General features: G+C 43.4%; 2 protein-coding genes and 1 non-coding gene across 5 annotated transcripts; 1 reads left to right on the top strand and 2 right to left on the bottom strand.

Moving 5' to 3' along the window:
* Window positions 1-23863: 23863 nt before the first annotated feature.
* LOC127326270 (phosphopantothenate--cysteine ligase 2) lies at window positions 23864-28214 on the bottom strand. Of its 2 annotated transcripts, XR_007867759.2 has the most exons (10): window positions 27893-28214; window positions 27634-27760; window positions 27513-27557; window positions 27244-27329; window positions 26977-27029; window positions 26797-26856; window positions 26070-26171; window positions 25415-25534; window positions 24737-25233; window positions 23864-23993 (listed from the first exon to the last, which is right to left on the bottom strand). XR_007867759.2 is itself a non-coding variant. In XM_051353124.2 (9 exons), the coding sequence occupies exons 1-9, from the start codon at window positions 28032-28034 to the stop codon at window positions 24988-24990; spliced, it is 981 nt and encodes a 326-aa protein (XP_051209084.1). In that variant the 5' UTR covers window positions 28035-28214; the 3' UTR covers window positions 24710-24987. The 2 variants fall into 2 exon arrangements, 1 of the variants encoding a protein (XP_051209084.1); XM_051353124.2 differs by lacking the exon at window positions 23864-23993 and having other exon boundaries at window positions 24710-25233.
* Window positions 28215-28219: 5 nt separating this feature from the next.
* Window positions 28220-28294, bottom strand: TRNAW-CCA (transfer RNA tryptophan (anticodon CCA)). The gene has a single exon. It is a non-coding gene; the product is annotated as a tRNA-Trp (tRNA).
* Window positions 28295-56055: 27761 nt separating this feature from the next.
* Window positions 56056-66905, top strand: LOC127326264 (DNA polymerase I A, chloroplastic). 2 transcript variants are annotated; one of them, XM_051353116.2, is made up of 12 exons: window positions 56056-56410; window positions 57195-57918; window positions 58823-59020; window positions 59687-60354; window positions 61003-61435; window positions 61983-62078; window positions 62678-62770; window positions 62867-63061; window positions 64873-64965; window positions 65542-65754; window positions 65845-65934; window positions 66166-66905. In XM_051353116.2, the coding sequence occupies exons 1-12, from the start codon at window positions 56286-56288 to the stop codon at window positions 66325-66327; spliced, it is 3090 nt and encodes a 1029-aa protein (XP_051209076.1). In that variant the 5' UTR covers window positions 56056-56285; the 3' UTR covers window positions 66328-66905. The 2 variants fall into 2 exon arrangements, with proteins under 2 accessions (XP_051209076.1, XP_051209078.1); XM_051353118.2 differs by having other exon boundaries at window positions 56058-56410; window positions 61006-61435.
* The last annotated feature ends 5184 nt before the right edge of the window (window positions 66906-72089 follow it).

The following is a 72089-nucleotide window of genomic DNA, read 5'->3' as shown; positions in this document are numbered from 1 at the left end:
GATGCAATTGTAGGATCTAAAGGAAATGCTTCGAGCACACACACAATGGCAACAGAGAAGTACTTAGTTACCTGGGACCGGAGTATGAGTGCCTTTTACCTTTCCTCCCCGGCAACGGCGCTAGAAAAGTACTTGATGTCTACGGGTGCTTCTATTCTTGTAGACAGTGTTGGGCCTCCAAGAGCAGAGGTTTGTAGAACAGCAGCAAGTTTCCCTTAAGTGGATCACCCAAGGTTTATCGAACTCAGGGAGGAAGAGGTCAAAGATATCCCTCTCAAGCAACCCTGCAATCACGATACAAGAAGTCTCTTGTGTCCCCAACACACCTAATACACTTGTCAGATGTATAGGTGCACTAGTTCGGCGAAGAGATAGTGAAATACAAGTGGTATGGATGAATATGAGCAGTAGTAACGGCGCCAGAAAAGTGCTTGCTGGCGTGGAGTTGATGGTATTAATATTGCAGGAAGTAAACATGCAGTAGAACAGTAAACAAGCGGTGTTTGCAGTATTGGAAACAAGGCCTAGGGATCATACTTTCACTAGTGGACACCCTCAACATTGCAATCATAATGGAATGTAAATAAGCACTTCACTATGCTATTCCGAATTACTCTCTGGCAAGATAACGAACTCTAATTCATCATGTAGGCAAACCTTAAAGATGTATTCCCAAGTACTAATGAACACCCCACGCTGTCACTTTGAGCATTCATAGGAGATACTAACACACCACAATTTCATAGAGACATCCAACTCAAATCATAACTCAGTGAATAAGTATTCTGTGAAATATAGCCTAAGAGACCCACACGGTGCACACACTGTCACCTTTACACACGTGGGACAAGGAGTCTCCGGAGATCACATAAGTAAAATCCACTTGAATAGCATAACGACATCTAGATTACAAAGCTCATCATATGGATCTCAATCATGCAAAGCAATTCATGAGATCATTGTATTGGGGTACAGAGGGAGAGATTAACCACATAGCTACCGGTACAGCCCTTAGCCTCGATGGAGAACTACTCCCTCCTCATGGGAGACAGCAGCGGTGATGAAGATGGCGGTGGTGTCGATGGAGGAGCCTTCCGGGGGCACTTCCCCGTCCCGGCGGCGTGCCGGAACAGAGACTCCTGTCCCCCAGATCTTGGCTTCGCGATGGCGGCGGCTCTTGAAGGTTTCTCGTACCGTGGCTTTTTCGTCTCGAAGTTCTAGGTCAGGGACCTTTAAATAGGCGAGGAGGCGGAGTCGGAAGGCTGACGAGGCGGTGACACAATAGGGGGGCGCGGCCCAGGCCCTGGCCGCGCCGCCCTATCATCTGGTGGCCCTGTGGCCCCCCTCTGCTGGCTCTCGGGTGTTCTGGAAGCTTCATGAAAAAATAGGATGCTTGGCATTGATTTCGTCCGATTCCGAGAATATTTCCTTACTAGGATTTCTGAAACCAAAAACAGCAGAAAACAGGAACTGGCACTTCGGCATCTCGTCAATAGGTTAGTTCCGTAAAATGCATAAATATGACATATAATGTGTATAAAACATGTGAGTATCATCATAAAAGTAGCATGGAACATAAGAAATTATAGATACGTTTGAGACGTATCATCGACACAATCAAAAGTATGGGGATCACCATGAGGATGTTGGAAGAAACAGACACCTGCTTTCACGGGATCCTTCCAACCGCACCGGGCTACTCTATTGGCAAAGTTTACCTGAATGTCATCTTTGGCAAAACCAACAACTTCAGGAAGGAGAAGATCGAGTTTGAAGTAGTGAACTGGGAGTCACAGTATCACGCCATACTCGGGAGACCAGCTTATGCCAAGTTCATGGATGTGCCGCACTATGCATATCTCAAGCTGAAAATGCCTGGGAACAACGGAACAAACATCACAGTCTATGGAAGTTTCTCACGCTCGGACAATTGTGATCGCGACTTTCAGAGGATTGCTGCGAAGTTCGGGTCACAGCAAGAAATCGTCGACCCCCTGCCCAAATTGACGTTACGAGAAATCAAGGAAGAAAATAATGTCAGGGAAACGAAGAAGAAGCCAGCTGACCATGTTCTTAAAGCTTCGACAGCAGAAGCTTCGGCAGAAAAGGCTTCGGCAGCACAAGGTGCGGCAGCTGATGGCACAGAAGGCATAGGAGACAGCAAGGCGCTGCCAACAATTGCCCAGACCCCTGGCGAAATCAACAACGCCGCAGCAACCACTAACGTGGTGAAGAAGCCAGAAGATGAGAAGAACCCCTTCCTTGCTTAAGCAATTTATCAGCATTTCACTGTTTTCCATTCATTTTAAACAGGGCCTTCCTCTTTACGCCCTCTAGTCTCGCACTTACCTTATTAATGAGAACTTAAAGTTTCGATCCTTTGTCCAGCATTGCAGTAATCCAAAACGTCTAAAGCCGCATCACTATGCAACATAGTACGTGGCAGAAGATCGTGTTCCAAAGAGAAAATCCTCTACGAGTGCTAAAAGATACAAAGCAAACAAGGATATTAATCCTTCCCTCCGCTATAGATGCCTCTACGAGTGTCGTAAATAGCAAGAATTCGGAAATACATACAACCCACGTTCGATATTTTACTTATGGAAATATCAAAGGACAATGGGCTTATCGGCAGAATCACTGCACCCGAAATATTCGGGAGTGACTGTCGAAAACATACGTCGGTTGAAAGCAAAGTTGCGCATACAACAGGTTTAGCAAAACCTGCAACACGAGCTGATCACTCAAATGATTTGCTAACCAACCAGTACACATACATTTAAACGAGCAACTCAGATTTGCTCAGTCAAAACTTGCCAACGGCATTAGCATGGTAAAAGTACATATGCATGTATCTACCGAATAAAAGGGCCTCATTACATAATCCAAACACTTGGATGAAGTAGCCAAATCATCTATTTACAAAACAAACCTTAATCCCTGAAATCACCCTTGCGGAGTTCCTTTTTCCTCAGGTACCTTTGAATCCTCCTCAAGTCTGTCAACAATTATATTGGCAGGCAACAATACCTTCGGATACAGTGCCTCCAAGTCACCAGTTGCGTTGGCAATAGACAGTAAACTTGCTGAGGGATAACGGGCAAGTACAAGGGCAAGTGTAAACCTGGCCCCTGCAAAAACTTGAGCACGCACCAAGTCTCGGATCTTCTTGGCATTACCAAACTCAGACATCAAAGTCAGCAACGTAGGGGGAACTGCGTTCAAAGGGAACATCGTCTTCCAAACCACCCTCATAGCTTTATAGCACTTGTCGAAGAAGTGGTGGACTTGCTGAACCCGATCCTGAAATTGTGCGACAGCCGAAGCCTTCGAGTGCTCCCGCCAGAAAATCTCTTCGGCTGAGGACAGCTGGGTTAATGCATGCACACGCTCGTGAATTCGCTTATTCTCTTCAGCACGGTTCAGAGCTATGACTGTCGAAGGAATAAATAGAGGATCAGGCTGGGTGTTGTTGACAAAAGGGTGCAAGGAGCAAGAAACTTACAGTTCAAACTCTCGGTAGCTTTATGCAGCTCAGTAAGAGCGTACTGTTCCACGTCGGCTACAATTTCGCTCTCTTATTGACAATAGCAGCTAAGGCATAAGTGCTGCGCAGATCCTTTTCCATCTGAGTAATCCGATCTTTCATACGCTGGATCCGATCACCTTCAGGAAGAGCACCCGAGGAGTCATCGACAAAGGAGGGCACTGGTAAAACCTGCAGGAAACAGCATTAAAAAAGAATGACGGATATGGTCAAGTTGAACACCCGAAACTCCCATCGGGAGAAGTGCAAGTAGTAATATTATAATAAAGGTGTGCTAGCAACATTGCTAGCACGGAGGTTATTACAAACGTAAGTTTTGCAGCACAACAAAGTTTCACATCAACGCGAAGATAAGTTTGTTACAAAAATCAAGGGGCTTGGGTCTGAGTCGATAAGCTGGGTCCAGCCGATGACTTCCTTGATGAAACTATCTCAAGAAGCTGGCGAGCGCAAGTAAGGGCAGACGATTTAAAGACGCTCAAGTCAACAAATTGCCCGTCTTGCTCTTTCGGCAGCTCCTTAGTCATTTCTTCGATGTCACCCTTAAAGCCGTAACCCATCATAAGCTGGAAGGCAAGGAGGGCACCATAAGTGCGCGATGTACGCTTGAATACCTCGATAACCTCCTTGGTGTCAACCGCGAAGGCATCGATCAGCTGCCCCAGGGTCTTGTCCTGCTTGATCTTGGGGAAGATCATCAAGTGCATCCGCGCCAGGGCACCCTTCCCCTTTTCGAGAAGCTCTCATGTAAGCTGGTGGGAGGCGAGAGCCATCGACACACCATTTGCCGGAGAATTGTTTGGAACTTCATCCAAGGCAGCAGCAGGAATGTTGGCGGCTTCTGCAAGAAAGTGAATTGGAAAAGTTCATTGATAAAGGAACGAATCCATAAGGATAATAATCGACAGAGATGTATGAAAGAGCTTACCAAGTAGAGCCAGAGAAGATTGACGAAGGAGTTCATCCTTTTCAGCTGACCGAGCTTCCTCCTCTTTTAGCCTCTCTTTCAGTTTGCCCAACTCCTCTTTTAGGGAGTCGACCTCCTGGCGAGCTGTGGCAGCCTTTTTGATGGCGCCATCCAACTTCGAAGAGGAAGATTTAACTTCCTCCTGCAGTCGAACTTTCTCCGCCTCCAGGGAAGTAAATTGAGAGGCAAAGGCTTCCAATGAAGATATAACTCCTCGCAGGTCCTTAAGGAAGAATGACAAAGAATCATTAAGCAAAGAACGCACAAGAGAAATATAAATCAAAATCAAGAAAGGACTCACGGATGGAGGAGTCACGGCGGCGGCAGCAGAAGGAACATCTTTCCCCTTAGAAAGAGAGGAAGCTGTTGATGCCTGGGCCGTGGGGGTCGCCTTAGGAGCCGAAGCTTCAGAAGCAGCAATGGCCGGCGGAGCAGCTCCAGACTTGGCCTTCTTGGACGGAGGCTCAATGATACCTTCGTCACTAACAAAAAGGGAAATGATCGACAGGAGTCATGAAAAAGAATGCAAGAAATAAAAGGATGAACTGTGGTATCAGGGAAGAGGGTGCTTACATGTCGAAGAGATCATCTTCGTCGGCAAAACCACCGGCTGATCTCTTCACAGGCGAAGCCCTGGTCGCCTCCACAGCTGCATCAACAAAGGCATCACGATCAGCGTCATCATCGCGCACTGATCCCTCTGTGTCGCAAGCATCATTGGCAGAGGGAGGAAGATCGGAGTGAACAGTTTCGGATTCTATTGGATCATCATGATCGCACTCTGGGCCAGTATGCTCGACAGTGTGAAAATCAACGGGTACTGAAGAGCCCCTTCCCTCGGAGGAATCGTTTGGCGAGTCGTGCAAAACTCCAGGGATTATGGGGATCTGTCGAAGAGAAAAGCGAATGAGAATATTGGTAATTATGTTGACTAAGTAACAATAGCTAAAAGTTTAAAAGGGAAAGTTACCTCTGGTGGTGGATGGTTGGCATCTAGAGGAGTGAAAGAAGATATCAATGGGATTGAGTCCTCTTGGCTAAAGAAAGTAAGGCGACGAACTTCATCGAGCAGTTCCTTTTCCGACAGTTCGACAGCGTTAATTCTGGTGTCGTCCTTTGGGCCTGAATACAACCACATTGGACGAACTCTGGCCATGGCTGGTTGGACTCGACGTTTCAGAAACACTGCTGCCACCTCTGTGCCGACCATGGTTTGGCCATCGGCCTCTTTGATTCGAAGAAATTTGGCAAATAATTCATCGGCTGCTACTCTTTCTTCGGGAGAGAGAATGTTCTTCCAGGAATTCTTAGGCTTAGCTTCAAAGACGTCGGCAAAGCAAGGAAGCTGGGATTCGGGTGACAAGGAATCCTTGACGTAAAACCATTTCGATCTCCACCCTTGCACGGATTCTCTCATTGGGAAATTGAAGTAATTAACGTCCGAACGAGCTACAAACCCCACTCCTCCGGTGACAAAGGGTCCATTACTACTGCTGTATCTCTTCACATAGAAGATCTTTTTCCACAGCCCAAAATGGGGTTTGATGCCCAGAAATGCCTCGCAAAGGGTGATGAACACAGCAACGTGGAGGATTGAGTTGGGAGTAAGTTGCCATAATTGGATCTCGTAAGTTCGCAGAAGATGGAGTAGGAATTCGTGAGTGGGAAGCGAAAGACCCCGATATAGGAATGACAAGAACATCACGGCAAAGCCAGCAGGGGGATTAGGCCGAGAAATCGCACCTGGAAAGATCACGTTCCCCTCGTCAGAGGAGATTAATCCCAGGCTTCGGGATCTCTTCTCGTCACGCTTGGTGACGGTTGATGCTATCCAATCTCCGGGCTTGGTCATTGAGCTTGGCGGCGCTGGCGGCGCCGGAGCTGGGGGAGGAGCGTTCGAAGCGCTTCCCCTCGGAAGAGAAGAGGAGGATTTGGCGGCGGAGCCTCCGCTAGTGGAACTGGCGGCGGCGGCGGGATTCTTCTTCTTCACCATTGTGCGATCTAGGGAAGATTGGAAAAGCAGTGGTGGCGGCGCAGTAGCGGCGAAGGGAGGAAGAAGGAGAATAATGAGAAGGTGCTACAGAAAGCGTGGGAGAAAATTAGGGATTTCTCGCCCTTTGTAGATTTTTGAGGAGGAGTTGAGAACTGTGAAGGCACGTGTCGTTGCTACCGGTTCATTCAGTGGATCCTTTCAATTAAAGATTGCAGAAATCGAGGAGACGCCTTGGTGACTGTGCGAAAAGGGCCAGACAAAAAAATAGGCCCAGCAGGTTGTGTCATGTCAGTCAAAATCAAGATATTGGTAAAGCGTCATCAATGACGTCATGATCAGAGCATCCGAAGGAATGAAAAAGGTATCGGATGATCAACCTGAGTCCATGCACGGATTGCCAGCATCCGCACCTGGACTCGGGGGCTACTCCCATCGGGAGCGCTGACGCGCACCCGACATAATGAGCATTCGAAGAAATTGAAAAGAAGGCCTTGCAAGAAGAGACAATTGTTCGACTCGAGTCTGCGCGCGGTTCCAAGCACCCGTGCCCAGACTCGGGGGCTACTCCCATCGGGAGCGCTGGACGCGCACCCGACAGAACTTTTTTCGCACTCCAGGATCATGCCTGGGGACTTGATTCTGTGTAGGGTAATGTTGTTTTGCCATCGGCAGTTAACCAACAAAAGTTGGGCACATTACTCATTATCCCTTGCATGAGAAAAATATATCGGATGACCTACGAAGATTTGCAGAAAAACTTCGGCAGGAAAAATGTTCGAGTAGTGCAACTTGAGTCTACGCACGGATTGCAAGCATCCGTACCTAGACTCGGGGGCTACTCCCATCGGGAGCGCTGACGCGCACCCGATAAAAGAAGATGATGCAGTCAGAAGGGAAACAAGAACGATTAAGGAGAACGATTAAGGAAGAAGACATGCTTCAGTCTCTACCCGAACTATGTTCGGCTAGACACTCGGGGCTACTGACGTGGGCATTACCCTTCGGGTAACCAATGTTGCCCTATCATGTATTTCTTAGTTGGAGGCCCATGAAGCACTCGATGGCGAGGTGGGCCTCTAGGCGGTGCGGCGGAAGATTCCTTGAAGTACAAGACACGGAAGGAGCCGAATAAGGAAAGTTTGGAGATAGATCTACTGTAAACCTAGTCGTACTCGATTAGACCTCTTGGGACCTGGCCTCCTATATAAAGGCTAGGAGAGGGGTTGTCGAGGACACGATCAATCTTAGCGATCTTAGCCAACAGAAGCTTAGACCTAGGTTGCCCTAGTACTTAGCCATCTCGACGAGATCTCAGCCGAACTATTCGGCACCCCATTGTAACCCATTGTCATCATAATCAAGAACAGACAGGCAGGACGTAAGGGTTTTACCTCATCGAGGGCCCCGAACCTGGGTAAATCGCTCTCCCCGCTTGTCTGTGAACCGATGTCTCGTGTCAGCTTGCAGGATTCCATCAACCCTAAGCCCCTATCGGAGGGCATTGCCGAGGAGCACCCTCGACAGGGCGTGACAATTATGGTGTTCCGAGAAACATGAGTTGTGGAACAATTTCGTAACTCTCTTAGATGTTCGCTAAAAAATTGTAATTCAAATATTTCCACCATGATCCAACCATAGATATTTGACTTTTCTATTACGATGATTTCCACTTCATGCTGAAAGTTATTTGAATCTATTCAAATGTTTCAAACCTCTTCCTCATCGAATAAATATATCCATATATATACACTCAATTCATTGTTGGAAGTTTTCATGAAGTAGAAGAATCTTCCGCAGACAACTATGCCCAATGGACCACATAAATCATCATGTATGTTTTCACTAAGTTAGTTGCCTGTTCAAATCTTGGCCTATGAACGGTATTTCAGTCATTTTCTTTAGAAAAGATTTGCAAGTGCCAAACGATTCAAAAATCAAATGACTCCAAAAATCCATTTGCATGGAGTTCCTTCATGCGTTCCTTTCTAACATAAATGGCGGTTCCACAAATAAGTGGAATTCAAATCATTTGCCTTATGGCATTTTAGCGTCAGTGTTATGCATGTGTGTTTCACCATTAAGATTTATAATAACTTATTCATCATACATGGAGTAATGTCATAATTTGAACAACTCATTGTTTTCATTTGACCAGAGCAAAATAACAATTATTAAGTTCTTTATTATAAATCTGAAGGGCTAGGTAGAATGCCAACGACGAACATAATAACACTTTATTTTGTTCCAGACGTGCATTATTACCATATTCTTTGTCAGTCACTTAGGATATTGTATTCTTGTATTGCGTTGTGTTGTATGACATCTCATACCAACCAATATGGTACCTGTACCCAAGAATTCCATTGTGTGACCAATCAAAGAATACATTCATAACATGTATATCATCTATATACACCTGAGCTAGACTTTCTAGTCTTTTCTTTCTTTCTGCCAAAATATTTTTATAATTTCTCCTTTGACTTTCCTCATATTTCTGAAAACACTTCAACATCAATAACTTCTAGGCTTGTTGGTCAAATACCAATAACCTTGATGTTCGCACTTTGAAGTTGATCATCACATGACAAGTGTCACTACAAGAAAAGTTCTGATACTCAACGTCCCATTTTCGTCAGTTATGAACCCTTTTTCGTCGCCTATGGACCTAACCCGACGATATGGGTTCTGTGGTCGAAACTGCGTCAGGAAAAGTCCTACCACATTTTTTCGGTTCGTCGCGTTCGGGCGCCCTTCCGCCACGGAAAATCAGACAGTTGCAGAAGTGTTTTCGGGAGCCCGTTGACTGCTGACGTCATGCAAACTGACACGTGGCAGACGCCGTTAACAGCCAGTTAACGCCGTTAACCGGCTGAAACCCCGTGGTAGATGGTAGGCCCACACGAGGCCTGCCACGCCTTAAGCGGGCTGGACCATTTAGTTTGCGGGCTGGGCCAGCTGACTTAGTTTGACCGGTCAACTATATAGCTGGGCTGGTCCATTAGGTACGTGGGCCGGGCCTAACCTCTAAGGTTGACTGGTCAAAACTTAAATGGGCCGGCCCACGAAGTACGTGGGCCGGGCCGAATGCCTTCGTTTGACTGGTCAACAGGCAAATGGGTCGGCCCACTAAGCATGTGGGGCCCACTTTCCACCTAGAGGGCAGACAACCTTCTTTGCTCCGTACGTACTGGTAGGAAACTCGTTATTCTTTGGAAACATATTGTTCAACATTTTCAGCAAATTTTCAAATCCTGAGTCAGCTACACCTTCCAGTGCCTTCCATTTCAGCAAATCCAGTGCGCAGCCCAGCTTTTTCAGACCATTATCGCATCCTGGGTACAGCGACTTTTTGTGATCCTCTAACATGCGATCCAAATTCTCCCTCTCCTTGTCAGTTTCGCAGCGTCTCCGTGCATCAGCAATGGTCCGACCAAGATCATCAGCGGGCTCATCACGTGCCTCTTCTTCACCTTCCCCTTCACCTTCCCCACCTTCAGCATCCTCCATGAAAGTATCACCGAAATGATCAGGATAGTTGTTATCGATGGTATCATCCCCTTCTTCATCTTCTTCCATTCTAACCCCACTTTCTCCATGCTTGGTTCAACAATTATAGCTTGGCATGAAACTGTGCCGAAGCAGGTGCAGGTGAACATCTCTTGAGGAAGAGTAACCCTTCTGATTCTTACAGGCAGCACATGGACAGATAACAAAACCCCCCTGCTTGTTCGCATTAGCCACTACGAGGAAATCTTGCAAACCCGTAATGAACTCGCCGGAGAGTCGGTTACCGTACATCCATTGCTGATTCATCTGCATTATTATTATATAAAGTATATAACTAACCATCATGCATTTGTTAAACTAACTAGCTAGAAATAATAGAAATTAAACAATGAACTACACACATGCATATTTTATCAATGACACATGAAAGGTTTAAGTTGCTAACCGCGATCGAGGAGGAAAAATAAATGAGAAAGCTCAAGTGTGGCTCGGACACTTCATATCATGTTTGTTTCATGCTCTCGGGCATTTCATCGAACACCTTGTGTTCATAAAAGGAACCAAAAGCAAACCCACCACCCCCTTGTGAAGATTGTGAAGAGAAGTGGCACCAAATGGCTAAGTGAGTGTGCTGAACCGCATTTATAGGGATGGGCCTTTAGTCCCGGTTGGCCTGGCCAACCGCGACTAAAGGACTTCGGGCCAGGCCTAAGGACCTTTAGTCGCGGTTGGCAGGGCCAACCGCGACTAAAGCCCCTCCCGTCCACCAGCTGTCGACCGAGCCCGTTGGGCCCAGACATTTGGTCGCGGGTCGCCTCCCGAACCGCGACTAAAGACCCCTTTAGTCGCGGTTCGATTATTTTGGGGACTAATGTGGGTGGATGGAAGTCTCTTTTTCTACTAGTGGTTGCTACCAGTGCACACTTAGTCACATCAGCAACCTCTATCAAGATTAGTTCTCCCATTCGTTTTCAAGATGGTGATCTGTCAACACCCGGATTTTTAATTACAGATGCCTATTATGCCATACATCGCAATCCCAGGAATATTGTTTTTGCGAGACATAATAGACTGATATCACAGAACATCATTCATTACAAACCATAATCGTCTTACAACAAAGGATCACATGATCCAGTCTTACAACAAGGGTTGATCTAATGATCAATTACAAAACACATAGCGGAAGAAACGTAGTAGCGGTCCATCTGTTCCACAGACAACGCTTGACGTCAGGAAGTAGTCCTAGTTATCATAGACGTCATGTTGTCCATCTTCATGGTACTGGTTCTCCTCTTCATAGTCTGGCCATTTGAATAGCCAGGGACAAAGCCATGAGTACTTTTAAAGTACTCGCAAACTACTACTAATAAAAGTACTAGTATCTCTAATGGATTCTAAGCTCTAGATTCATTTGCACAAAGCTAGTTTTATTTCATAAGCACTTATTAGCCAAAAACTCTTTCTTTGCCTAAATTTACTCAAGTGAGAACATTAGTGTCATTCCCACAACTCTGTTGTGATCAAGTCAAATTCACCTTTCAAGTTCAAGTCACAAGTCACCAGTCATATGTCACCTTTTGAAATTTGTCTGATGACGAAACAGTATGGCCTTTCCAATCGTCCATACCCGTGGACACGGCTATTCGAATAGTTTTACACTCTGCAGAGGTCGCACACTTTTGCCACAACATTTGCAATAATCCGTCAGGGGTAACTGGCCCTGATTTATCACACTCAGTGTGCGGACTACCAACCATAACCTTTCACTTACATACCCTAGTATAGGCACCTCTCCCCATGAGCTTGGCCTCCCAGTCATGGCAAACCGCCATCCTGGGAACTGCACAGGGCTTGGGCAGGACATTCACCTCATTTCACGTCATTTCACTTTCAACGGAGGCAGCCTCGGCATAACCCCTATGACACTTGTTTAGAGGGAACCCATACTAAAGCACATAAATTTCCAGTTAAGCCCTACCCATGATCAGGTATTGTGGGGGTACTTGAAAATTGGAATGGTATCACATCCGAACCCAACCATCAGTTTTTGTCAAATTCACCATGTCATTCACAAGACATATTCACCTTCAAAACTTTCAATAGAATGACTCATCATTCTAAGGTTTTCAAAGTCATTTGATTCACATGTTCCCATCTAGAGTAGTCAATTTTAGTTTTAGCACTAGCAACTAGTCATGAGGGGTGCTAACTAACTTGTAGTTCTCCTAGGTTAACTTTTATGCTCTTGTCTTACTTCATATCTAGATGAAAGTGAACTATGAGCAAAATAAACTTTGATAACCAATAGTAAAAGCTTGCAAGATAAAACTTGAGATTGGAATCCTTAAACATAAAAGAACATGTAATGGTGCCTTGCTCTAGTAGAGCTTTGCATTAGGGTAGCTTGCAAGAGTATAGCTTGCCTTGGTTGGTGTACTGATCAAAGTGTTCTTCTTCTTCGTAGAAGACTTCCTCTTCCTCGTAGCACTCAGTACTAGCGTCTATAAATGGATACGAGGTAACAATCACCAATCAATACTTAAGGGGACTACTTAGCCTTAATGGCTCACTCAAGATGATCTATCATCATCACAATCATTACTTAACAACAACTAGGGTTTTCTATTTAGTGGTAGGAAAATAATTTCCTCTCATTGAAAATTAATAAGATTTAATCTCCTCAAGTAATAGAATATGAAATCATGTAGACCAAAGTCACCACTTCATATTTACCATTTCAGAAAATGATTTAAATGAGATAATACATCTCATACAATTTAAATACTACTTTGGAAAATGATTTAATATTCTCAAGTAGTAACATATGAGGTCATGAAGACTAATGTCATCACCTCACATTGAATTACTTGGAATGGTGATTTAAGTGAGATGCTACATCTCATAGATTTAAAACACTAAATTTGAAATAATTTAAATGAGCTAGAAATGGCCACATAGCCACTATTTGAATCTAGTCCATGATCATATGAAACAACCATGTCATATTTTTGCATAAAAAATTAGAGTATTTTAAATGTGAATTATGAGAGGTGGAATCACCTCAAAATTTATTATGGTTGATTTTTAATAATTGTTTGAATTTGGAAAAGTTACTGACTTGCTATTTTTGTTGCACTGGATCTACAATGAAATAGGGTTTGAGACCAGTGGGGTTTGTTAGATCTTTTCATCTGCTTTCACACCAAATTGGACTCACTCAATTTGGAATTGTAGATTTGAAGTTGTTCAATTTCTAGTAAAGCACTAGTGTTGAAATTTGAATTAAAACGAAAATACAAAATTCAAACGATGGGCTCGCGCGGGAAAAGAACTTGGGCCAGAGAAGAAAAAGAAAATGGGCCAGCCCAACTGTGCGTCTCGCACGCGTGGGCTGCCTGACAGCGGGACCCACTGTCAGCGGCACTTAACCAGCGAAACGGTACGAGGGACGTGGGGAGTTGGATTAGAACAGGATCCGGCGGCGGTGGATCATCGTCGTCTCCGACGAGATCCCGCGTTACTGGCGGCGAGGCTAGGGGGTCGGCGGCTCACCGGAGGTCCGGCGGTCGGCGGTGTTGACGCAGGGCGAGGTTGTCGAGGATGGCGGAGCTCCTGGTACTGGCGGCGTCGCCTGAGGTGGCTCCAATCGACGGCGCCCTTGCTGCAGTACTGGCGGGGCTCCGGTGAGAAAATGGAGCGGCTCCGGCGAGAATGCTGAGGGGGAAGGGGTCGAGGAGTGATACGTCTCCAACGTACCTATAATTTCTGATGTTCCATGCTTGTTTTATGACAATACTTACATGTTTTGCTTGCACTTTATAATGTTTTTATGCATTTTCCGGAACTAACCTATTAACAAGATGTCGAAGTGCCAGTTCCTGTTTTCTGCTGTTTTTGGTTCCAGAAAGGCTGTTCGGGCAATATTCTCGGAATTCGACGAAACAAAGACCCAGTATCTTATTTTTCCCAGAAGATTCTAGAACACCGAAGGGGAGACGAAGATGGGCCAGGGGGGCCCCACACAACAGGGCCGCGCGGGCTCCACCCTGGCCGCGCCGGCCTATGGGGAGGGAGCCCTGGCGCCCTTCCGACTCCGCCTCTTCGCCTATAAGAGCCCTTTCGACCTAAAAATGCGAGACAAATTGACGAAACTCCAAAAATACTCCAGGGGCGCCACCACCATCGCGAAACTCCAATTCGGGGGACAGAAGTCTCTGTTCCGGCACCCTGCCGGGACGGGGAAGTGCCCCCGGAAGCCATCTCCATCGACGCCACCGCCTCCATCATGCTCCATGAGTAGTTCCCCCATGGACTACGGGTTCTAGCTGTAGCTAGTTGGTACTCTCTCCCCCATGTACTTCAATACAATGATCTCATGAGCTGCCTTACATGATTGAGATTCATCTGATGTAATCGGTGTTGTGTTTGTTGGGATCCGATGTATTGTTACATTATGATTAGTCTATCTATAAAGTTTGTGAATTTATTGTTGCTGCAATCTTGTTGTGTTTAATGCTTGTCACTAGGGCCCGAGTGGCATGATCTTAGATTTAAGCTCTATACTTATTGCTTAGATTGTACCTACAAGTTGTTTGCACATGTCTATGTCCGGAACCCGAGGCCCCAGAGTGACAGCAACTGGGATAACTGGAGGGGAAGGCGTAGGTATGAGGATCACATGTTTTCACGGAGTGTTAATGCTTTGCTCCGGTGCTCTATTAAAAGGAGTACCTTAATTTCTAGTAGATTCCCTAGAGGCCCGGCTGCCACCGGCTGGTAGGACAAAAGATGTTGTACAAGTTTCTCATTGCGAGCACGTATGACTATATATGGGAAACATGCCTACATGATTAATAATCTTGATGTTCTGTCTTAATGCTATTTCAATCCTATCAATTGCCCAACTGTAATTTGTTCACCCAACACTTGTTATTGGAGAGTTACCACTAGTGTAGATAGCTGGGAACCCCGGTCCATCTTTCATCATCATATACTCGTTCTACATGTCATTGGACGTAGTATCAACTATTTTCTGGTGCCATTGCCTGTGTGTTACTATTATTGTTGCTATGTTACTGTTACTATTGCTCTCATATCACTGCTACTTTCACATCACCCCTGTTGCTAGTGCTTTTCCAGGTGCAGCTGAATTGACAACTCAGTTGTTAAGGCTTATAAGTATTCTTTACCTCCCCTTGTGTCGAATCAATAAATTTGGCTTTTACTTCCCTCGAAGACTGTTGCAATCCCCTATACTTGTGGGTCATCAAGACTATTTTCTGGCGCCGTTGCCGGGGAGGCATAGCTCTACTCGTAAGTTCACCTAGGGAGTACACTCCACCTCTCTCTCTGTTTTATTTTATTTTGTTTTGCTTAGTTTACTTTTCTCTAGTTTATTTGTGCTTAGTTTATTTCTGTCTAGTATTATTTTGCTTAGTTTACTTTTGTCTAGTTTGTTTTTGTCTTGTTTTATTTTCCTCATATACCCAAAAATCCATAAAATTTTGAAAAACCGAAAAATTAAAAACTGTTGCTATGGGAGAACCTACAACCTATTTGGAGCTTATAGAATTATATAATAATTATAGAGAATCAAGAACGGGAAAAGTTATGAGTGCTGTGATAGAAAAACTGAATACAATTGCTAAAATCTTGCTTAAACGCCATGATATAAACTGTTGCTCTAAACAGGATACTAAACATCTTAAATTTCAATGTGGCTTTAGTGAGGAAGTTTTAATTAAGAACTATAATTGGAATAGCTATCTTCATTTTGGGTTCGAAGAGGTAGAACAATTTGTCATATTTATGGGAGCCTCTGAGATAGAATCCTTCATTGCTAAAAATTATGAAACTTGTGCTGTTTGTAAGGACCTTAAAGATTATGTCTCTTCTATCCTTAATTTTTGCATAGAAAGCTACATTGATAATCCTTATATCATTGATTATAACGAGAGACTCATTAATGCACAAGAATGCACTCACAATTTGCAGGAACCAGTGGAAGAAGAAATTGATGAACCTGAAAGCTCATTGGATGAAAAAGAGGAGGAAATTGATGAACCTGAAAGCTCATTGGATGAAAAAGAAGAGGAGAGTGATGAACAAAAGGAGGAAGAATGGATTAGCTACCCATGCCAACCTTCTAATGAGAGTAACTCTTTATCTCTTACACTATTTGATTGTCCTCCATGCTTACCAAAGAAGGATGAATGTTATGTTCCTGTGGATTCTCTTGAAATATTTCCTATGAGTAAAACTTGTGAGAATAATTATGCTACTGTTATCTATAATAATCCATGCTACTTTGATAAATCTTATGATAATGCTTTGTCTATGCCTGATGTCGAAATGCATGGTACAAAAGAGTTTTGCGTAGCAAATGTTTATGATAAATCTCTAGATGATGGTCCTATGTTACTTGATAATATTAATTGTACTACTAATGAAAATGGGATTGGAGAAGTCTTGACTTTATCTAGGAGTCCCATATCTTTTGAGATTGATCAATCATCTTGTTATATTATTGATAAAAGTGGGTTTGAAAGTTTTGATCCTATTATTTTTGAGCTTGATAAAAATTATGTGTTTGTGGATCATGAAAAATATGCTGCATGTGATAGTTATATTGTTGAGTTTATCCATGAAGCTACTGAAAATTATTATGAGAGAGGAAAATATGGTTGTAGAAATTTGCATCGTACTAAAACACCTCTCTATATGCTGAAACTTTTGAAGTTACTTTTGTTTTATCTTGCTATGCTTGTTACTTTGTTCTTCATGAATTTATTTGTGTACAAGATTCCTATGCATAGGAAGTGGGTTAGACTTAAATGTCTTTTGAATTTGCTTTTTGATGCTCTCTTTTGCTTCAACTCTTATTCCTTACGAGTGCATCATTAAAATTGCTGAGCCCATCTTAATGGCTATAAAGAAAGAACTTCTTGGGAGATAACCCATGTCTTTATTTTGCTACTATTTTGTTGTGTCTTGGAAGTTGTTACTACTGTAGCAACCTCTCCTTATCTTTATTTTATTGCAATGTTGTGCCAAGTAAAGTCTCTAATAGAAGGTTGATGCTAGATTTGGATTTCTGCGCAGAAACAGATTTCTATCTGTCACGAATTTGGGCAGGGCTCTCTGTAGGTAACTCAGAAAAATCTGCCAATTTACGTGCGTGTTCCTCAGATATGTACGCAACTTTCGTTAGTTTTCAGTTTTCTGATTTGAGCAACGGAAGTACCTCTTAAAAATTCGTCTTTACTGGCTGTTCTGTTTTGACAGATTCTGTCTCTGTTTTTTGCATTGTCTCTTGTGGACTTTAAGCAAGGCTTTCTAGACGTGGAGAGCTGTAGCTAATGTTTTATTGAGTTCTTGAAATGTGTCACTACAGGGCTAAAGTGGATTAAAGTTTTTTGAGTACTAACCCCTCTAATGAAGTTTATGAGAAGTTTGGTGTGAAGGAAGTTTTCAAGGGTCAAGAGAGGAGGATGATATATGATCAAGAAGAGTGAAAAGCCTAAGCTTGGGGATGCCCCCGTGGTTCATCCCTGAATATTTCAAGAAGACTCAAGCGTCTAAGCTTGGGGATGCCCAAGGCATCCCCTTCTTCATCAACTTATCAGGTTTCTTCTATTGAAACTATATTTTTATTCAGTCACATTATATGTGCTTTACTTGAAGCGTCTGTGTGTTTTTATTTTTGTTTATGTTTGAATAAATTCGGATCCTAGCAATCCTTGTTTGGGAGAGAGACACGCTCCGCTTTTTCATATGAACACTCTTGTTCTTCGCTCTTACTTTTAATATTCAATGACAAAAGTTGGAAGCTATTGCACTCATTGTTATTTGGTTGGAAACAGAAAATGCCTCATATTGTCTTGAATAATTTGATAATTGGCAATTGTTTTGAGCTCTCAAGTAGGTCATGATTAAGCTCTTGCATCATGTAGTTTAAACCTATTAGTGGAGAACTACCGTAGAGCTTGTTGAAATTGGTTTGCATGATTGGTCTCTCTAGGGTCTAGATATTTTCTGGTAAAAGTGTTTGAGCAACAAGGAAGACAGTGTAGAGTCTTATAATGCTTGCAATATGTTCTTATGAAAGTTTTGCTGTACCGGTTTATACTTGTGTTTGCTTCAAACAACCTTTCTAGCCAAAGCCTTGTACTGAGAGGAAATGCTTCTCGTGCATCCAAAACCTAGAGCCAAAACCTATGCCATGTGTGTCCACCATATCTACCTACTATGTGGTATTTCCTGCCATTCCAAGCAAATACTTCATGTGCTACCTTTAAACAATTCAAAAGCTATTATCTCTTATTTGTGTCAATGTTTTATAGCTCATGAGGAAGTATGTGGTGTTTTATCTTTCGATCTTGTCATTTACTTCGGACAGACTTTCACCAATGGACTAGTGGCTTCATCCGCTTATCCAATAACTTTGCAAAAAGAGCTGGCAAAGGGGTTCCCAGCCCCAATTAATTAACCTTCATTAATAATTCTCTTCACATGCTTTGCCCTGATCTATCAGTAAGCAACTTAATTTTGCAAATAGACACTCCTTCATGGTATGTGAATGTTGGAAGGCACCCGAGGATTCGGTTAGCCATGGCTTGTGTAAGCAAAAGGTTGGGAGGAGTGTCATCCATAAATAATGAAACTAAAATACATGTGTAAACAAAAGAGAATAGGGATGATCTACCTTGCTGGTAGAGATAACGTCCTTCATGGGAGCCGCTCTTGAAAGTCTGGTTGATGAGGTAGTTAGTGTACCCGCTACCATTCGTTGACAACAACAAACACCTCTCAAAACTTTACTTTTATGCTCTCTATATGATTTCAAAACTTGAAAAGCTCTAGCACATGATTTAATCCCTGCTTCCCTCTGCGAAGGGCCTTTCTTTTACTTTATGTTGAGTCAGTTTACCTACTTCCTTCCATCTTAGAAGCAAACACTTGTGTCAACTGTGCATTGATTCTTACATACTTGCTTATTTGCATTCATCATATTACTTTGTGTTGACAAATATCCATGAGGTATGCATGTTGAAGTTGACAGCAATTGCTGAAACTTAAATCTTCCTCTGTGTTGTTTAAATGCCTTTACTTTGAATGTATTGCTTTATGAGTTAACTCTTATGCAAGACTTTTGATGCTTGTCTTGAAAGTATTATTCATGAAAAGTTTTGCTATATGTTATCTATTTGTTAGCAACTATAGATCATTGCCTTGAGTCACTGCATTCATCTCATATGCTTTATAATAGTATGATCAAGGTTATGTAAGTAGCATGTCACTACAGAAATTATTCTTTTTATCGTTTACCTACTCGAGGGCGAGTAGGAACTAAGCTTGGGGATGCTGATACGTCTCCAACGTACCTATAATTTCTGATGTTCCATGCTTGTTTTATGACAATACTTACATGTTTTGCTTGCACTTTATAATGTTTTTATGCATTTTCCGGAACTAACCTATTAACAAGATGCCGAGGTGCCAGTTCCTGTTTTCTGCTGTTTTTGGTTCCAGAAAGGTTGTTCGGGCAATATTCTCGGAATTCGACGAAACAAAGACCCAGTATCTTATTTTTCCCGGAAGATTCTAGAACACCGAAGGGGAGACGAAGATGGGCCAGGGGGGCCCCACACAACAGGGCCGCGCGGGCTCCACCCTGGCCGCGCCGGCCTATGGGGAGGGAGCCCTGGCGCCCTTCCGACTCCGCCTCTTCGCCTATAAGAGCCCTTTCGACCTAAAAACGCGAGACAAATTGACGAAACTCCAAAAAGACTCCAGGGGCGCCACCACCATCGCGAAACTCCAATTCGTGGGACAGAAGTCTCTGTTCCGGCACCCTACCGGGACGGGGAAGTGCCCCCGGAAGCCATCTCCATCGACGCCACCGCCTCCATCATGCTCCGTGAGTAGTTCCCCCTGGACTACGGGTTCTAACTGTAGCTAGTTGGTACTCTCTCTCCCCATGTACTTCAATACAATGATCTCATGAGCTGCCTTACATGATTGAGATTCATCTGATGTAATCGGTGTTGTGTTTGTTGGGATCCAATGGATTGTTACATTATGATTAGTCTATCTATAAAGTTTGTGAAGTTATTGTTGCTGCAATCTTGTTGTGTTTAATGCTTGTCACTATGGCCCGAGTGGCATGATCTTAGATTTAAGCTCTATACTTATTGCTTAGATTGTACCTACAAGTTGTTTGCACATGTCTATGTCCGGAACCCGAGGCCCCAGAGTGACAGCAACTGGGATAACTGGAGGGGAAGGCGTAGGTATGAGGATCACATGTTTTCACGGAGTGTTAATGCTTTGCTCCGGTGCTCTATTAAAAGGAGTACCTTAATTTCCAGTAGATTCCCTAGAGGCCCGGCTGCCACCGGCTGGTAGGACAAAAGATGTTGTACAAGTTTCTCATTGCGAGCACGTATGACTATATATGGGAAACATGCCTACATGATTAATAATCTTGATGTTCTGTCTTAATGCTATTTCAATCCTATCAATTGCCCAACTGTAATTTGTTCACCCAACACTTGTTATTGGAGAGTTACCACTAGTGTAGATAGCTGGGAACCCCGGTCCATCTTTCATCATCATATACTCGTTCTACATGTCATTGGAAGTAGTATCAACTATTTTCTGGTGCCATTGCCTGTGTGTTACTATTACTGCTGCTGTGTTACTGTTACTATTGCTCTAATATCACTGCTACTTTCACATCACCCTTGTTGCTAGTGCTTTTCCAGGTGCAGCTGAATTGACAACTCAGTTGTTAAGGCTTATAAGTATTCTTTACCTCCCCTTGTGTCGAATCAATAAATTTGGGTTTTACTTCCCTCGAAGACTGTTGCGATCCCCTATACTTGTGGGTCATCAAGGAGGCTCAGAGAGGAGAGGGGATATGAATGGTGTGCTCAGAGGATGAAGGGGGGGCTCCATTTTATAGGGTTGCGAGGAGGGCAGGGCGGCACGGGCAGGGCTCATCGTCGACGTCGTTACAGTGACGGAGAGACGTAGGCGAGGGCGGGGGATGGTGATGCGTCATCTGGCGGCCCTCGCGCGCGTCATGGCGCTGCAGGAGGGGGACGGGCGCGTGCGGTGACGTCGGGGTACTGGGAGTACTGTGGCGGACGATCGTCGTCCGTGACGACGGCGACAGTGCTCCGGCATCCAGTTGGAGATGTCTGGGAGGGAGCTGGTTCGTGGGTGAGTGTGCTGGAGAAAAAAGAGGGCGAGGGGAGGTCAACTGCGTCCGGGCGAGGCCGTGCACCGTCGCGTCCAGGGACGTGTCTGGCGCGCTCTGGCGCGTTCTGGGAGGCATGGGCGCGGGCTGGCCAGGTCAGTGCACGCGTCTCCTCGGTCGATGGCGTGCACGAGCGTGCTCAGGAGGGTGAGGTGAGCGTCCAGGACATGGTGAGAGGGACCACAGAGGGATGGAGAAGAGAGTGGCATGGTGGTGAGCATGATGGTTGACATGGCATGGCATTAGTCATGTGTGGCCTTGGAACAGTGAAGCCAGGACATGGTGAGGTAGAGGAGAGGTGCAGGGACACTGTGGATGACCAGAGCATCCAAGTGCATGCTAAAATCCACTAGGTTTTAGTGTGTGTTGATTTTGCAAATAAGTGCACACAAGGTGTTTGTGAAAATGGCCGAAAGAACTTTGAATTCAAATTTTGCCAAACTTTTGCATGGGTGTGAGTCAAATAATGTTTGGCACACACTGGTGGTGTTGGTTTGCAAAATGGACAAGGTTTGGTGAAAATCCAAATTTGATATGATCTAGTTTTTGATTTGATGTTGCCACTTTGCCATCTTATATTAAGCAATTGAAAAGGAATTAGTCAAGGTGGTCAACACCAAAATTGTTCACCTTGATGAGCTGCAAAGAGTTGAGCAAGTTTAGTTTAAAAATTTCTTAATACAGGGGCTCAAAATGGGTAACATGTTAAAATTGGCAGATTTGACCATTATCACATGTCACTTGGTTTTGCTATTTCTTTTGATTTGATTTGGGTTTCTTTGACTCCAAAGTGATCAATTTGAGTTTAGTTTTGTTTCCAAACCATTGGCACAAGTTAAAATGTCCTAGGTTAAAGATTTACAAAAATAACCATAGGCTCATATGAGTTGATATTCTTATTTTCTTTTCTTTTCATTTGTGTCTCTTTGATTCACTTAGGCATGGTTTAGGGTTCATTTAGTGTTAGATTGGGTTTAGTAATGATTTCAAATCATTTAGCTAAAGTAAAAATGGCATAGGCCAAGATTTGCAAATATGGCTATATGCCCACATATGCCTTTTCTTTTATTTGTTTTCTTTTTATTTTGTTTCTTTTTTACTTCAAAGAGCAAGGTTTAGGGTTTAGGAGCATTTCCAAAAACTTCAACAAACAATCATTGCAAAGATCATCACATACATGCATGAGCACTATGCACCTAACTTAATGTAATTAAAGTTTTTGTTGGCTCCAAAATTTGGAATAAGTGAAATTCATTTTCTTCTTTTTTTTGAAATTTGGGATGTTACATGATCTATGGTGATTTAAAAAAAAATGCGTGTAGAAATTGGTATAGGTTAGTGTTGTTACAGGTTCTGCGTTATTATTTGGTGTCAGATGAAGGAATTGGATCCCTCTTGCAGGCTCTGTATTTCTTAATCTCTTGATCGATCCTTTTGTTCTTAATTCTCAACATATGCATCACTTTATCCTGCCAAGTTGATTGTTCTAGCATCCATACTACGACACTATGCTTATTCGTGCATCGATTTTATGATATTGAAATAGTTGTGATTGAAGAGAACCTCTATTGAATGTTTAGCAGTTTCTCGAAGAATCACACGTTATTTTTCTATTTTCATTGGCACTTTCAACTTTCACACCATGCAGTCCTGGAATGTTGATGTTTCCGGCTGTCATAAAATGTTATGTATAGACCTTTAACACATCAAAAGTACTCATATTTACACTAGATCGATTATTTTTCCTTAATAGCCAACTTATCAGTAATAACTTATGTTATCTATAGACCTTCAACACATGAAAATTACACATATTTACATCAGGTCAGTTATTTATCCGTAACGAACTTATCAAGGATAGACTAATTGTCGTTCACCTGTTTGAGATATTTTCTGAGAGCTTATCATTATTTCAAGTCAGCTTAGAAGCCAAACTTTTGCTTATTTGTCATTTGGATATGGTTCTTTTATCAGCATATGTAACATGTCATGATGGTTAGTAAGAATAAATGCAAGTACAGATTAGTTTTGTTTGGTAAAATTTGCATAATGTATAGTCACCAGCGTGCTAAGTTGTGAAATATTGTTGCGATTACTGGTTTCTGGAACTCATGCTTATTAATTTGTTATAACATCTGAAGCTATGTATATATTTTCTCCTAGAGGTATGTATGTTGACTTGGCATTGCCTTGTACTGATTAGAATTATTTGATATTGGTCAGTATATGTATGATCGGTTCGTGTCATTGCTGTAAATTGTGAATGATCCGGGGCAGCATTGTTAGTAGATTCCCCCATTCTTCCCCCATTCATTTCAAAATTTAGAATGTAATATGTGTATGCAGTGAGATAAATATATCTGTGCAGCGAAATTTGACAAGGCCATCATGCTTCATTATAAATATCGTGATTGTAAATCAGGGCACCGACTGTTAGACAGATTCTACCTTCATTTGACAATTTAGCATTTAACATGTTTTTTTTTTTTACTTTGCTTTCCTTTGGGTCATTCGTCGTACTATGTTGCTGCTTTGCTTTGTTGTGTTCTTTAAAAAGTTGGCATCTCTTCTACATAGATTATGCAAATGTTACCAAATTGAAGGGCTATCGAAGCCATGCCTCAAAAATCGAAAAAACGCACAAGCAAAAACGAAATGCTACAACGCTTAACCATTGCGTCCCCGGAAAGCATGTCCATGTCTGCGAGTACCTCTGCACCAAGATTAACAAACAACCAAATGATAAATGAAAATCTGAACAAAATAACATCCAACTGAATGGACAAAAAATCAACTACATTATTCAGGCGCAGTGGGAATCCACAACCATCATATACCATCAACTACACAATTAGGTGCAACGGAAATCCACAAACATCTAGATTAACAAACAACCAAGAGACAAATGACAAATGACAATGTGAACAAAAATAACAACCAACCGAATGGATAAAAAATCAACTACATTATTCAGGCGAGGTGGAAACCCACAAACATCATGTACAATCAACTACATAATTATTTAGGTGCAACGGAAATCCACAAACATCTATCACCGCCAAAAACTACCATCCATTAGCCACCATATGGCGCGGCGTGCCGCCGCACCCATCATTGCTAGTTACATTAGTTTGTAAGGAAAATTTCAGATGCAGAGATGTGTTGCAGTAAATTATTATCAAAGATCAATTAAAATGTTACTACCTCAATTTCTTAATACAAGACGTTTTTGCAGTTTATATTTGTGAACGGATGGAGTACTTGTTTCACTTGGTGTTCCCATAACTTATCGCACATTTCTAGTTTGTATTGGTAACAATTATCGACTCTATGATCTGTTCTAATTCTACCATCACAGTGCGGGTGCAGAATGTTGTGTTCATGATGCCAAGAAGCGTATGCATGTCTTTTCCGTTCAGAGGAGCATACTGCGGATAACAGAATATACTGGTGCACCTGAACAGATAGTATATCTTTGTAGCACCATTTACAACAGGGCAGGATGTTCATGATCCATCCTGTTCTTGCAGGTCACATTGCCTACTTATCCGTGCCATGACCATCGGTCGTCCAGCAGACACCGGCAACATCGTGTGAAAACAAAGATAGAATCAGACTTTACCGGCTCTATGCAGCTTCTAACATACTTGGATGTAGATGCCACGAGAGATTGCAGATACTTGCCTTTCACATCTCAGTATAAGGTCTCATGTTTCTTGGTCTGGATTGGGCTGCGTAATGTGATCCGAGTGCATCTTTACCAGGAGAACGATGAGCTGTTCCTCAAGGTCATCTGCCTTGCTGCGCCTGCTAACAGTTGTCTTCCCGCTACTTGTGACCATGACAACCACGTCTTTGTAGTTCGCTAGCTCGTTTGCCACCACGACATTCATACCGTACTTTCTCAAGGCCATCTCTGCCTTCTGCAGAAGGATGTCCGGATCTGTCTCAAGCTGCACTTTGCAGGTTGTAAGAGCAATCAGTATGGTGAATCCAGACAATAGGAAGGTAACATGTACAAGAATTAATGAGGTAGGTCACTTTTCTTTGAAGCGGGAAACGGGGTGAACATCATTAGCTAATTTAGTTTTCGAATTTAGAAGATACAAAAAGGGATAGAACAAAGTAACTAACCTTGAAGGATACACAAAATGCTGAAGGAGCCCAATGGTTCCTGAGGATGAAAAGCATCTTAGGAACTTGATTGAGTTGCATGTTCAAAGGGCCACCTGCTGACTCGATTTTATGTTTAGCCTGTGAAACCATTTGTGTCAGCGATGAATACTAAAGTAAACACTGTAAGGGTGCCAAACTATAGTGAATATCCTCCTAAACTTTTCATTGAGCTGTACTTTGACTGCTTTTGACAAGTACTACCCTGCAAATACTAGTGCAATGCCACCTCATGTACAGTGTGCCCTACGCCTTAACAAGTTGTGTATTGAGTGCCTTTGCTAAGGGCAATTTTGGGTTGAAGGCATTTGAAAGGAAAAAAAAATATGAAAAATCTTGTATAAGAGGGGCACTGGTCCCTTAAAAGTATCAGACAACATGATCACATCGCATGAACAGTAAAAGTAGCAAGAATGAAATCTAAATATTCTGCTTTCACATAATTTCTTCAATTAACAAAATTAATTTCTTGGACTATTCCCTCTATTCAATGATGGAAGCGCATAAAAAATGGCAATTTAGCGTACCCACTTGATCGATCATCTGCTATGCACGAACTGATTGTTTGTTCACATGTACAAATAATGAGCATAGGAAAAAACGAAGTAGAACCTACCATGCTCTCCCATGGAACGTAGAAGTCAGAAACTGCAGCAGCAAGATAAAACATTCCGTGGTGTCCCAAGCAATTCATGGAAGTTGATACCAATTGCAGTAGCTGTTGGCAATACAGACAGAACAGATTCACATCATTATAACATCATTCAGCAGGTTAAGCTTTGTTGCATAAATAAATGGGATAGTTAGTACAACTATTAGATTTCAGTTCTAAGACTGAGTTATGAGAATAAAATCATTGCCTTCATTGGCATTATGCTCTATTAACACGCCAAACTATAATTAATCCTGAGAAACCTCAAAAGTCAAATATAATACTCCCTCTGATCCTTAAAAAGTGTCGGAAGCCATAGTCTAATCACATTTTATAATTAACCTCTTCTAAATTAATCAATTTAATTGGCTCGCATGCGTGTGTGGTACATGGTCCGCACTCTGCGCAGCATGCATTTGACCAGCAGACACACATGCAAGCCAGCTGGCAAGCAAAAGCAAGCACGCCACGCCATTTCGTCTGGTTTGAGGAGTGCGGGTTAATAAGAACGAAAGACTGAGGGTGCGTTTGCAAAATGACATGTCCGACATTTTTTTGGGATCGGAGGGAGTACCAATGATCCAGCAGGGCACAAAATGTTCTATGGGCAGTATTAATAGACCGTATGAGGGCGCATTTGCAAAACATAAAATGCGGCAACATTTGCTATTAGGAAATAGGTGTGCAGTACCTGAAGGTACTCAAAAATTGTAGTGAAAGGAAGTTTCAGAAGTAGACCTTCATCAATTGCCTGCATTCAAGAATACAAGCCAACGATCATGGTACCATGTCAGTCTGACTGGCAGCTGATGCAGAAGTGAAAGTGATTTCAGAAAAGATTTGCTTATTATAGATGGTTAAATATGTACACCTTGCGATAGCTGCTAATCGCTGTCTTGACCACCGTGGTATTAGATTCTGGGACTGAGATAAGCAAGGGTAGCTCAAATGAGCACAAAAGTTCCAAAGCAGGATACATGGTACTTAAACTACTGCAAAATATTCAAGTGAGAAGGTTTGAACACTGAAATAAAGCAAACAAGACAAAACAGTGCGGATTTACGACAACAGTGAGAAGCACAGATGGATCTGGTACAGATTGTATGACATAAATAACTCAGGATTGCAATCACTAGACCTTGGATCTCTGATTCTTCACCAAGCTCAAAGAGATCAAGAAACGAATCCTCTGGAAGAAATCTACAGTAAGGCTGCTTGCTCCCACTGCAAAGAGGTGTAGAACTGAATCAGGAACTGCTAGCAACCAAGTACGCCAGAAACATCTTCATACTGACGGAGTTTGAAGTTTGCAAACAAACTAGAGGCCTTAGAGAACAAATTTCAATGAAGCATATGAATCGAGCGCTTAACTACTTGAGCTTCATTCTTGTGCTAGAAAAAACTCACCGGCGATGGATGAAGATGACGGCGTAACCAGCCTTGAGAAAATACCTGCATTGCACGAGCAGTTGTCAGTCACAGCAAGCAGAAACGCGGCAGGTAGGAAAGAAGCCGTCTTGGTGCTTACTCGGTGGACGCGGCCCCTCGCTGGCCGGAGCTGAAGTTGTCGATGTAGCGCACGCACCGCTGCTCCAGGGGCACCGTGGTGCCGCCGGAGGTGACGCAGACCACCCCCGCGGGCCCTCCTCCGGTCCCTGCAGCGCACAGCACAGCTGATTGATACAAGCACCAGAAGAATCCCGTCCTTCCGACCCGAATTGTCGGAGTTCTGCGATGAATTGGTTGGCAGAATAATGGGGGGGGGGGAGGGGGCTGAGGCGACTTGCCTGCGGAGCGGGAGTGGCGGGCGACGAAGCCGGCGAGGGTGGCGGCGACGGCGTCGCGTTCGCGGAGGGGCGGCGCGGCGCGGAAGAAGGCCGCCGCCTCGTCCTCTGAGCTCCGGCGAGCCGCGGCGCTGGTCGGATCCATGGCTACCACGGTATGGTATGGCTTTGCTCGGGCTTGATTCGCCGATCTTGCTTTTTGTGATTTGAGAGAGACTGGGAGGAGAGTGACGGAACTGACGCACTGCGAATCTATCTCCGGGGACCGGGGGATGAAATGAAATGGAAAAGCAAAAAATAAAAAGATTAGCCGGATATAGTTCGGGGATTTGAACCCGACGTGAATCGAACAACACGCAACCTTCTGATCTGGAGTCAGACGCGCTACCATTGCGCCACGGATCCGGTGATACAACTGTACATAGTACATTATCTAATATAATCATTTTTTTTAATCAGCTGGCTTCTTTTTGAGAAACACACTCGTACACTCACCCCTATGAAAGCACACATGCACATCCTACCCCTATGAGCATCTTCGGAAAACTGAGCCCGCGGATCGAATCATGAAATTAACGAAGTCATCACAGACGTCTCGCTATCGACGAAAACGTCGCCTCTCACTGAAAGAATGCGTCTTCATGAGACACAAATGTTAAACCTAGGGTTTGAACTCTGGTGGTAAGCTTAAGGTACAGCTATCTTCTTAACCGCTCAACCTTAGGTTGGCTTCAGTCAGCCGTTTCTTGACCATCGTTCTTTTTCAAGTACACGCATGAGATCTACGTGTCATTGGATCAAGCTTGAAGAAGAATTACAAAGTTCCGGGACAGACTGTAACCTTCCTCAGTTCACAAGAATTGTGAAATAGAAGATAGGTGAAATTTTAGCATTTGCAATGGTATGTTCATCCCTAAATAATGTATAGAGGGAGGGTGAATAGGCGTTTACTTTTTTTTACAGACTTGACTTGTAAGAATGCGGAATTAAACTATGTTTATTCTACAAGCACAAACCCTATATATGCTAGGCTCAATTAAGTGCAACAATAACAACAACTAGGGCTAAGCAAGATAGGCACACGATATATATATGAATAACAAGTGATAGCAAGATATAATAGATACTTCAATCTCGATGGCTATGACAAGAAAAGTAAGCTCGGGTATAGAAATAACCGAGGCACGCGGAGACGAAGATGTATTCCCGTGTTCCCTTCCTTTGCAAGAAGTTACGTCATGTTTAGAGAGGTGGAGGTCCCACGAAGGATTTTCTAACGTCACGAAGGCTCACCTTCTTCTCCGAGCCAAACCCACGAAGGATAATGACCCTTTTCTTATGGTTAGCTTTTCCTCCACTCCGGAGATGGAAAGCTCCACGAAGAAGAAGTTCGGGCCTCTTCACAGTCTTCCACGAAGAGGTCACCGGGACAGCCACCAAGCCAACTAGAAGGTCACTCTCCAAGAGTAACGAGCTCATGGTCTCTCATTCGAACTAATCGTGGTGGATAGCTCAACACTATGCAATGATGCAAAGCAAGAACACCAAAAGTGTTCAAATCCTTCACACTCAAATCCCACCAAAGCAACAAATGCTAGGATGGGACTTAGAGGAGAAATGGATTGGTGGGGAATGTAGATCTAGATCTCATCTCTTAGATCCCTCAAGAATGAACAGCAATCATGGGGGGAATCAAGAGATAGGAAAGTTCTTCAAAGTAAACAATGGAGGAGAGAGAGTGGAAGAACTGACTAAGACCAAGGTAGAAGAAGGTCTATTTATAGTCCAAGCCAAAATCTAACCGTTGGGGAAGTGTCCAGCTCAGCATCAGTCGAGGAAGCCGGTCAACCAGCCCAGGGGCGGGCCATCCGGTCCAGGGGCCGGTCAGACCGGGCCACAGGCCGGACCATCCGGTCGGCACCGGATCGTGCGCCGGGCCGAGACCGGGGCGAGTCCAGGACATACAGAACCTGCCCCCTGTTGTCACCGGAGCAGCAGCCGGTCCGCGCCGGGGAGGCCGGTCCACAGGCCGGCGCGGCTGGGCGTGAGGCCGGACCATACGCCGCGCCAGCACCGGGAGAAGCTGGAGACATCCCTGGACAGTGCTCGGTTGGCACCGGTCCAGGAGTCGGTTTGCGCCGAGCTAGCCGGTGCCACGGCCGATCCAACCAGACCTTAGGTCGGGCGGGCAGCGAGCGACAGTGCCAGAATACGCAGGACCCTGAAGACCTTTTCTTTTCCTTTTAAAACAGAAAATGCTCCCGAATTCCGATTGACATGAAACCACTTTTGTTGGAAATATGGAGACTCCTCACAAGATTATTTTAGAGATTCTAGAGAGGGAGTCTCCCACCGTCAAGAAATGGTGAAGACGTCCAAACTCGAAAACGCAATAGAAGATGCATGCGGATTCCGTTTTCGATGAACTTGGGCTTGCTGTAAAGATAGCAACAAGCTCAAGAACCTCACACAGAGAAACACCAAGAAGTAATAGGGATATGCAAAGTATGCAAAGGGTTTGAGCTCCCTAAGATGGTGTGATCAAGTTACCCAATCGAAAGCCCCTCTTGATAGTGTGGCTATCTATCCTATAATCCGGTCTCCCAACAACCACCTTGAGACCGGTAAAAGAAAAACCTAGCAAGGATATATCTTTGCCTTGCGCATCCCGCTTGATCTTGATGATAACTATTCAAGCTCCCCTCAAGCCGGAATGCCTCACTTCATCATTGTTGCTTCGTGAAGACTCACAAATGCTCTCTGATACGTCTCCGATGTATCGATAATTTCTTATGTTCCATGCCACATTATTGATGATATCTACATGTTTTATGCATACTTTATGTCATTATTATGCGTTTTCCGGAACTAACCTATTGACGAGATGCCGAAGTGCCAGTTCCTGTTTTCTGCTGTTTTTGGTTCCAGAAATCCTAGTAAGGAAATATTCTCGGAATTGGACGAAATCAACGCCCAGCGTCCTATTTTTCCACGAAGCTTCCAGAAGTCCGAAGGGGAAACGAAGTGGGGCCACGAGGTGGGGACACAGTAGGGCGGCGCGGCCCAAGCCCTGGCCGCGCCGGCCTAGTGTGTGGCCCCACCAGGACTCCACCGACCTTGCCCTTCCGCCTACTTAAAGTCTCCGTCGCGAAAACCCTACCACGTTCGACGAAACCAGAGAAAACATTCCAGAGCCGCCGCCATCGCGAAGCCAAGATCTGGGGGACAAGAGTCTCTGTTCCGGCACGCCGCCGGGACGGGGAAGTGCCCCCGGAAGGCTTCTCCATCAACACCACCGCCATCTTCATCACCGCTGCTGTCTCCCATGAGGAGGGAGTAGTTCTCCATCGAGGTTCGGGGCTGTACCGGTAGCTATGTGGTTCATCTCTCTCCTATGTACTTCAATACAATAATCTCATGAGCTACCTTACATGATTGAGATTCATATGATGATGCGTGTAATCTAGATGTCATTATGCTAGTCAAGTGGATTTTACTTATGTGATCTCCGGAGACTCCTTGTCCCACGTGTGTAAAGGTGACAATGTGTGCACCGTGTGGGTCTCTTAGGCTATATTTCACAGAATACTTATTCACTGTTATAAATGGCATAGTGAAGTGCTTATTTATATCTCTTTATGATTGCAATGTGTTTTGTATCACAATTTATCTATGTGCTACTCTAGTGATGTTATTAAAGTAGTTTATTCCTCCTGCACGGTGTAATGGTGACAGTGTGTGCATCGTGTAGTACTTGGCGTAGGCTATGATTGTGATCTCTTGTAGATTATGAAGTTAACTATTGCTATGATAGTATTGATGTGATCTATTCCTCCTTTCGTAGTGTGAAGGTGACAGTGTGCATGCTATGTTAGTACTTGGTTTGGTTATGTTGATCTGTCATGCACTCTAAGGTTATTTAAATATGAACATGTTGCGGTCAGAAACCCACCGGCGAGCAGCGACGGGCAACACAGGAGAGCCGGGAGCAACTTAGGGCTGCGGCTGGCCCTGGTCCCTCCGAGCGACGGCCCGCAAAGACTCCGGCACGCACGTCCGATGCTGATGCAAGGGCGTGCCACCTGACCTATACCTGGTCAGGAAGGTGATGGAGATGCCTCGCTTAGTTTCCTGCATGGCATACACGTAAACATTAAATACGAGCCTCGATCGGCTCTCAGGTTGTCCTGTGAATCGGCTCAAGGAGCCGATCCACCCATGATTCGTACGAGGTGCACGAATATATGGTGGTCCTGCTTGATCAAGATAAAGCTAAAGCAATCTACTATGATTTAGGGTTTTCACCACATAATCGGAACATCCTACTCACGATTGGGCCTCGCGGCCACGCACGGTGATCGTAAGCCGATCCTAGACAGGGCCTAAAAACCAACACGAGGTTGATCCCCGGAACATCCTGTCTAGGGCTAGCAAACTACACCCTACGCGCCGCTGGATCCTCCAACCCTTTGTAAGGCCTAACTATTGCAGATATTAAACTAATCCTTGAAGAACAAGGAGCAACCGTAACAGATCGGATCTACTAAATAATAATCAAGCGGGGTGCCGCCCCTACACCTAAGATAGGTGTAAGGGCGGCTAGATGTATAAGGGTTGCACTACGACAGCATATGATACGAAGAACAATGCTAACCCTAACACATCTAAGATAACTACGTTGCTCGCCATCAAAAAGGCTTCAGTACGAGCAACGCATGGCAACGAATAAACTTGTACTGCTGATGACGCGTAAAGCACACGCTCGTTGGGAACCCCAAGTGGAAGGTGTGATGCGTACAGCAGCAAGTTTCCCTCAGTAAGAAACCAAGGTTTATCGAACCAGTAGGAGTCAAGAATTACGTTGAAGGTTGATGGCGGCGAGATGTAGTGCGGCGCAACACCAGGGATTCCGGCGCCAACGTGGAACCTGCACAACACAACCAAAGTACTTTGCCCCAACGAAACAGTGAGGTTGTCAATCTCACCGGCTTGCTGTAACAAAGGATTAACCGTATTGTGTGGAAGATGATTGTTTGCAGAAAACAGTAGAACAATATTGCAGTAGATTGTATTTCAGTAAAGAGAATTGGACCGGGGTCCACAGTTCACTAGAGGTGTCTCTCCCATAAGATAAACAGCATGTTGGGTGAACAAATTACAGTTGGGCAATTGACAAATAAAGAGAGCATGACCATGCACATACATATCATGATGAGTATAGTGAGATTTAATTGGGCATTACGACAAAGTACATAGACCGCCATCCAGCATGCATCTATGCCTAAAAAGTCCACCTTCAGGTTATCATCCGAACCCCCTCCAGTATTAAGTTGCTAACAACAGACAATTGCATTAAGTATTGCGCGTATTGTAACTAGTGACTACATCCTTGAACATAGCACCAATGTTTTATCCCTAGTGGCAACAGCACATCCATAACCTTAGAGGTTCTTGTCACCCCTCCAGATTCACGGAGACATGAACCCACTATCGAGCATAAATACTCCCTCTTGGAGTTACTAGCATCAACTTGGCCAGAGCATCTACTAATAACGGAGAGCATGCAAGATCATAAACAACACATAGATATAACTTTGATAATCAACATAACAAGTATTCTCTATTCATCGGATCCCAACAAACGCAACATATAGAATTACAGATAGATGATCTTGATCATGTTAGGCAGCTCACAAGATCCGACAATGATAGCACAATGGGGAGAAGACAACCATCTAGCTACTGCTATGGACCCATAGTCCAGGGGTAGACTACTCACACATCACTCCGGAGGCGACCATGGCGGCGTAGAGTCCTCCGGGAGATGAATCCCCTCTCCGGCAGGGTGCCGGAGGCGATCTCCTGGATCCCCCGAGATGGGATCGGCGGCGGCGGCGTCTCGCAAGGTTTTCCGTATCGTGGCTCTCGGTGCGGGGGTTTCGTCACAGAGGCTTTAAGTAGGCGGAAGGGCAAGTCAGGAGGGGGCACAGGGGCCCCACACCATAGGTCGGCGCGGCCAGGGGGTGGGCCGCGCCGCCCTAGGGTTTGGCCACCCTGTGGCCCCACTTCGTTTCGTCTTCGGACTTCTGGAAGCTTCGTGGAAAAATAGGCCCCTGGGCGTTGATTTCGTCCAATTCCGAGAATATTTCGTTACTAGGATTTACGAAACCAAAAACAGCAGAAAACAAGAATGGCACTTCGGCATCTTGTTAATAGGTTAGTTCCGTAAAATGCACGAATATGACATAAAGTGTGCATAAAACATGTAGATAACATCAATAATGTGGCATGGAACATAAGAAATTATCGATACGTCGGAGACGTATCAGCATCCCCAAGCTTAGTTCTGCTCGTCCCGAGCAGGTAAAACGATAACACAGATAATTTCTGGAGTGACATGCCATCATAATCTTGATCATACTATTTGTAAAGCATATGTAGTGAATGCAGCGATCAAAACAATGTATATGACATGGGTAAACAAGTGAATCATATAGCAAAGACTTTTCATGAATAGCACTTCAAGACAAGCATCAATAAGTCTTGCATAAGAGTTAACTCATAAAGCAATAATTCAAAGTAAAGGCATTGAAGCAACACAAAAGAAGATTAAGTTTCAGCGGTTGCTTTCAACTTGTAACATGTATATCTCATGGATATTGTCAACATAGAGTAATATAATAAGTGCAATAAGCAAGTATGTAGGAATTAATGCATAGTTCACACAAGTGTTTGCTTCTTGAGGTGGAGAGAAATAGGTGAACTGACTCAACATTGAAAGTAAAAGAATTGTCCTCCATAGAGGAAAAGCATCGATTGCTATATTTGTGCTAGAGCTTTGATTTTGAAAACATGAAACAATTTTGTCAACGGTAGTAATAAAGCATATGTATCATGTAAATTATATCTTACAAGTTGCAAGCCTCATGCATAGTATACAAATAGTGCCCGCACCTTGTCCTAATTAGCTTGGACTACCGGATCATCACAATGCACATGTTTTTACCAAGTGTCACAAAGGGGTACCTCTATGCCGCCTGTACAAAGGTCTAAGGAGAAAGCTCGCATTGGATTTCTCGCTATTGATTATTCTTCAACTTAGACATCCATACCGGGACAACATAGACAACAGATAATGGACTCCTCTTTTATGCATAAGCATGTAACAACAATTAATAATTTTCTCATTTGAGATTTGAGGATATATGTCCAAAACTGAAACTTCCACCATGGATCATGGCTTTAGTTAGCGGCCCAATGTTCTTCTCTAACAATATGCATTCTTAACCATAAGGTGGTAGATCTCTCTTACTTCAGACAAGACGGACATGCATAGCAACTCACATGAAATTCAACAATGAGTAGTTGATGGCGTCCCCAGTGAACATGGTTATCGCGCAACAAGCAACTTAATAAGAGATAAAGTGCATAATTACATATTCAATACCACAATAGTTTTTAAGCTATTTGTCCCATGAGCTATATATTGCAAAGGTGAATGATGGAATTTTAAAGGTAGCACTCAAGCAATTTACTTTGGAATGGCGGAAAATACCATGTAGTAGGTAGGTATGGTGGACACAAATGGCATAGTGGTTGGCTCAAGTATTTTGGATGCATGAGAAGTATCCCTCTCGATACAAGGTTTAGGCTAGCAAGGCTTATTTGAAACAAACACAAGGATGAACCGGTGCAGCAAAACTCACATAAAAGACATATTGAAAACATTATAAGACTCTACACCGTCTTCCTTGTTGTTCAAACTCAATACTAGAAATTATCTAGACCTTAGAGAAACCAAATATGCAAACCAAATTTTAGCATGCTCTATGTATTTCTTCATTAATGGGTGCAAAGCATATGATGCAAGAGCTTAATCATGAGCACAACAATTGCCAAGTACCCAAGACATTTATAGCAATTACTACATGTATCATTTTCCAATTCCAACCATAAACAATTTAACGAAGGAGAAACTTCGCCATGAATACTATGAGTAGAAACCAAGGACATACTTGTCCATATGCTACAGCGGAGCGTGTCTCTCTCCCATAAACTGAATGCTAGGATCCATTTTATTCAAATAAAACAAAAACAAAAACAAACCGACGCTCCAAGAAAAAGCACATAAGATGTGATGGAATAAAAATATAGTTTCAGGGGAGGAACCTGATAATGTTGTCGATGAAGAAGGGGATGCCTTGGGCATCCCCAAGCTTAGACGCTTGAGTCTTCTTGATATATGCAGGGGTGAACCACCGGCGCATCCCCAAGCTTAGAGCTTTCACTCTCCTTGATCATGTTGCATCATACTCCTCTCTTGATCCTTGAAAACTTCCTCCACACCAAACTCGAAACAACTCATTAGAGGGTTAGTGCACAATAAAAATTAACATATTCAGAGGTGACACAATCATTCTTAACACTTCTGGACATTGCATAACGCTACTGGACATTAGTGGATCAAAGAAATTCATCCATCATAGCAAAAGAGGCAATGCGAAATAAAAGGCAGAATCTGTCAAAACAGAACAGTTCGTATTGATGAATTTTAAAATGGCACCAGACTTGCTCAAATGAAAATGCTCAAATTGAATGAAAGTTGCGTACATACCTGAGGATCATGCACGTAAATTGGCTTAATTTTCTGAGCTACCTACAGGGAGGTAGACCCAGATTCGTGACAGCAAAGAAATCTGGAACTGCGCAGTAATCCAAATCTAGTACTTACTTTTCTATCAACGGCTTAACTTGGCACAAAAAAACACTAAACTAAGATAAGGAGAGGTTGCTACAGTAGTAAACAACTTCCAAGACACAAAATAAAAACAAAGTACTGTAGGTAAAACATGGGTTGTCTCCCATAAGCGCTTTTCTTTAACGCCTTTCAGCTAGGCGCAGAAAGCGTGTATCAAGTATTATCAAGAGACGAAGTGTCAACATCATAATTTGTTCTCATAATAGAATCAAAAGGTAACTTCATTCTCTTTCTAGGGAAGTGTTCCATACCTTTCTTGAGAGGAAATTGATATTTTATATTACCTTCCTTCATATCAATAATAGCACCAACAGTTCGAAGAAAAGGTCTTCCCAATATAATGGGACAAGATGCATTGCATTCAATATCCAAGACAACAAAATCAACGGGAACAAGGTTATTGTTAACGGTAATACGAACATTATCAACTTTACCCAAAGGTTTCTTTGTAGAATGATCAGCAAGATTAACATCCAAATAACAATTTTTCAGCGGTGGCAAGTCAAGCATATTATAAATTTTCTTAGGCATAACAGAAATACTTGCACCAAGATCACATAAAGCATTACAATCAAAATCTTTAACCTTCATCTTAATGATGGGCTCCCAACCATCCTCTAGCTTTTTAGGAATAGAGGCTTCACGCTCTAATTTCTCTTCTCTAGCTTTTATGAGAGCATTTGTAATATGATGTGTGAAAGCCAAATTTATAGCACTAGCATTGGGACTTTTAACAAGTTTTTGCAAGAACTTTATAACTTCAGAGATGTGGCAATCATCAAAATTCAAACCATTATAATCTAAAGCAATAGGATCATCATCCCCAATGTTGGAAAAAATTTCAGCAGCTTTATCACGAGCAGTTTAATGAGTTTTAGCGATTTAGGCAGTTTCTCGCGCTTTGCATTAGAAGTGGAAACATTGCTAACACCAATTCTTTTATTAGTATTAGTAGGAGGTGCAGCAACATGTGTAGCATTAGCATTACAAGTGGTGGTAATAGTCCAAACTTTAGCTACATTCTTCTCTTTAGCTAGTTTTTCATTTTCTTCTCTATCCCACCTAGCACGCAGTTCAGCCATTAATCTTATATTCTCATTAATTCTAACTTGAATGGCATTTGCTGTAGTAACAATTTTATTATGATGATTTTCATTAGGCATAACTTTCGATTTCAAAAGATCAACATCAATGACAAGACTATCGACTTTAGAAGCAAGTATATCAATTTTCCCAAGCTTTTCTTCAACAGATTTGTTAAAAGCGGTTTGTGTACTAATAAATTCTTTAAGCATGGCTTCAAGTCCAGGGGGTGAACTCCTATTATTGTTGTAAGAATTCCCATAAGAATTACCATAGCCGTTGCCATTATTATAAGGATATGGCCTATAGTTGTTACTAGGATTGTTCCGGTAAGCATTGTTGTTGAAATTATTATTTTTAATGAAGTTTACATCAACATGTTCTTCTTGTGCAACCAATGAAGCTAATGGAATATTATTAGGATCAATATTAGTCCTATCATTCACAAGCATAGACATAATAGCATCAATCTTATCACTCAAGAAAGAGGTTTCTTCGACAGAATTTACCTTCTTACCTTGTGGAGCTCTTTCCGTGTGCCATTCAGAGTAGTTGATCATCATATTATCAAGAAGCTTTGTTGCTTCACCAAGAGTGATGGACATAAAGGTACCTCCAGCAGCTGAATCCAATAAATTCCGTGAAGAAAAATTTAGTCCTGCATAGAAGGTTTGGATGATCATCCAAGTAGTCAGTCCATGGGTTGGGCAATTTTTAACCAGAGATTTCATTCTTTCCCAAGTTTGAGCAACATGTTCAGTATCTAATTGTTTAAAATTCATTATGCTACTCCTCAAAGATATAATTTTAGCAGGGGGATAATATCTACCAATAAAAGCATCCTTGCATTTAGTCCATGAATCAATACTATTCTTAGGCAGAGATAGCAACCAATCTTTAGCTCTTCCTCTTAATGAGAAAGGGAACAATTTTAGTTTAATAATATCACCATCTACATCTTTATATTTTTGCATTTCACATAGTTCAACAAAATTATTAAGATGGGCAGCAGCATCATCAGAACTAACACCAGAAAATTGCTCTCGCGTAACAAGATTCAGTAAAGCAGGTTTAATTTCAAAGAATTCTGCTGTAGTAGCAGGTGGAGCAATAGGTGTGCATAAAAAATCATTATTATTTGTGGTTGTGAAGTCACACAACTTAGTATTTTCAGCGTTGGACATTTTAGCAAAAGTAAATAAAGCAAACTAGATAAAGTAAATGCAAGTAGACTAATTTTTTGTGTTTTTGATATAGCAAACAAGATAGCAAATAAAGTAAAACTAGCAACTAATTTTTTTGTATTTTGATTTAGTGCAGCAAACAAAGTAGTAAATAAAACTAAGCAAGACAAAAACAAAGTAAAGAGATTGAGAAGTGGAGACTCCCCTTGCAGCGTGTCTTGATCTCCCCGGCAACGGCGCCAGAAATTTAGCTTGATGACGCGTAAAGCACACGCTCGTTGGGAACCCCAAGTGGAAGGTGTGATGCGTACAGCAGCAAGTTTCCCTCAGTAAGAAACCAAGGTTTATCGAACCAGTAGGAGTCAAGAAGCACGTTGAAGGTTGATGGCGGCGAGATGTAGTGCGGCGCAACACCAGGGATTCCGGCGCCAACGTGGAACCTGCACAACACAACCAAAGTACTTTGCCCCAACGAAACAGTGAGGTTGTCAATCTCACCGGCTTGCTGTAACAAAGGATTAACCGTATTGTGTGGAAGATGATTGTTTGCAGAAAACAGTAGAACAATATTGCAGTAGATTGTATTTCAGTAAAGAGAATTGGACCGGGGTCCACAGTTCACTAGAGGTGTCTCTCCCATAAGATAAACAACATGTTGGGTGAACAAATTACAGTTGGGCAATTGACAAATAAAGAGAGCATGACCATGCACATACATATCATGATGAGTATAGTGAGATTTAATTGGGCATTACGACAAAGTACATAGACCGCCATCCAGCATGCATCTATGCCTAAAAAGTCCACCTTCAGGTTATCATCCGAACCCCCTCCAGTATTAAGTTGCTAACAACAGACAATTGCATTAAGTATTGCGCGTATTGTAACTAGTGACTACATCCTTGAACATAGCACCAATGTTTTATCCCTAGTGGCAACAGCACATCCATAACCTTAGAGGTTCTTGTCACCCCTCCAGATTCACGGAGACATGAACCCACTATCGAGCATAAATACTCCCTCTTGGAGTTACTAGCATCAACTTGGCCAGAGCATCTACTAATAACGGAGAGCATGCAAGATCATAAACAACACATAGATATAACTTTGATAATCAACATAACAAGTATTCTCTATTCATCGGATCCCAACAAACGCAACATATAGAATTACAGATAGATGATCTTGATCATGTTAGGCAGCTCACAAGATCCGACAATGATAGCACAATGGGGAGAAGACAACCATCTAGCTACTGCTATGGACCCATAGTCCAGGGGTAGACTACTCACACATCACTCCGGAGGCGACCATGGCGGCGTAGAGTCCTCCGGGAGATGAATCCCCTCTCTCCGGCAGGTGCCGGAGGCGATCTCTGGATCCCCGAGATGGGATCGGCGGCGGCGGCTTCTCGGTAAGGTTTTCCGTATCGTGGCTCTCTGTGACCGGGGGTTTCGTCACGGAGGCTTTAAGTAGGCGGAAGGGCAAGTCAGGAGGGGGCACAGGGGCCCCACACCATAGGTCGGCGCGGCCAGGGGGTGGGCCGCGCCGCCCTAGGGTTTGGCCACCCTGTGGCCCCACTTCGTTTCGTCTTCGGACTTCTGGAAGCTTCGTGCAAAAATAGGCCCCTGGGCGTTGATTTCGTCCAATTCCGAGAATATTTCGTTACTAGGATTTCTGAAACCAAAAACAGCAAGAAACAAAGAATCGGCACTTCGGCATCTTGTTAATAGGTTAGTTCCAGAAAATGCACGAATATGACATAAAGTGTGCATAAAACATGTAGATAACATCAATAATGTGGCATGGAACATAAGAAATTATCGATACGTCGGAGACGTATCAACTGCCTAGATCGCAAGATGCGATCTAGGCAGCATGATGCTTACCCGGAAGAAACCCTCGAGACGAAGGAGTTGGCGATGCGCCTAGATTGATTTGTGGTGAACGATGGTTGTTGTTTATTTCATAAACCCTAGATACATATTTATAGTCCAGGGGACTTTCTAATTTAGGCGTGCACCTAACCGTGCACGGGTTAAACTCTATCTTTTAATCTAAGATGCGATCTACTATATTACAGATACACGGGCAATCTAGCCCAAACTCTTCGTGCAAGGCCGCTTCAGAGATCTTCCACGTGTAATCTTCCAAGCCCATCTTCCTTACGGCCCATCTCCTGATTTGGCCAAAATCTGGTGATAACACATGCCCCCCTGGTTTTGGTAATGATAATTTCAAAACCACTCTGTTTTTCCTTCGAAGGGTCATGTCGTGGCAGATCAGAACCGTCGCAGTATTCTTCATCATGATGACTTGCCTTCTCAACTTCTCTGCACGATTTGACAATTTTGGCTCCACCTCCTCGGAAACTGCTCGAGCAATAAATCTCTATTCTATCTCCTTTTATTTACAGCATCGAACAGTTCACCTCTTCATCCCCCTGCTCCAAATTAGCCGTCAGCCAAAAAAAAACCTCTCCTTCCATAGCCATGTCGTCCTCTTCCTCCTCTTCCGTTTCTCTCCAATCCTCTTCCTCAAGCGAGTCGATCCCAGGGCACAACCAGATGGAGGCGTACAACAGGCGCGCTCCCAAGCATTGGGACGAGCGGGAGTGGGACTTCGATTTCGTGCCAGAGGGCCTACCCGAGGACCTCGTGCGGTCGGATGGGGCCATGCCCACGGCGACGGGGAGGATGACCTCCGGTTCCTGATTGACGGAGCACTGGAGGCGGAGAGCGACGACGACGACCCTCCCTTCCGGGGTAAATTCACCTCCATCACCAAAGAAGAAAAAGAGGATGACGAAGACGAAGACATCTCCTCCGACACGAAGAAGGAACAGGAGGACGACACCTCCTCCGACGAACCGCCGCCCAAGCGCATCCGTGGCTGGGCTTGGTCAGATGAGGACGATGATGATGACGAGGAAGAAGCCTCCGCTGAAGGTTACAGTAGCAGCAACGAGGAACTCGTCGACAGCAGCAATGACGGCAGCTACCCCAGCGACGGCGAAGACAGCAACAGCCCTTAGAGTAGGGACCTACTAGCATAGGATTAGCAGTAACAATCTGTTCCTTTTTTGTTGAACAATCGGCTTCTCTTTGTAAGAAATCTTATTATCAATGAAAAACTTCCTTTGATTTTGCCGATGTCCTTTATGCTGATTTAGCCGATTTTTCCTCATCTGACTTTGTCGATTGTTAGCCTAATCAATGCTCAATGACCGATGGCAACGCATCGGTCTCTCACGATAATCTGCGAGACAGGCCAATTCAGTCATCCCTCCAAGTTAGCCAGCTCCGCCGATGACGATAGCACTTGGTACAGCCGATCGCAGCAGGCCGGCGATTTGGTCTTGAGCATGCGTCTTTAAGAGAGCCCTGGAACTGTTGCTGAATCAGCTTGGATGCTGAAACTGATAACTCCGTAACAAGAGCACCACTCTTCAGAACAGTTGCGATGTAGAGCCAGCCGATTCCAACAAAATCGGCTCCCCAGAGCAAAGAACCTTTCGGGCGAGTTGACCCCCGAGCCTCATCCAAGGCGAGAACAGTAACGAATCAGCCAAATGTGTCACCATCGGCCTCCAAGTTATAATGCAGAACCAGCCGATTCCAACAAAATCGGCTCTCCAGAGCAAAGATATTTCAGGGCGAGCTGCCCCCCCCCCCCCCGAGCCTCTTCAGCTCCCATCAAAACGTGGCAGGAAAGCTTACGCCCAAAGAACCGACGCACTGAAAGGGTTTGGAAAGATCAGCAAATCCGTTCCTTGAACTAAGAAGCCTCAAATATAATGGCTTTCCGACTCCTCCTAGTTCAATCCTTTGCGCCTTGCTGATCAGATCGGCTCATCATCTTTGGCAGACTGATGCAACTTCTGGTGAGGATGTTTTGAATTTCTGATGCCCTCCAAGACTCTGGACGTAACAACCTCTGAAAGTGACATCGACCAAGCCGCCACCTTGGTCCACGCCAGGCAAAAAACGCCATAGCCGCTTGATTCGTCATCGGCTGTGCTCATGCTCCTAGGATAGGTATGCTCCCTTTGTTGGACTCACCCTTAACACCGATCTGCATGCTTACACTGGCACTGCTGAACTTGAAGACTTGCAGAAGGAGTTGGAGGTCTTGAGAAGGAATTCATCCAGTAGAGCCTCTCCTTGTAACTCAACAACTGCTCCATCGGGCTTCTGCTTATATCAGCTGTACCTCTTGAGTCGATGGCCATGCATCGGCTTTCTATTCTAAAGTCGATGTCTGTGCATCGGCTGTATACCCACTATGAGTTTTTTTTTTTACTGGCCGATTTTTTCTATCGGCCCCCAATATTTCACTGCACACATGTTCATCTGCACATGTTCATCTGATTAGAGATGCCCCCCGAGCCGAATACGTCGTAACCGCAGATATCGGCTCGTAGTTTAGCCAAGGCACCGTATTTGCACGTCGGCTCCGTTAGGATTAATGTTGGCCCTCATCGCCCGACGTAAAACGCTACCCATCGGATCGATTTTGAACACGGGCGTAACGTGTGGTGGAGATAATTTTGGCCGATTGCTGGAATCGGCCTCCATATTGATTGAAGCGCTCAATGAAGGTTCTGTAATGTTCCTTCATAGATCTTTGGGGCCGATCCCAAGGATCGGCGTCGCCACGTTTGCTCATTGGTCCGTTCTTGCTACACGGTCAGGCCGGCAGATAAGACCAACCTAACCCCATCCTTTGTCACGTCGATGCGCTCGCCGTCGTCCAAATTTAGTGCATCGTTTAATCCTGGAGCACTTAACTCCGTTGGAAGGATGAGCACCATGTTTGTGCCAGCCGATGTCTCATCATCGGCTTTCCTTTGCTTGGGGCGCCACTCCATTTTTTGTGGTCGACCCTCTTCATCCAGGGTTCGCTGGATCTTCGCGGCCAGATCAGGCCGCGCCTTCCTTAGTGTGTGCAGGTATAACCTTTCGGCTTCCTCCAAGCCGCGCAGTCGCTGAACCCTACGCTTTTGGGAACGGCTGAGTCCATCAGGGCACCACCTTGGCCGGTGGTACCTGTCTTCTTCTTCTTCATTGTCTTCCAAATCCTCGAGATCTTCTACTCGAGGGGACTCAGCGTGCTTGTTCCGAGGCGGGAGAGGCCCTAAGCGTTGGAACACGGACACGTTAGCTGCCTCCTTCTTCTTCTTCTGGTTACATTCTGGGCAATTGCCGATTGTAGGCAATCGGCTCATTCCTGAATCCCAGCAGTGTCTGAAGAAGGGACAGTCCCAGTGCCTATCTTCGTCGTCTTGCTCCCTTGCCTTTTCCTTGGCACGGCGCTCGTACTCCTCCTCATCACGATCATGCCGACGATGTCTTCTGGCGTCCCTAGCCAGACGGTCTCTATCATCATCGTCGATGGATCGTCGGCGTTGGCTGTATTGACTCACATACTTATTGAGGAGGTGATCAGAGAGAGGTCGCTGATATCTCACATTCCTTACTTCTCCCTCTGTGATGTAGCGCTTGCCATCGTGACGGAGCCGATCGCGTGGAGCGGCCTCCTCTGTGTCCTTGCTACGAGAGCAGCTGCCCTCGTCTCCATCCTTGCCAGAGTGGTGTCCAGGTCCTACCATGTTGATGTTGAACGAGAATCCTGGCTGGCAACCTTCAGGGTAAGCGCACTCCACCATGTTGACGGCGGGGAAGGGGTGGGTGTCGACCTTCATGGCGTACTGGTTGAAAATCAGACGTCCTTGTTCTATCGCCATTTGGATCTGCTGACGCCACACCCTGCAGTCGTTGGTGGCATGGGAGAACGAGTTATGCCATTTGCAGTATGGCTTTCCGTTCAGCTCCTGTACCGTGGGGATTTTGAGGCCTTCGGGTAACTTCAACTGCTTCTCCTTGAGTAGGAGGTCGAAGATTTGCTCAGTTTTAGTCACGTCAAAATCGAACCCTCTGGGCGGACCTGGTGGCTTCACCCATTTGCAGGACACGGGGGTTGCCCCCCGAGTCCATTCAGCCACTGCTACTTCTTGATCTCCCGCAGAGCCTTCGTCTTCATCTGCCTCAACCAGGACTACCGCACGCTTGAGTTTGTCCTGGTACAAGTCCGGGTGGCGCTGTTCATATGCCGACGCTTCGAACCATGTGCGCCCGGTGAAGGGTAGTACCGCTTGGGAGGCCATGTCCTTGATTGGTGATGAGAGGCCCACCACCGCCAACTCGGCTGCTTCCTTTTCGATTACACGAGCCGAATAACATCGGTTCCTTAGATTTCTGAAGCGCTGGATGTATTCTCGCCACGCTTTCTCCACGCTTCGACGTATTTGTGCGATCGGCAAGGCGGACTCGGAAGCCTCGAGTGATACCGCATGTGGAACTGTTCTTCCAATCGCTTCCAAGTCCGGATCGAGTCCGGTGGCAACGAAGTGTACCACCCGAAAGCCGATCCCGTGAGGGACTGTGCGAAGAACCTCACGCGTAGTGGATCCGACGCTGAGGCCGTTCCTAGCTGTGCCAAATATCGGCTCACATGCTCGATGGAGCTGGAACCATCTGATCCACTGAACTTGGAGAAATCGGGGAGCCGATATTTGGGTGGTAGCGGGACCAACACGTACTCGTTGGGGTACGGCTTGGAATAGCCGATTGTCCTCCTTTTCGGCACCATGCCGAACTGGTCTCTCAGGATCGTACTGATTTGATCCGCGGTGCTGGCTGCAGGAGTCGAACTCTGAAGATTCGCCGGAGTGGCATACTTAGCCAGCCATGCTTGTTTTTCCAACTCTGAGCCAACTACAGGAGCTGAGCTCTGGAGGTTTGTCGGAGTGGCATATTTAGCTAGCCACGTCTGCTTCTCATGATCTGTCGCTGACGTTCCTCACCTTTCCGAAGTCCCCGCCGTTGCGGCCTGGTTTGTGAGCGCCCGATTACCGCGATGCGGCACGTATGTGCACATGTACCCGTGAGGGATCTCCTTAGGCGCCTCATGCAAGAACTGGCAGTCACTAGGGTCACCACCGATCTTGTAGACGACGAATGCCTGTGAATTCGGCACTTCTGGTGCTGCCAACGCAAATGGCAGCGGTGGACGGGACTGGAGTGGCATCTCTCCTTGGTATGTCCCGAGAGCTGGTCCTGACGGAGAGTACTGGTGCCTCATGATCTCCTGGATCACCCGAAGAGCGACACGCTCCAAAGTGTTCACCAGGTTCTCAGAGTGGCGGTGTAGCGAATGAGCTACCATGAAGTTTATCTCCTGACGCAGGGACCTGGTGCGTTCTTCTGACGGGGCGGACAGGTCTATTCCATCGAGCGCACCTTCAGGCGAGAACCCTTTCTACCTGATGCCATGTGAACGGGTTCTATGAAAAGAGCCGATGAGGTCGGCTTCGAGGATCGTTTTGACCTCGTCATACTTCTTCTTGAGCTCATCGGTCAGATCCTCGTACGTGACTGGGGTGCCGTCCGCCATCTCAGATGTAGATGGCGATGTGGTTGATGTCGAAGATTGTCCCACCGGGCGTGCCAGAATGTGTTGCGGTCAGAAACCCACCGGCGAGCAGCGACGGGCAACACAGGAGAGCCGGGAGCAACTTAGGGCTGCGGCTGGCCCTGGTCCCTCCGAGCGACGGCCCGCAAAGACTCCGGCACGCACGTCCGATGCTGATGCAAGGGCGTGCCACCTGACCTATACCTGGTCAGGAAGGTGATGGAGATGCCTCGCTTAGTTTCCTGCATGGCATACACGTAAACATTAAATACGAGCCTCGATCGGCTCTCAGGTTGTCCTGTGAATCGGCTCAAGGAGCCGATCCACCCATGATTCGTACGAGGTGCACGAATATATGGTGGTCCTGCTTGATCAAGATAAAGCTAAAGCAATCTACTACGATTTAGGGTTTTCACCACATAATCGGAACATCCTACTCACGATTGGGCCTCGCGGCCACGCACGGTGATCGTAAGCTGATCCTAGACAGGGCCTAAAAACCAACACGAGGTTGATCCCCGGAACATCCTGTCTAGGGCTAGCAAACTACACCCTACGCGCCGCTGGATCCTCCAACCCTTTGTAAGGCCTAACTATTGCAGATATTAAACTAATCCTTGAAGAACAAGGAGCAACCGTAACGGATCGGATCTACTAAATAATAATCAAGCGGGGTGCCGCCCCTACACCTAAGATAGGTGTAAGGGCGGCTAGATGTATAAGGGTTGCACTACGACAGCATATGATACGAAGAACAATGCTAACCCTAACACATCTAAGATAACTACGTTGCTCGCCATCAAAAAGGCTTCAGTACGAGCAACGCATGGCAATGAATAAACTTGTACTGCCTAGATCGCAAGATGCGATCTAGGCAGCATGATGCTTACCCGGAAGAAACCCTCGAGACGAAGGAGTTGGCGATGCGCCTAGATTGATTTGTGGTGAACGATGGTTGTTGTTTATTTCATAAACCCTAGATACATATTTATAGTCCAGGGGACTTTCTAATTTAGGCGTGCACCTAACCGTGCACGGGTTAAACTCTATCTTTTAATCTAAGATGCGATCTACTATATTACAGATACACGGGCAATCTAGCCCAAACTCTTCGTGCAAGGCCGCTTCAGAGATCTTCCACGTGTAATCTTCCAAGCCCATCTTCCTTACGGCCCATCTCCTGATTTGGCCAAAATCTGGTGATAACAGAACATTGAATATTGTGGAGCTTGTTAACTCCAGCATTGAGAGTTCGTGTAATCCTACACAGTTAGTGGTGTTCATCATCCAACAAGAGGGTGTAGAGTCTATCATCTATCTATTTATTTTGTTATGTGATCAATGTTGAGAGTGTCCACTAGTGAAAGTATGATCCCTAGGCCTTGTTCCTAAATACTGCTATCACTGCTTGTTTACTGTTGTACTGCATCTTTACTTCCTGCAATATTACTACCATCAACTGCACGCCAGCAAGCACTTTTCTGGTGCCATTGCTACTGCTCATACTTATTCATACCACCTGTATTTCACTATCTCTTCGCCGAACTAGTGCACCTATTAGGTGTGTTGGGGACACAAGAGACTTCTTGCTTTGTGGTTGCAGGGTTGCATGAGAGGGATATCTTTGACCTCTTCCTCCCTGAGTTCGATAAACCTTGGGTGATCCACTTAAGGGAAACTTGTTGCTGTTCTACAAACCTCTGCTCTTGGAGGCCCAACACTGTCTACAAGAATAGAAGCACCCGTAGACATCAAGCACTTTTCTGGCGCCGTTGCCGGGGAGGAAAGGTAAAAGGCACCCATACTCCGGTCCCAGGTAAAGTACTTTTCTGTTGCCATTGTGTGTGTGCTCAAAGCTATTTCCTTTAGATCCTGCAATTGCATCTTTTTGTTTCTTGTTTACACTAGTTAGGCATAATGGACAACAATGAGCTTCTTATTCTATTTCCTGATTTAAGACATGGATGGTTTGATGCGAAATTAAAAAAACCTATGGAACATATTAGTATGAACGCTTTGAACACCATTGTTGCTAATGATATGGAAAATTTTAAGCTTGGGGAAGCTGGCTTTGATGAGCATGATATTTTTAGTCCCCCAAGCATTGAGGAGAAAATTTACTTTGATGATACTTTGCCTCCTATTTATGATGATTATAATGATAGTAGTCTTTTAGTACCACCTGTTATGGAGGATAAATTTGATTATGATTATACTATGTCTCCTACACTTGATGAGAATAATAATGATAGCTACTTTGTTCAATTTGCTCCCACTACAACTAATAAAATTGATTATACTTATGTGGAGAGTAATGATACTTTTATGCATGTGAATAAGAATGCTTTATGTGATACTTATATTGTTGAGTTTGTTCATGATGCCTCTGAAAATTATTATGAGAGAGGAAAATATGGTTGTAGAAATTTTCATGTTACTAAAACACCTCTCTATATGCTGAAATTTTTGAAGTTACACTTGTTTTATCCTCCTATGCTTGTCACTTTGCTCCTCATGAATTTATTTGTGTACAAGATTCCTTTTCATAGGAAACATGTTAGGCTTAAATTTGTTTTGAATTTGCTTTTTGATGCTCTCTTTTGCTTCAAATACTATTTCTTGCGCGAGCATCATTAAAATTGCTGAGCCTATCTTAATGGCTATAAAGAAAGAACTTCTTGGGAGATAACCCATGTGTTTATTTTGCTACAGTACCTTTGTTTTATATTTGAGTCTTGGAAGTTGTTACTACTGTAGCAACCTCTCCTTATCTTTATTTTATTGCATTGTTGTGCCAAGTAAAGTCTTTGATAGTAATGTTGATACTAGATTTGGATTACTGCGCAGAAACAGATTTCTGTCTGTCACGAATCTGGGCAGAATTCTCTGTAGGTAACTCAGAAAATTCTGCCAATTTACGTGCATGATCCTCAGATATGTACGCAACTTTCATTCAATTTGGGCATTTTCATCTGAACAAGTCTGGTGCCACTTTAAAATTCGTCTTTACAGACTGTTCTGTTTTGACAGATTCTGCCTTTTATTTCGCATTGCTTCTTTCGCTGTGTTGGGTGGATTTCTTTGTTCCATTACCTTCCAGTAGCTTTGGGAAATGTCCAGAAGTGTTAAGAATGATTGTGTCACCTCTGAACATGTGAATTTTTGATTATGCACTAACCCTCTAATGAGTTTGTTTCGAGTTTGGTGTGGAGGAAGATTTCAAGGGTCAAGAGAGGAGGATGATATACTATGATCAAGAAGAGTGAAGAGTCTAAGCTTGGGGATGCCCCGGTGGTTCATCCCTGCATATTTCAAGAAGACTCAAGCATCTAAGCTTGGGGATGCCCAAGGCATCCCCTTCTTCATCGACAAATTATCAGGTTCCTTCTCTTGAAACTATATTTTTATTCGGTCACATCTTATGTACTTTACTTGAAGCGTCTGTGTGCGTTTGTTTGTGTTTTTGTTTGAATAAATGCTTGTGTGGGAGAGAGACACGCTCCGCTGGTTCGTATGAACACATGTGTTCTTAGCTTTTAATGTTCATGGCGAAGGTTGAAACTGCTTCGTTCATTGTTATATGGTTGGAAACGGAAAATGCTACATGTAGTAATTCTAAAATGTCTTGAATAATTTGATACTTGGCAATTGTTATGCTCATGTTTAAGCTCTTGCACCATATACTTTGCACCTATTAATGAAGAAATACATAGAGCTTGCTAAAATTTGGTTTGCATAATTGGTCTCTCTAAGGTCTAGATAATTTCTAGTATTGAGTTTGAACAACAAGGAAGACGGTGTAGAGTCTTATAATGTTTACAATATGTCTTTTATGTGAGTTTTGCTGCACTGGTTCATCCTTGTGTTTGTTTTAAATAACCTTGCTAGCCTAAACCTTGTATCGAGAGGGAATACTTCTCATGCATCCAAAATCCTTGAGCCAACCACTATGCCATTTGTGTCCACCATACCTACCTACTACATGGTATTTCTCCGCCATTCCAAAGTAATTGCTTGAGTGCTACCTTTAAATTTCCATCATTCGCCTTTGCAATATATAGCTCATGGGACAAAATAGCCTTAAAAACTATTGTGGTATTGAATATGTACTTATGCACTTTATCTCTTATTAAGTTGCTTGTTGTGCGATAACCATGCTCCTGGGGACGCCATCAACTCTTTGTTGAATATCATGTGAGTTGCTATGCATGTCCGTCTTGTCTGAAGTAAGGGAGATTTACCACTCATTTAATGGTTAGAGCATGCATAATGTTAGAGAAGAACATTGGGCCGCTAACTAAAGCCATGAATCATGGTTGAAGTTTCAGTTTTGGACATATATCCTCAATCTCATATGAGAACATTAATTGTTGCTACATGCTTATGCATTAAAGAGGAGTCCATTATCTGTTGTCTATGTTGTCCCGGTATGGATGTCTAAGTTGAGAATAATTAAAAGCGAGAAATCCAAATGCGAGCTTTCTCCTTAGACCTTTGTACAGGCGGCATAGAGGTACCCCTTTGTGACACTTGGTTAAAACATGTGTATTGCAATGATAATCCAGGTAATCCAAGCTAATTAGGACAAGGTGCGGGCACTATTAGTATACTATGCATGAGGCTTGCAACTTGTAAGATATAATTTACATGATACATATGCTTTATTACTACCGTTGACAAAACTGTTTCATGTTTTCAAAACCAAAGCTCTAGCACAAATATAGCAATCGATGCTTCCCTCTGCGAAGGGCCATTCTTTTACTTTTATGTTGAGTCAGTTCACCTATTTCTCTCCACCTCAAGAAGCAAACACTTGTGTGAACTGTGCATTGATTCCTACATACTTGCATATTGCACTTATTATATTATTTTGCATTGACAACTATCCATGAGATATACATGTTATAAGTTGAAAGCAACCGCTGAAACTTAATCTTCCTTTGTGTTGCTTCAATACCTTTACTTTGATTTATTGCTTTATGAGTTAACTCTTATGCAAGACTTATTGATGCTTGTCTTGAAAGTACTATTCATGAAAAGTCTTTGCTTTATGATTCATTTGTTTACTCATGTCATTACCATTGTTCTGATCGCTGCATTCATTACATATGCTTACAATAGTATGATCAAGGTTATGATGGCATGTCACTCCAGAAATTATCTTTGTTATCGTTTACCTGCTCGGGACGAGCAGGAACTAAGCTTGGGGATGCTGATACGTCTCCGACGTATCGATAATTTCTTATGTTCCATGCCACATTATTGATGATATCTACATGTTTTATGCATACTTTATGTCATTATTATGCGTTTTCCGGAACTAACCTATTGACGAGATGCCGAAGTGCCAGTTCCTATTTTCTGCTGTTTTTGGTTCCAGAAATCCTAGTAAGGAAATATTCTCGGAATTGGACGAAATCAACGCCCAGGGTCCTATTTTTCCATGAAGCTTCCAGAAGTCCGAAGGGGAAACGAAGTGGGGCCACGAGGTGGGGACACAGTAGGGCGGCGCGGCCCAAGCCCTGGCCGCGCCGGCTTAGTGTGTGGCCCCACCAGGACTCCACCGACCTTGCCCTTCCGCCTACTTAAAGTCTCCGTCGCGAAAACCCTACCATGTTCGACGAAACCAGAGAAAACCTTCCAGAGCCGCCGCCATCGCGAAGCCAAGATCTGGGGGACTGGAGTCTCTGTTTCGGCACGCCGCCGGGACGGGGAAGTGCCCCCGGAAGGCTTCTCCATCAACACCACCGCCATCTTCATCACCGCTGTTGTCTCCCATGAGGAGGGAGTAGTTCTCCATCGAGGCTCGGGGCTGTACCGGTAGCTATGTGGTTCATCTCTCTCCTATGTACTTCAATACAATAATCTCATGAGCTGCCTTACATGATTGAGATTCATATGATGATGCGTGTAATCTAGATGCCATTATGCTAGTCAAGTGGATTTTACTTATGTGATCTCCGGAGACTCCTTGTCCCACGTGTGTAAAGGTGACAGTGTGTGCACCGTGTGGGTCTCTTGGGCTATATTTCACAGAATACTTATTCACTGTTATGAATGGCATAGTGAAGTGCTTATTTATATCTCTTTATGATTGCAATGTGTTTTGTATCACAATTTATCTGTGTGCTACTCTAGTGATGTTATTAAAGTAGTTTATTCCTCCTGCACGGTGTAATGGTGACAGTGTGTGCATCGTAGTACTTGGCGTAGGCTATGATTGTGATCTCTTGTAGATTATGAAGTTAACTATTGCTATGATAGTATTGATGTGATCTATTCCTCCTTTCGTAGTGTGAAGGTGACAGTGTGCATGCTATGTTAGTACTTGGTTTGGTTATGTTGATCTGTCATGCACTCTAAGGTTATTTAAATATGAACATTGAATATTGTGGAGCTTGTTAACTCCGGCATTGAGGGTTCGTGTAATCCTACACAGTTAGTGGTGTTCATCATCCAACAAGAGGGTGTAGAGTCTAGCATCTATCTATTTATTCTGTTATGTGATCAATGTTGAGAGTGTCCACTAGTGAAAGTATGATCCCTAGGCCTTGTTCCTAAATACTGCTATCACTGCTTGTTTACTGTTGTACTGCATCTTTACTTCCTGCAATATTACTACCATCAACTGCACGCCTTGACAAGCACTTTTCTGGTGCCATTGCTACTGCTCATACTTATTCATACCACCTGTATTTCACTATCTCTTCGCCGAACTAGTGCACCTATTAGGTGTGTTGGGGACACAAGAGACTTCTTGCTTTGTGGTTGCAGGGTTGCATGAGAGGGATATCTTTGACCTCTTCCTCCCTGAGTTCGATAAACCTTGGGTGATCCACTTAAGGGAAATTTGCTGCCGTTCTACAAACCTCTGCTCTTGGAGGCCCAACACTGTCTACAAGAATAGAAGCACCCGTAGACATCACTCTCCCATACACCATGATGGGAAAGCTCCATTGATGCATATCTTGACATGTCCATTATCACCAAATGGACGACAAGCTTCAAGCATACGATCCTCTTGAGATGCTCATCTTGAATTTGCCCAACTCAATCTTAATATGGATCACCATTTGACGTTATCCTCTCATGGGCTATATGAGATCTCACTTTTGATGCATGCCCATGGAAAGATACCTAACCCACATAGACAACACAAAGGAACATATATGATGGGTTAGTTTATAAAGCATAATTGACAAGGCTTACCATACCACATGACTTCACGTGGCACATTCTTCATGCATTATGTGTTGACCAAACTTGAATTAATTCTTCACTCTTTGTATTGGTCAACCTTGTATCTTCTCATGCTCTATCATACTATCTTGAGGTGTATAAAGAATTTTTCATTTGTTTGCATGCTCTAAATCTTAGTTAATCATAGCTCAACTCATGAGACTATCATGACACCGACTTAGAGCCATAACTTGAATTCTTCACTTGGAATCAAACACTCAAGATCTTGATCATTCATTGCTTATCACATAAGCTAGAGCATGGCTAATATTGAGTTCCACAAAAGAACTCTATATTCATTTATTCTTCTTGATCATATCTCATATATGTCTTCAAATCGATGATTTTGATGCCAATACTCAAGGTATATCTTTATCTTCATGGTATCCATACTTGAATCCAACATATGGAGTACAAGTAGTACCTATGGAATATTCCTTCATATAAACTCAATGAAAACATTAGTCCATAGGGGCTGTCATTAATTACCAAAACCACACATATGAGCAATATACCCTTACAGAATCTAAAACTACAAACATTTAAATCAATATTTATATATGGCAAAAACATAGAATATACATAGAAATGAGCTGTCTACAAGATTGTTTTTTCGAACATGTAGACTAATAGGATAAATAACTCCTTGAAATTAAGTACATAGTGATGCATAGAAAAAAATACTAACGTCAAAGTTCTACTGAGTTTATTTAAAACGGGGAGGTTCTCACAAATCTAGGAAAGATGAAAACAACATGGAACTAGCAAAAGTATATAGGCTCGGAAACAAATTACACAAAGTGTCCATATTCGCTTGTTGCAAATAATGTTCTTGCTTATTCTAATGTTTCTTACATTTACCACCACTGAAGAACAATGGGGAAAAATCCCTCAAGCAAACAATGACCAAAAAAATCCCTCAAGAAAACAATGGGCAAAAAATAAAAGGTTAAATTACCGCATGTTTCGCATAAGTTAGCTATATTAGCCTTACTCTCTTGTAATGTGTAACAATGGCCCTAATTGTGTTCAGAGGGTTTTGGTATATGATTGTAATAATTGTTTACCTGGTGAACCAATAAAGCTCATTTTTCCTAAATCAATAGTCCAATGATGGTCATGAGGCGGTTGGAAGGGGAAAATCAGCCAACTTCTATGTCTGACCCCTTGATGAAGTGGAATATTATTTGGTGCATGACCATTGCAATAGAAATACACCAAACATAATATTTTGCGTGTGTATGCAACCTTACTTACATAATTTTTTTTCATGATGGTTAAAAATGAAAAAATGTTATATTTTAAGCACAACCATATCTTTTTAACGGTTGTGGGGAGTTAATCCCCACCTTAACTTTTTTTTCATTCATATTTATCTATTAGGCTTTACAACCTCATACAAAATAGGTTCAAACGAACCACTGTGATTTACAGGAGAAGAGGGATATGGAAATCCACTTGGATCTTAGGCGTAGATGCACACACCTTCAAAAACTATATTTCAAAATTTTGGAAAAATTAGGTGGGGTATAGACATTCTAAGTTAACACATGATTTTTTTTTTCCAAAATATTCATTTTATGGTTGCGTGTGTAAAATTGTACTTTTACGAGGGCCACATGAAATGTTATTTTCTCTCGCAAAACTTTGTGTGCAAACATAGAATGTTGAGATGTACACCCAGAAATTTCAACTGATTTTTTGGCATCTTAAAGGCACAAACTAACCATACTATAAGCAAAGCCACATCAAGAACCAAAGTGACAAAACCAACGGTGTGCAAATTACGCGAGAAGCCCCAGCATAGTAGATGAAGAGTTCCAATCAGCCAAGACCAAACCTTAACACCTCAACACATTACTACTTTGGTTGCAATAAAACGTAAAATGCGTGTCGTCATTTGCAACGAAACATAATTTTATCTTACACATGTAATATCACAGACACATTTTCAGCATTCAAGAAATCTCTATAGCATATACATCCAGTAGTCATCGCAACATTTACTTGTGAGTATACACAAAAAAGGATAGTCGTTTGTAATATTTTCTAACACATTTTGCAACATCGAAAATTCCCAAAACAATTGATCTCCACCATAAACATGGATGCACCACTATGTCCAATTCGGTCGCGACGACCATTGAATCCGCCACGTGAGAGGACAGTCGCAGCTAAATTGGGTGAACTCTCCTAGCGGCCATCTTCTTCGAGTGAGTACAAAATCTACTTCACTTGGTGGATGCCGTCATTTTCAGCAAAAAAAACGGCAAAAAAAAAAACTGTCACAGAGAAAATACTTCCCCTTCCTTGAAAGGAGTACTCAGTAACATTTTGGCTCAGTACATGTACAGCTTTCGAAGGCGCAGATACGGAAGACGCGTCGATCAGTAGGGACACGATTACCGCTGTCCTGCAGCAAACCCCGCCATCGAGCCACGGAGACGGGATCCGCCGCTTAAACCCTCGGCCCGCTGCGCTCCCGAACGGCCAAGGCCAAACCCTCCGTCGCCTTCTTCCCCGCCCACCTCGCGCGCACCAGCCGTAGCCGACGACGACGGCGCCCTGCGGCTTCGGTTGCGGCGGAGCTCTACTGGTACCAGGAGGAGGAGGAGGAGGTGTACGAGCCGATTCCAAGCTGAAGCGGTTCGTGGGCGCCATGGCGGCGGCGGCGCCGGCGTCCGGGCGCCTCCGGCCGCGGTGCCCGTGCTCGGCGCCGCCGTGGCTCTCTTCTCCCTTCCTCCGCCGCCCGCCGTTGCCCCGAGCCTTCCCCGGCCGAAGAAGGTACCTGCCGTGCCGCCGGGTTGTGATATTTTGACTTTTATTTATTGGTTGCTCTAGGCCGTGGTTAGGTTGCTGTTGCTGGCGTACTCCCTTCAAGGAAGGGGAAATGGAGATGGAAATGGAAACGAAAATGGGAATGGAAATGGAGAAAGAGGGGGCTGATTAATTGTGCCGTGAAATGAAATGTATGCGTTATTCATGTATTCCCGGAGCAGAGGGTGATGATTTGCTTGATGAGTAGCTGGGTATGTGCTTATGGGCGAAGGCTACCCTGGCCAGTAATATCTGTGTCAGGATTCAGTGTGCAAAACTGAAACCGGTGGAAACCGTTTCAAACTAGTTAGTGGGAGTAGTGCATTTCTTTTCACAAATCAAATCTCCATTTCCACTTTAGTGCAAAAAAATGAACTAAGCTAAAACCGGCCAAACCTAGAAACCGCGTTTGCCCACCCCTAGTCAGTAAGCCATATATCTGTGCTTTGGAAGCGAACAAATTTTTGCCTTAACTTACTATTCCAGATTGTGGGTGCATGCTACCCTGGCAAGTAATGTTAGTGTCAGGAGGCCATTTATCATATTTTGTAGCCACATGATTCTTCCTGCAAAAACCTGCTCATTACCTTGTAATAGTGGTCAACTGGAACTTTTCCCAGTGGCCCGTGTACCTCATTTCAGTTGGAACTAGTTATAATGATTGCTCTTTCGCGTTGTCTCAGTAGCTAAGAATTTCACACTGGTTTCTGCATCTTAAGAGTCTAATTTTCGAACTGATTCTGGCTGGCAGGCAAGACTATTCTAATAGTTCAGACATGGGAGTTAGAGAACGCAGCATGTGCGGGCTTGGATTGTATGCCAACATGAATGGGCAAAGTAACGAACATGAATGGGCGCTTGAGAGCAAGAGGATGTTTTATCTCAGAATCGCCAACAATGCCAGTCATAGCATCCACAACGGAGCCACTCCTCTAAGGGTTGGGAATCCAAATCACGAACCCTCTGGAAATCACAGAAGTTCAAACTATCCTTCCATGCATAATCTAAGAGAAAGATTGCCATCTTACTCAATTGTAAATAGACATGCCAATACAGACTTGGCTGAGTGTAATCTGACAAATGAGTTTGCCCATGCTCTTTCAACCCCAATGAGTGATGTTAATGATGACATCGAACTATTGAGCATGCCTAGCAGCTCTAATGTGGAGATTTCAGCGCATGATTGTTCACCCATGGAGGCTCCTTTGCCTAATATCTCAAATATGGAGGCAACTTCAGGGCTTGATGGCAAGACTAATGTTGGGTATGCAGATAAACACAAACTCATATCTCAAAAGGTGGTACCATCTTTCCCAGATAGAACTTTCTTGACCAAGGAGTCTACAAGCAAACGGAAGACTCTTGCTGGTGTCTATGACAAAGTTTTGGTTGTTGACAATATTGAGTCGGCAAAGAATGTTGTACAATTGCTTACTACAAAGTACAGAAACTTTGTTCATGCATGCGACACGGAGGTATTCAGCAAAACTCTGCTTGGCTTGTTTCCTTTTCTCTAGAATGATTATGCTGTTTATCCCTATCAGACAATGTTAGATGCATTAAAAGCTGCCAACTGGGTAATAAGTTTGTTAGTGAAGTAATGTCTCTTTACAGTGATGTTCCATGGATTACATATGTTTTGTCCACTTGGCATAGTTATCATAAGAAGTTGGTTCTGATAGATGATAGCTATGGTCCTCAAATGGCATTTGCTACTCCCTCCGATCCATAATAACTGTCGGAGCTTTAGTTTAAATTTGATGAAATTTGAACTAAAGCCCCGACGCTTATTATGGATCGGAGGGAGTACAAGAAACAGTTGTTCTGTTTGGTGTATGTCCGTCTGTCATGAATTTATCAGCATCCATGGTAAGCAGATAAACTACGCCAAATGTTAGGAGGAATGATAAAATAAATACTCCCTCCGTGCCACAATGTAGTGCATATAAGAACTTTAGAAAGTCAAACGATGTAAAGTTTGACCGAGTTTATTGAGAAAATTATCTATATCTACAACACCAAATGTATACCATATGAAAATATGCATCATGAGTAATCTAAGTATTGATCTGGTAATCTAGATGTTGATATTTTTTATCTACATATATGGTTAAACTTTACATTGTTTGACTTTTCAAAAAACTTATATGCACTACATTTTGGTAAGGAGGGAGTACGTCATAGGAAGTATTGGCCTCTCATGGTTGCAGCAACACATCGTAAATTGCCGCTGGGTAGCGGCTATGCTGAGAACTCATATTCTCACAGTTATACCGAATGGTCCAATGTTGCTAATCCATGACAAGCATAGAGTTCATTGCATAACTCATCCTAAGCTCATTAAAATGTTTTAATTTGGGCTAGCACAATCTTATGCAGGTAGCAAATATTGATGTCAAAAAGGAGTCACCAGTTGATCATGGAGAAGTAATATGTTTTAGCATCTATTCAGAAAATTCTGATGTACATGCCGATTTTGGAAACGAGAAAACATGCATTTGGGTGGATGTGCTTGATGGTGGAAGGGATGTCTTGATGGAGTTTGCTCCATTCTTTGAGGACCCATCTATCAAGAAGGTCCAAATTTTATCCCTCCTTATTTATCATGGTGTAAATATATTGCTATTGTTTTCCCTTTATCTGTTGGGTGGAACAGGGAGTGTAACATTTCCTTGTGCCTCTTGCTGTGCTTCTTGTAGTTTTGTTCTTTTGGAATGCCCTGTGCCATTGTCTATTTACTGTTTTGGATTAATTTTGAAATAAGTTGGATGTACTGCATTAATTTTTATACTTGTGCATTTTACATGATGCCCAACAGTTAAGTATGACATAATTGCTGGTTTTCTAATAGCAAAATACTTTGGATGTGGCTTTCTAACAGTAAAACACTACCTTGATTGCATGTGAAAAGAACCAATAACCAAGGCATATATTTTAATACTTGGCTTCCTTCCAAAACCCACACCATTAGTTTGTGTCACTGGACTAACTCAAGTGCATACTTTCTTGTTGATCGTGGTATCTCATGTCTTAATCTGTTATATGGTAGCCTGATTGATTTGCTGCTTCATAATGCAAATCTGCTTCTAAGATTCCATTATGGCCTAGACGCTGCTATATTTGAACTGCAAATTCAGATTTTTTTTACGTATTACTGGTTGATCATGCTTTATCAATTATTGCAAACTTTGTTTTTTTTTGAGTCGCTGAAAGTGATCATTTGTTTTGCTCTTCATCATGTAGGTTTGGCATAACTATAGTTTTGATAGCCATGTCATTGAGAACTACGGAATCAAGGTTGCTGGATTTCACGCTGATACAATGCATCTTGCACGCCTTTGGGATTCTAACAGGAAAACTGATGGTGGATATTCACTTGAAGGACTTGCAAATGATCCTAGAGTCATGAGTGATGTTGGGAAGGACTTAACTAAAATCGGGAAGTCATCGATGAAAACAATCTTTGGTAAGAAAAAGATTAGGAAGGATGGAGCCGAAGGGAAAATTATATATATTGAACCAGTTGAAAATTTGCAAAGGGAAGACAGGGAGATGTGGATTTGCTATTCATCACTGGATGCAGTGAGTACACTAAAGCTTTATGAAAGCTTGAAATGTAAGCTTGAAACAAAAGAATGGATTTTTGACGGTTGTCCTAGAGGAACAATGTACGATTTCTATGAAGAGTATTGGCGCCCCTTTGGTGACCTTCTTGTGAAGATGGAAACAGAGGGTATGCTTGTTGACCGTGCTTACCTTTCAGTGATCGAGAAAACAGCTGTTGCTGAACAGAAAAGGGCTGCAGATAAGTTTAGGAATTGGGCATCTAAATATTGTCCAGATGCGAAGTACATGAATCTGAATAGTGATGTACAACTTCGCCAGCTTTTCTTTGCTGGCATTAAAAACAGGTATTGTCGCCATATTTCTTTAAAGTTTCAACATCGATTATCTTTGGATTTTGCAAATTATTTATGCTAGGATATCTTCAGTAGTTTGTGACATGTTTAGGATCTTAACAAAGCTCTGTTACTAATTCTGACAATCTTTGAAATTCGCACACATTAACCATTTGCGTTGCATAAGCACACTGTGACACAGGATATAAAATGGATGTTAACTACTATTATCACCCACATCGTGTTGCGAAGTATCCCTAAACTAATTAGTCTCCATTCCCATTCCTAAAGATGCCTTTTCATGAAACAGTTTTAAAATATGTCTAATCAGAACATCTCAAGTGTTTGAAAAATAGTAATTAACATGTTAGTTGATTTTACCTGAGCGGTAGTATAATTGTAGTTTTTGCTCATGATTCTTCATTAGGAGTCAGTTTCAGAGTAAATTAAGATGGGACTTTACTTAGTTTCGAGCATTTGTAGTTCTTCATATCAACAAGAGAGGAATGAGAAACTGGATCTTCCTCTGCTTTTTGGATCTGCCAGTCATTTTGTGTATAATTCCTGAGAAAGAGTAAACATAATCCCTCTTATCCTTTTGCTTGCCAGCAGTCATTGCTTATGCATGCTTCAATTGTTTAACTTATCTAAACTTCGTAGCAGGAATAAATCTGGTGAGACCTGCCCACAAAGTAAAACATTTAAAGTTCAGAATGATGAAAATGTAGCTCCGGAAGGCAAGAAGGCTTCAAAGTTTCGCACAATCAAACTTTATGGTATTGTGAAAGATCTGAAAATTAATATGTTCTCCCCGAGTGGGTGGCCTTCACTCAGCATTGATGCATTGAAAACTTTGTCTGGTAAGATACCCATGGATCAGATTTACACAATGGACGATGACCAAGAGCACGATGAATATAGCAATGGTTCAGAACTTCCCGAGCAGGATATAGATGAGTCATCATCATATGGAACTGCATATAAAGCATTTGGTGGAGGAAAGAAGGGAAAGGAAGCATGCCATGCAATTGCAGCTCTATGTGAAATCTCCTCTATTGACAAGTTGATATCCAGCTTTATTCTTCCCTTGCAGGTTAGCCAGCTGATCTTACTTGTGTAGACTAGAGCTGTTATTCCTACCTTAAGGCTGCATATATGGGATGCATTTACAATGCAAATCAAGCTGTGCGACATTCTCAGTTCAAATATTTTCTACCTGGTGCTCTATGAACCACCATTTGGCAATTTCCCAGCATGGATATGGAAGGTTTTTCAGAGGCATGGACATACCTAAAATCGGTGACATGTGCCCGACAAGTGCGAGTTTTAAATGCTTTAAGTATTACTGTTTGATACATGGCAGAAAAACGGGTGGGTTCATCTGGATTTCAAAAACTTCATATCATCGTACTTTCCACTGTTCCCCTTCGAGTATCTTTGAAGGTTTATATCTGCTATGCTGCGTAGTGCTGACCTGTGCTTGTATGTTCTCTGAGTGAGACAACTCAACAACTGTACACATTGCTATTTTCCTGGGTGTGGGGTTGTGCGTGCGTGGAGGGGTGGTGGAGGTTCAAGCTAACCTTGAACTATGTGCACCACCCAGTATTCTAGTCTTAACACTATTTTGTACATCGCAGGGAGGTAATATATCATGTAAGGAGGGGCGCATTCACTGTTCAATAAATATCAATACTGAAACTGGGCGCTTATCAGCACGAATACCTAATTTGCAGGTATGTATCTTTCGCATTTACGTCATCTCCCAGAAAAAAGAGTAACAACTCACTTCTCAGTTGTTAAGCACAAGCTGTATTAGTATACAAGAAAAGAGAGTTAAATACAAGCAAGTACTCCCTCCGTCCTAAAATAAGTGTCTCAACTTTTTCTAGATACAGATTTATCTTCAACTAAAATGCGTCTAGATACATCCATATCTAGACAAAACCAAGACACTTATGTTAGGACGGCAGTGGTAATAGGTATAAATTCAAGTAAGTAAAAAATGCAAATAAGCACTGCCTACTTTTGTTCTCCAGTGTGCTTGTTTTGAGAGGATAATAGAAGCTGCTGTTTCACAGATGCTCTCTACGCAAGATGAACATGTTATGCATGTGCATGTTCTCCAGTTCTTCAGAGCATATGCATTATTTTTGTACACACATCTGCCACCATGAACTTTGTGAAGTACTTAGGGACTAACATAAAGCACACAAGCTAATGAAAAATTCAAATATAAGCATTCACCAGTGGCTTTAGTAAAATAACTTGTAGTATCTTATTCCTACTGACAAAACTATTTTTAGACTCAATACATGAATAATCTCCCTTGCAGAATCAACCTGCACATGAAAAAGATAGATATAAGATCCGCCAAGCTTTTGTTGCAGCTCCAGGGAACTCTCTTGTTGTTGCTGATTATGGCCAGGTATGCTAAATGCCAAATTATGCTCAGTAGTAATTCTTCTGTATTTTGGGATTCCCGAGACTATTTTGACCTGATGAAAAGTTTGTTTTCATGTAGCTGGAGCTGAGAATCTTAGCCCATCTTACTAGTTGTAAAAGCATGCTGGATGCTTTCAAGGCTGGTGGTGACTTCCATTCTAGAACAGCCATGAATATGTATGAGCATGTCCGAGATGCTGTTCACGGAAAAAGGGTCCTTCTTGAATGGGATTCTCAACCAGATCAACAGAAGCCTCCAGTGCCATTGTTGAAGGTACTTGACTCAGAGTCACTAATATGCTGAGCATACTTTTTAAATCTATGCTTGATTCATTTGAACTGTTCAAGAATATTGGCCATATTTGTTTGTTCCACTTCCATGCAATTAGATCATTAGCAGTTTACTTGATCAAATTCTTACCTTATTTTTGCTAGCAACAGCTGGAAAATTCCCTACTGCAACTTTTATAGTCCCTCCGTCCGTAGAAGGATGTCTCAAGTTTTACTAAATTTGGATGTATCTAGACCCGATTTAGTATATAGATACATCCAAATTTTGACAAAATTGAGACATCCTTTTATGGACGGAGGAAGTGTTAACAATTATAAGATGTTTTAGGTTTTCCAAAATGCATGTATCTAGACACGTGTGTAGGTTCACTCATTTTGGTCTGTATCTATTCCACAGTGAAATTTCTAAAACATATTATAATAGTGAATGGAAGGTATATTGTCAAACTCATGTATCTAGACGCGTTCCAGTGTGTAGGTTCACTCATTTCGGTCAGTATCTAGTCCACAGTGAAATATCTAAAACATATTATAATAGTTAATGGAGGGTATATTGTTAAATATGTACAGCTGGCCCAGACTAGAACACAACATAGGTTCTACCTCTCCAAACTCAGCATGGTTGACCATGAGTTTGAGGAGTGGGTGTTAGAGTTGTACCCGCTCCGTCCCCAAATAGGTGGCCCCATGGTTTAAAAGCCAACGCCTTAACGCCTTCTGGTGGGGGTGCGCCTGGACGCATAGGCGCTCAAGGCGCAAGGCGAGGCGGCGCCTTCAGTTGAAGCGAAGCGAAGGAAAGGGCTCCGGCCCAGTATACTCAAAGGGCAAAAAAGAATTATCCCCGGCCCAACCGGCCCAACGAGACGGGGCTGGACGAGCAAAGACGCGCAGCTCAACCTCGACCTCTCTGTCCCCGCAGCTGTTGTTGCCGTCGGAGGAGGCCATCCGAGATGGGGCAAGGAGGAGGAGGAGGAGGCCGGGCGGAGAGGCAGCCACCGCGGCGCCCGGCGGTGCTGCAGACTCCTAGGAAGCTAGGACGCCCGGAAGGAGATGCCCGGAAGCTTGGCCGGAGGAGGAGGAGCTGGCCGCCGGAGAAGAGAGAGCTCCTCTCTCTCTCTCAATCCACTCGATTTAGTTCACAGTGTGTTCCCCTCCTTCTCTCCTCTCTTTACCCTCAAACCCCCCCCCCCCCCCCCCCCAATTTCCCTCCAATTTCACTTTTCCCGCCGCCAGCTCTCTTTCCCGCTCACCTGTTGATGGCGTCCCAACGCGAGCAGAGCGTCCAGAAGCGAGGAAGGCGACGACTTCGACGCGTACATATACATTGGCCTATCCAATGATGTTGTTATCCTTTGATGTTGCCCCCCTAAGAAGTTCAAAATTCTGCAAAATTTGTTGGATACCCCCACTTTCTACACAAAGTGGTCCGATGTCACTGTGGCATCCAAGATTAATGCACTCATTCTGGCCTGGGGCATTCATAAAACCAAGCATGCCACACGTTCGTTGTTTGTGTCATCGAGCACTCCTCTTCACTAAATATTTTTGGCCTTGCATCTCTAGTAGCCAACCTTGATAAGTTGTAGCAGTGATTCTTTGTGTGTAGATGCCCCTTTTGTCAGGGTCGCACGTCGGCAGGGTCGCACATTGTTTTTTGTACTTTCCCAGAGAAGTTAATCGTTGTTAAATTTTTATTGCGCATGAATTGTCTCTGTTTTAAGTTTTGGTTTGCTAGATGCTTTGTAGTCTGCAGAGTACATGAAACTTAATCTGGTATCTTTCTTTTGATTTTAGGATGCTTTTGGTGCTGAGAGAAGGAAGGCTAAAATGCTTAATTTCTCCATTGCATATGGAAAGACAGCCCGGGGGCTAGCTCAGGATTGGCAGGTATGAACTCTTATTGGCTACATCTGCATTTGAACTAACTAGTATAATTGGTGCTGACAACCTGATTCAGAAAACAGCTTGATTAGATCATTTTCTTATACAGTTAACCCAAACATATGCGCCATGTACGTCAGCTATGATTTTTTCAGTTATCCCCCCTAACCTCTTGAGCCTAGGATGTACTCTCCTTTCACCCTCATCCTCCACATGCTTTATGGAAATATGTCCCCATGGATCAGTATTTTAGTTCATTGGTGTTTGTTTGGTCCTTATCACCAATGACCCAGGATGGAAATCAAATCCGAAAATTATACAGGATGGATATCTTGTGCACATCACCTTGTACCCAGCAAGGCAGCAGTTGCTGGAGATATGGGCCTTATCACTGAGATTGCTTTGTTGCCCTTTTTATTCTTGCCAAACTATAAGATGCATGTCGAATTAGCTCTGTTTATTGACACTACTAGCATGGTAGAGAAACGCCGCTTGATAACCCTGTACAGTTTCACAAATTATGTATTCTTAGAAAATAATTTGATACAATCAGTTCAGAGTTATAGCTTACCATCTGAACAGGTGACTGTCAAGGAAGCAAAGGATACACTGAACCTATGGTATAGAGATCGAAAGGAAGTTAAAGCTTGGCAAAATAGGCAGAAAGAACTTGTACGAGAAAAATGTGAAGTCTACACGTTGCTCGGACGATCACGCCGTTTTCCTAACATGACCCATGCACTTCATGTTCAAAAAGGCCATGTTGATCGTGCTGCTATAAATGCACCAGTGCAGGTACTTGCTACTGAACATGGCCCAATTGTTGTGACGCTCCACTTGTTTCTGACTTGGGCAAATCTATAATAATGTATCTCTAATCCACAGGGCGGTGCAGCAGATGTTGCCATGTGTGCAATGCTTGAGATAGAAAGAAATGCGCTCCTTAAGGAGCTCGGTTGGAGACTCCTGTTACAGGTTGAGACCACTTTTTGGTTTTTTCTTGTTAAAAACAGAATAGATTTCCTCGCAAACAAAAAACTGGTGTTACAGAATCAAATCAATGTTTTTTTTTTCTTGAAAGAGGAAGGGAAAAAAATGCAATTGACATGATACTTTGTAACTACCTTTTTGATTCCAAATTATTCTATTCCAACCCCAGATCTGGCCTAATACACCACTTTGAATTTTTTTGTTGGCATTTCTCAGGTGCACGATGAAGTGATACTGGAAGGGCCAACGGAATCTGCTGAAACGGCCAGGGCCATCGTGGTAGAGTGCATGTCCAAGCCTTTCTACGGAACCAACATCCTGAACGTTGAACTGGCTGTCGATGCTAAGTGTGGAAAAAGTTGGTATGATGCCAAGTAGTTTCCACGCTAAGTTTGGGAAAAGTTTGTACGTCGGCAAGTAGAACTGCCCCATCTCTCAATCCACGTCGTCATAAGATGTCCCATGTTTGTTGGCCACATCATGTCGGTCGGTTCGATCAAACACACAAAGGGTTTGAACAAGTGTAGATATTGCAGCCCTAGAAGCAGCAGAAGCAGCGCAAGTGTGTTGAAGAGCGGAAGACTTGTGGCAGAGGCGGTGATGTCATGGACGAGTTGTGACGCGCACGCGTTGAAGAGCGGAAGACTTGTGGCAGAGGCGGTGATGGCATGGACGAGTTGTGACGCGCACTAGTAATCTAACAATCTAACATGTAGATTGGATTGGCCTGTAGTAGGATCTGATGAGTTTCAGACGTGTGCTGCTGTTCCGAGGTTAACTACTTTAGTGACAATAATCTGTTCACCAGTGAGGCCTAGCAATGCGGCTGGTAAACTGTTTATGTTGATCCGATTGTCGGACGGATGGCTCAGTTCTGGTCTGTTTACAATGCTGGAATTTCATGTAAATTTCTGCAATATTTGCAGTGTTAGTGATATAGGTTGATCTCTTTTGCATTCCTCGTATGACTAACCGAATTTTCTCTTAATGTTGGTACTTTTTCACATCGTGTTAACCTATTCTTACAGGAACAATATACTTTCCGACCGTCCATCAACCGAGAGAGCTTTTGGATATATGGTCTGGAGAAATGAGTATCCGCTATATACCATGTCCGAGACCCGACTCTGACACAAAGGATTGAATATGATACGCTATGTATCTGAAACCACTCCACTATACTGGCTCATGTTGACATGTTGTATATGGTAGGTATTGTCTTGGAGTGTCCGTCTCCACATGTCCGTCTCTTCAAAGACCACTGTACTTGCTCATGTTGAACATGGTAGGTACTGTCTTGGAATGTCAAATGTGGCTAATACGGGCTAATACATATACCTTGTACTCCCTACATTCATAATTCTTGTGGATAATTTGGATGTATCTATGCATGAAATGTATCTTCTAGATATTAATGACAAGAATTGTGAAACAGGAAGTACCTATGTCCAATTGTAAACTTGTCTCCAGCAATTAAAAAATAAAGTGTAAAAGCGATCAAATCTTTGAAGTCTTCAAACATTTTTTAGAGACATCGAGTAGTGTTTTGGAACATGGGAGCATATGCTCCCTATATTTTGAAATGCATCTTACACATATTTTAATTTTTAAAAAAATTGAAACAAAAAATTCGCACGTACATCTTCACGTGCTAGGCGCTCACAAAGTCGTTTCATAAAAAATGAAGTTATCATGTGACGTGTGTAAAAAAGACAAGATTCAATGCTGAAAACAATGCTTTTCATAGGATGTGTTTTTTCTTTTTTACATAGGCCACAAAAAATATTATTTTTTTCATGAAACTTGACGCATACACATAAATTATGGAGATGTATATGTAGAAATTTTTTTCAAAATTTTTCCACACTTCGAAATATGTTTTGTTGGTAAAGGGAGCATACGCACCCCGGAGCCGAATTGAATTTCCGCATCTGGGATTTCTTTAAATTCAGCCGTTAGAAAACTAACATTGAGACTAAACAACATTCCTTTCTTTTTTCGATAAAGGGAATATTGCACCTAACCTCTGCAACAACGTAATACTACGGCTCGGACTTAATGATAAGCGGGGGGGGGGGGGGGGGGGGGGCACAAGATACCATAATTTTTTTGTTTAGAATTGAACAAAAAAGGAAGGAAAAAAGGAATTTATAGGGACAGTGTTACCTCCTATATTCCCTGGTGTATGTATATTGGAGGAACTATTCAGTACAGCAGTCTCGCGCACTTACGTCCTCACAAAGTAAATAATGATCATTGTAGTCGTAACCGTAGAATATGATCCTAATTGAAATACATACATTTGATTCAGAAGCTATTGGCATGGTAAGAAAAGATGTAAGTATTTTATATACCAGAGGGGAGGGGCTATCTAAATCCTAAAGTAAAGGCCAGCGATGGAAAAATAAATAGAAAAAGAAATCTAAGAAGGCGGATCCTCCCTATCTATCAAGAGTAATGAACTAGATGCTGATACAGTAACAGTACAAAAAAAATAACTAAATTAACCAAATTAACTCTAAACGAATTGTGGATACATCTGTATCCTTAACATACTGAAACGATTGCCATTATTCGTATCAAACCAATAGCGATTCATGCAAGCTAAATCTTCTAATCAATGGTGGGCCAATAATGAACTTTTTTGCATATGTATTAAGACGCTCGGCCTGATTTCGAAATTGTCCAGAGTTTCATATGTTGTTTTCATTGCAAAATGATGGGTCTCCTTCCGTAACTTTCCAATTATTAGTACGAGAATTGAAATATCCACTTCAAAAGAAACTTCTCTCAAATTACCTATAGGCGGAAGAGGGCGCGTTATCGATGTGAAATGGATCCAGAGGGACCCCCTCGACATAATGGTTCGTGTATATATTTTACAGAAACGTGAAATCAAAGTTGGGGATAAAGTAGCTGGAAGACAATGGTACTACACATGCAAATAGAAAGAAAAAAGCAAAAAAAACTGGCTACAATGCTCAAGTCCTTGTAGCAGCGGCAAAAACACCCCCAAGAAAAAAACTGAAATCCAAGTTCTTTATAAGAGACGACTTCCAACAAGGAAACAATGCACAAACCCCCTCTCTCAAAACAATGCCTTCAACAAGTTATTGCCAGACAAAACCTATTACAGCCAGACTTTGGATTTGCAACAACCATTAAACTTCACATGTGATGTCGCTCCCACTTGCATACCGTCGGTACAAATCCCGAAATAACAAGCAACGCAAAGACTCGAACCACCATTATTAGTCCTCATATCTCGGCTTCCCTGCCATTCTCCGTCTCTGACTTCACCATGGAAAGAAAAATACATGTTTCATGATGACAACAGATAGCGGAGCTTGACGCAGTCCCTCCCGAAACCAAACGGTCGGGAAAAACATGGGTGCGCACGACCGAATCCCATCTGATCCTGCAATCTTTAGGCATGATTTTCCCAAGGGAGTTCGCCGGCGGAGCCTTCTAGAACTTGACACCCTGCCCATATCAAGGAGAAAATGCATCAAGCAGGTCTTCATCTTGGCGTGAGAGGAACCCTAGAACCGCCGCCTTTATTCAGGCCGAGCCCATCCTCGGCCGCTCGACCTACCAAAAAAGACTAGTAGATTGATGGTGGCACACATATTGAACATGCACCGCCGGAGAACGGAGATCGGCGTGGGATCCCAAGATCACCCACCACAGATCCCATCAAGGCCATCCACATACGGGGAGGAGGCCGCTGCCTCGGCTCCCATGGTGATGCGGGCAAAGCCGCCTTCGTTGCTACGCATAGGAGCCAACAGGGTGCAAGATCGGGGCCCTCACGAGCCTGCCTTGTCGCCGCTGCCAACCATCAGCCGCGCAGCTCCTCTGGCCGTTGCCGCGCACTACCGTAGCTGAAAGAGGAAGAGTGGGGCGCCACCATCGCCCCACCTGTCCACGCCCAGCAGATCCCCACCACCGCCATGACGCGCAGGCTTTGCCCGGCGGCACCTCCGACTGTGGCAGAGGGAGGGGAGGTTATGGGAGGGGGCGAGGGGATCGGTAGGGGGGGGGGGGGGGCATATGCGGGGCAGTGCCGCCGCACAGGGGTCACAAGAGTAGGAGGTTAGTGACATGGGCATACCCTTCGGGTACCCATTATTAGTATACCAGGCTCGGCCCAATATGGAGAAGACCCAATATGGAGAAGGCCCAACAAGGCAACCCGAAGAATTAGTCGACTAGGACTCTTGTAAAACCCTAGGCTGGTTGCATATATAAAGCTAGCCAGGGCACCCGATATAAAGAGGACAAGATATAGACAGAATAGAGACAACATAGATTTGTTAGCAGCACGTAGGGATCCTCCACCGAGGGGACCCGAAGCTGGGTACGTCGTGTGCCTAATCTCGTTCCCGGAATCTCCATCGTCGCTCTCCCGAAACCCTAGTCTACAATACGTAGGCATTGCCGAGGTATTCCCTCGTCAATTGGCGCCGTCTGTGGGAAATCGCGACGACTGGATTTTGTTATCTGGGCGGGATCCGTCGAGTTCATTATCAACAACTTGGAGATTGCATCCGAAGAAACAGTCATCGAGTTCGCTGGATTATTTTCGAAGCTGGCTGGATCGATCGAGTCTTAGATCAGCCTATACGGATAACATATTCCAAGTAGAAGCGGAGGCGAAGTGCAAGTGAAATTTCAGAAAAAAAATCGGAAGCAGCGCATCCAGAAAGAAAATCTTCGAGTTCGTTATCAGCTACTTCATCGGCCGGCCGACAGGATTTTTTCACGTAGATCCATCTAGTTCGTCCGCCAAGCAAAGGAATTGAGCGTATGAGAATCGGACGTGGAGACAAGAACCAGGCAACGCCAAATCTCAAGGCTAGCCTGTGCACCCGAGGCTCCGTCAACAAATCGGGATTGGCCGGAAGTTATGCAGTTATGGCAATTTTCGTCGCGTTTGTACGCAAGCAAGGGATCCAAGATTAGGTTGTCTGCTCTGATATCATCATTGCAAGAAAAAAAATAAAGAATACAAAGCATCTAGGCGTGAATCCAAGCTTCAAGGCACTAGATGGGTTGTTTCCTTCGCTTCTTTTCATGAAAACGAGCAAGTCGTGGTCTCATCCCGTTTGAGAAATCATCGTCACAATTTCAACATTAGACAAAGAGATCATCAGGTGCTATCTTTCTAATTACGCAATATTTATTTCGCAAAATATCTTTTGGTTTGTACTATTAGCGGGCAGTTTTTGCGCCGTAATATAATTGCAGATCGGGAATAAGTTTCGACTACTACGTTATGTCGACCCGTTCGCCATCATGCGACTCATCTTGTGGACGCGCAATTATTTCGACTGCGTCATCTTCATCGACCACGCGGGCTAGAATTCGCGCGACTACATCAACCATGCCGGCCAGGAGCTGTGCGACTATATCAGCTACTCTCAGCTGGAAGCCGCGCACCTACATCGACTGTCCGTTCCACAACCTGCTTCAGCCACGACCCCATCTTACCCGATATAAAGCTAAGTGTTAATCTTCGGAGACTCAATTATTATTTACTTTCGCCACGCTCAAATACTCGGGGGCTGCACCATTACGTTATTGCAGCAAATTCACCCAAACACTAGGGGCTACGCCATTACTTTGTTACCACAAATACACTTGGTTACTTGGTGAAATTCTTTTCTTCGCCTCTGGATATATCTACTTCGGCTGAGTGGATTTATTTTCGGCTCAATGGAATTATTTTCTTCGGATCAATGGATTCATCTTTTTCGGCTTACTGGATTCTTCTTCATCGGATTCATCTTATAAGATTCATCTATATGAATATTACTGGCTTACTCTTATACAACATTACCCGAGGCGTTTCGGGTCACTGGATTTATCATCGGGGATTATTACTGGATTTATTTTCTTTGGCGGATTCATCTTCTATATTATTGGATTATTCGGTTCAATGGATTAATCTTCTATAATTATTACTGGACCTATTTTCTTCGGATCATTGGATTCATCCTCTATGATATCAGCGGATTCATCTTCTATGGTTATTACTAAATTCTTCGGGTCAATGGATTCATCTTCTACGGCTATTGCTGGATATATTTTCTTCGAGACAATTTCCTCTACGATATCGGCGGATTCATCCTCAATAT

This window comes from Lolium perenne, chromosome 7 (genome assembly GCF_019359855.2).
Source record: "Lolium perenne isolate Kyuss_39 chromosome 7, Kyuss_2.0, whole genome shotgun sequence".
Lineage (NCBI taxonomy): Eukaryota > Viridiplantae > Streptophyta > Magnoliopsida > Poales > Poaceae > Lolium > Lolium perenne.
The sequence above is the reverse complement of the archived record's forward strand: the minus strand, read 5'-3'. Positions and strand labels throughout refer to the sequence as shown.

What these genes read in the sequence shown, in the direction of transcription:
- LOC127326270 (XM_051353124.2), bottom strand. Translation starts at nt 28,034, where the DNA reads ATGGATCCGACCAGCGCCGCGGCTCGCCGGAGCTCAGAGGACGAGGCG. An exon ending in CGATTAGCAGCTATCGCAAG is followed by an intron (nt 26,857 to 26,976) that starts GTGTACATATTT and finishes TCTTGAATGCAG; the next exon opens with GCAATTGATGAAGGTCTACT. An exon ending in CATTTTGTGTATCCTTCAAG is followed by an intron (nt 25,234 to 25,414) that starts GTTAGTTACTTT and finishes TGCAAAGTGCAG; the next exon opens with CTTGAGACAGATCCGGACAT.
- LOC127326264 (XM_051353116.2), top strand. Translation starts at nt 56,286, where the DNA reads ATGGCGGCGGCGGCGCCGGCGTCCGGGCGCCTCCGGCCGCGGTGCCCG. An exon ending in CACGAATACCTAATTTGCAG is followed by an intron (nt 62,079 to 62,677) that starts GTATGTATCTTT and finishes TCTCCCTTGCAG; the next exon opens with AATCAACCTGCACATGAAAA. An exon ending in TTGTTGCTGATTATGGCCAG is followed by an intron (nt 62,771 to 62,866) that starts GTATGCTAAATG and finishes GTTTTCATGTAG; the next exon opens with CTGGAGCTGAGAATCTTAGC.